The 60948-nt window shown below is 40.5% G+C and overlaps 1 protein-coding gene and 1 pseudogene across 1 annotated transcript; both read right to left on the bottom strand.

Moving 5' to 3' along the window:
• Window positions 203–29442, bottom strand: LOC18786429 (glutamate receptor 1.3). Its single transcript, XM_007220132.2, has 8 exons — window positions 29166–29442; window positions 28566–28591; window positions 23720–23723; window positions 15487–16787; window positions 14972–15275; window positions 14510–14867; window positions 936–954; window positions 203–577 (listed from the first exon to the last, which is right to left on the bottom strand). Exons 1-8 carry the CDS (start codon window positions 29440–29442, stop codon window positions 203–205), a joined length of 2664 nt encoding a protein of 887 aa, XP_007220194.2.
• Window positions 49380–52508, bottom strand: LOC18785994 (annotated as a pseudogene).

Here is a 60948-nt window from a genome sequence, read left to right as displayed (position 1 = left end):
AAAACTGCATGCATGTCACTCCTATACGTAACAAAAGAGAAGCAAGTATATTACTTAAAGTGACTTTATCTGTTTGTACAATATATAGGTTGTGCTTTGGGAAAACACAACCTTAGCATTGCAAAATCACGATTTCACACAGCTCCCGTACAAGTTACAACCTCAGCGACTACAATGGGGAGCAATATCTAGTTCTACATAGTTAATACTTAGCTTCATGCACTATCTGTCTACTGGTTTCTTTGGAAACTTTGCGAGAGAAGAACTTCCTTACACGCTGCAGCTTTTCTCGAACCTGATATCTAAACCTGAATTTCTTCACGGCATACCATTTTTCTTTGAGTGGGAATATTATAAATATGAAAAGAGCAAAAGCTGAAGAAACCCCAGTAACGAGAAATAAACCACGAAAGGTATGGAAGTTTAGAGTATTGGGATCACTCGTTGTGTTGTCAAACATAGGAATTGTTCTCTTATGAAACCAGACCTTCTCCATGTCTATAAGCTTTCCCTCTTCTCTCATTAGTTGAATTTGCATTGACATATCATGGACCAATTTCGAACCTTTAGGGAAAACCTGCATATACAAAAAAAGATGAACAACGAACTAATCAGCATGCTTACTTCCTGATTTTCTGCTTTTCTCCATATAGTTTTGATTTGCAATGCATATGTGTAATTAAATGGATGTAACATATTAGATTTGATTTAAGCATCTGATTCCACACATTTTTCTCTCGCAATTAAGTAAAGTACATGCACTTAATTGTCAGAATCAGAAATACAAGGATCAAATTGGAAAATCATAAAAAACTACAGAAACTATAAATGCTAAGATGTTATGTGGCCAAAATATCATGCTTAATCTTGCTAGTTTTATAGCGGAAATACAACATATGATTAATACCTAACTTAATTTAAGGGAGGTTACTCACAAAGCCAAAACCATTGGTGCTACACTACTACAAAAAGTGAAAAAGACGACCAGAAAACAACGACGGTCTAAGTGAAAACCGTCGTGGTTTATAAAAAGACGACGGTTCTAAAAACACCGTCGTGTAATACAACCTTAGACAACTAAAAAATGGAGTTTCAAATGGCTGTTCAAAAACAACGACGTACATAATTAAACAACCGACGTCTATTTGAAACAGATTTCCTCAGTGTAAAATCAATGCCAACAAAGAACGGCAGAAGTTATGAATCGACCGACGTAGAAAGTAAAGACGACGATTTCAATAAAAACTGCCGTTTTTACTCATAAAATAACACGACGAGGTTTTCGTATAAGACGCCGTATAATTACAAACAAATCCACGGCTTTAAAATACAAAATATCGCCGTATTAAATTAATTTACAACGACGGAAAATATAAATATATCGACGTCATTCTCGTATAGTTCTACTACGTTATCTTTAAATCGTACAATAAAATTTATCGTCGTATTTATTCATTTTATACGTCGTACCTTTAATTTTAACGGTCGTCTTAATAAGAATTTTTGTTAACAATTTTTTTCTTTGATTTTCTTATCCTACGTCGGTAGATCTACTTAATGACAAGAATTGAAATAACCACGACGGTTTATATAGAACACCGCCGACATAATCAGTTTTGTCTGAGATCCCAAGGGTTACGAAATCTTACCAGATGGAACTCTGTTCCACATCATAATCTTAACAGATGACACAGATTTGCAAATATTGCGTCGTGTTAGTTTACAAATTCTAGAACATTAATTTCCCTCATTTTAAATTTCCTTGGGAAAGAAAAATCTATTTATCACGCTTTGGAATTGAAAACTAAAACTGAAAGAATACGGGAAAAAAAACTCCATTTATAATTTAAAATTAAAATCCACGTCGGTTGTAGTACACTTAACGACGTTTAACAAAATAATCTACGTCGGTAATTATAAATCTACCGCCATCGTAACTTAATATAGACGACGAGAAAAGACGACGGTAGAACAGAAAACCGCCGTTGTTTCAGTTTCTTTAACATATCTTTCTGCAGGACTTGTGTAGTTCAAAGCATTGACAATGTCTTCATCATATCTCCCAGAAACTACTGATTCAATTGCTCATGCTTTAGAGGCCATCTGAAGCCATTTCTATTCTTTATCGCATTCTTGAAACCCATCTTCTTCTTCTGAAGCTCTACGGATAAAGGAAGAGGCTATCACAATAAATCCGACGGATCTTCTTAGGCAAGAAAATCAAGCAGAGGATCAGGCACATCTGATCTTCAGATTTCCCTGAGAAGCGAACTTTCCTTCGACAGCGAGTGGAGGCCAGGCTTGCATCTCTTTTGATGGAAAGCAAGGAGTATTCAGAAGCACTAAGTGTCCTATCAGGCTTGATCAAGGAAGTGAGAAGGCTAGTTGACAAGCTTCTTCTTGTGGACATATATTTGATGCGAGTAAGCTCAATTTCTCTTTGAGAAAACATCCAAATTATTATCTTTGAGACATGAGAGACTGAGAGAGGAAGAACTTGGAACCTTAAATGTAAACCGAAAATGAATGAAAGCGACAAATTTATAGAATAAATTTTTAAAACCAACGGCGGTCCTTACAAACAAACCGCCGTTTAAATTGTAAAATCAACGTCGGTATGATCGACGTATATTACAGAAATCCACGTCGGTAAATTAATAAAAACGACGTGTTAAATAATATACCATGACGCGAGTTATTACTTATGTACTTTAATTTTTGAGTTTACTACGACGGTACCTACAAACTACTGTCGTATTTATTTACCACGTCCGAAGTTAAATGTACCGTCGTATTTTGTAATTTATACGTCGTAGTTATATGTAACCGCCATATTATTTTTTTGAAATGGTTTTATATGTAAGCAACTTTTCGTCTACTTGACTTACACATTTGTTGTTTTTATATTCTTATTTTATTTAAATCTGTCATCCAAAAAAGAAACTTTACATATTGCAGAATATTAATTTCCTTCGTTTTAAATTTCCTCCGGAAAAAAAACTCTATTTATAACGCACTGTAATTGAAAAATAAACTGAAAGGTCACGGGAAAAAAAATTCTATTCATAATTTAAAAATTAAAATCCACGTCGGTTATATTAAACCTAACGACGTTAAATGAAATGATTCCACGTCGAACGAAAAATATTGCGTCGTGTTAGTTAAAAACGACGTAGTTAAATGTAACCGCCGTATTATTTTTTTGAAATGGTTTTATATGTAACCAACTTTTCGAATTACACATGCATTGTTTCCAAACCCGATTAAAAATTTCAATCTCCCAGAGAAACCTTTTCGTCTTTTTTCCTTGTCAGAGCATTGTCAGAGTTTCTCATCGTCTTCCTCTCGTCTTCTTCGTCGTCTCTGAACTTAAACATCGATCATCTTCCTCTTGCTTTCATTGCACGCAAAAGGTAAGCTTTCATTTTCACTATTTTGGTTACTGTTTTGCATGCTCATACGTTTTTTGTTTGAAAAATCTTTTTACCTTTTTTCTGGCCAAAATCATTTTACTTCTTTCCAAGTTTGATAAAATATACAGACAAAGAGGGAAAGTTTCCAACTTTGAAGACAACTACCTCAACTAAATAAGACGACGGTAGACCACGACGGTTCGTCAGTTGTTCTAGCGTCGTCTGAAAATTGACAAAGTTGTTTTTAAAATAATAGTCTTTTTTTATATGCTTGTTTAATTGCAGGTTTGATTTCTCTGAACAATGGTTTTTGTTTTTCCCTTATTTGATAAAATATAAAGAAAAAGAAACTAGGGTTGGTATCTAATATAGACGAAAAATATCTTATTGTTTTACGTCGTGTGAATGTTCATACCACGACGGTGTATTACTATTGACGTCGTATGTATCTAATATAGACGATAAAATATAAATAATAGTTTACCACGACGGTGTATTACTATTGACGTCGTGTGAACATATATACCACGACGTTATATAAATAATGGTTTTAAACATTTATTACGTCTGAGATTATTTCATTGCGTCGTCTAAAATCATATCATACGTCGTATTTTTTTAATACCGTCGTTTGTGTTCTTAATGTTTTCCTGAAATATTTTCACTTGCAGTTTTGTCTGTTAAAATGGTTTCTCAACAACAAACTAAGGATTCTGGCTCCAAGAAGCTTGGAATGGTAGCTCCTCAAGATAAGTCTTCGAAGGAGATGAAGTCTTCGAAGAAGATGAAGTTTGCTTCATCATCTGCTGAGACAGAACAAACCAGCCAGACAACAATCTCAGATGATTCAAAGACTGGTCGAGGTATGAGCACAATGCCTCGTGTTGTGAAGAGAAAGCTTCAGAAACTGAGGCCAATTGTTGAGTACAATAAAAGGGGGAAAGGTGTTGGCCAAGCACATATTGAGATGCAGTCGTATATTGGTGTGTTGGCACGCTCCAGGATCCCACTTGTGGACAAGAAATGGTCCCAAATCCCCAAGGATATAAAGGAGCAGATTTGGGAAGCAGTTGACATGGCTTTTGTCGTAGGCCAAGGGGGCAAGACCTCTGTTTTATCTTCTGCTGCCAAAAAATGGAAGGATTTCAAGTCTACACTAACGAGGCATTATATCCTTCCATACACCAATGACAGGGAGAAATTAAGCCAACCCCCTGAAACATATAAATTCATAGAGAAAGCACAATGGGATGCCTTTGTAGCTTCAAGGCTATCCAAAGATTTTGAGTCTGTGCATTCTCAACATGCACAGATTAGGGAGAAACTCGAGTACAATCATCGATTGTCTCGAAAAGGATATGCTGGATTGGAGGATCAATTGGAGGAAACCATGCCTGGGGTAGAAATTGATCGATCTACCTTATGGAAGAGAGCTAGACAGGACAAACATGGTAACATCCCTGATCCAAAGGTGGCAGAGAAAGCAAAATTAATTGTAAGCCTACTATCACTCTGTTTTAAATTTTTATTAAACTGTGAATTATTCTTATTACGTCGTATGTTATATTTTTCGTCGTGTGAATGATATTACCACGTCGAAAAGTTTTTAAAAACGTCGTTAAAGGTCTAAATAGGAATCACTACTATGTTTTCTGTAATTACAGCATAAGACGTCGGTGGTTCATTTTCGCGTCGTGTGAATGATATTACCACGTCGAAAATTTTTTAAAAACGTCGTTAACGGTCTAAATAGGAATCACTACTCTGTTATCTTTAATTATAGCATAAGACGTCGGTTGTTTATTCATTTCGTCGTTTTAAATAAATAACCACGTCGGTATAACTACCGTCGTGATAAGTTATAATAACGTCGGTTTATACGTTATTGCGTCGTGTGAAATTATATAATACGTCGTTTGTACATAAATAACCGTCGTGTGTTTTTTTGTTTATCTTTTTTTAGGATGAATTGCAGAAACAAGTCTCGGAAGGCAAAGTCAGAGTAGATGGCAGCAATGATGTGCTGACCATGGCTTTGGGCCCCGAGCATCCAGGCAGACTGAGGGGAGTTGGTGCTGGTGTTTCCCCAAGGCAATATTTCAATTTGCCCAAACCACAGAGGGTGAGCTTTGACGACCGTTTGAAGGACAGTTTAAGAGTTCTCCTTCAAGAAGAGACTAAAAAGATGGAGGCTAAGGCAAGGGAAGAGGCCTTAAGGATGGAGGCTAGGACAAAACAATTGGTAGAGGCTGAGAGGGAGCATTTCCTGAGTCAGCTTTCCCAATTAATTCCCAATTTTGATCCAAGCATGCTTAAACCAAGAATTAGCCAAAGCCCCAAAAATCCAATGTCTGACAAAGCTAGCTGCTCTGGAGGTGATGTGAGATCCCTACATTTGGAGGATGATACTGCCAAAATGGGGAAACATCAGCCAGATGAAGAGAAGGAAGAAGAAAAAAGAGATGAAGAGAAGGAAGAAGAAAAGGAGAAAGAAGATGAAGAAAAGCATGACGACAAGGTATGTTCACATAACTTTGCCTTTTTTATTTGTTTTTCAAAATTTCAGACGTCGATATTTTTATTTAATCCGTCGTTTGTTTAAAACTTAGACGGCGGAATTTTTTTAAGACGTAATAAAATATTTAAACGACGGTTTTTGCACCGTCGTTTAAATGGTTTCAGACGACGCTTTATTCATAAAACCGTCGTCTTTATTGAATTACCACGACAGTTTTTTCACCGTCGTTTAAATACTTTTAAGACGACGTTTTATTACTTAAACCGTCGTCTTTATTGAATTACCACGTCATTTTTTTTATTTCTTTAAACAGGTTATTGAAGTTGGTGCTTATTCAAATATGGAGGCGCCATCTTCTTTAAAAACCCTTTGTCGTTTTGTGGAAACGACACTCCTGCCTGAGGATAAGACACTCCAATTTACAATTGATAAGGAGGTGTTTGGTGGTGAGCGCGATACCTTCCTCCTGCCTGAAGATATTACACAATTTGCAGGCATGGAAGAAATTGGAGCTACTGTATTGGCTGTATATATGAGGTTTGTACTTCTAAAATAATACCTCGTTGGTTTATATATTGCGTCGTCTTAACTAACTAACCACGTCGTCTTAACTAACTACCGTCGTGATAAATATATTATAACGTCCTCATCTATTTCAGTACGTCGTGTGAAATATTATAATACGTCGTTTTTTTATACATAACCGTCGTGTTTGTTTGTGCTGACTTGTTTATATTATTTTATGTATTTAGGTACTTACACGATGTTTTGAAACAAGCCAATATGTGCAGCATGGTTGGCTTTATTGACCCTGCTACAGTTAGTGCCAACTCTGGCACAATAACTGAAAGATCACGACTGGTAGCAGCTCGACTTCAGAAGACAGACGGTGAACAGCTTTTCATGATGCCTTACAATCCAGGGTTAGTCTCCTTAGGATTTTGTTTTTATGATTTTCAATAAATGACAGCTTATAAACTAACCACGTCGGTGTTTTATTTTATTTAGTCGTTTGAAACTACTAACCACGTCGGTATTTATTTGTCGTCGTGATAAATATATAATGTCGTCGTTATCTACTTTATTTCGTCGTGTGAAATACTATAATACGTCGTTTTTGTAAATAACCGTCGTTTTTATATTAATTTTGTGCAGCCGTCATTGGATCCTGCTGATTGTAAGAGCAAAGAAGGAGACCGTCTATTTTCTGGATCCTCTGCCAGGTCATCGTGTGGTCGACGAAGAGGCGAAAAACATCGTGAACAGTGCTTTAAAAATATATAATACCCACATAGGCCGAGCAGGACGTAAAAATGTAATTTGGAAAACTCTCTCAGGCACACCAAAGCAACCCAGCAATGTCGAATGCGGGTATTATGTGATGCGCTTCATGAGGGACATCATCATGGATCCTTCCTTGGGGTTTGAGAATAAGGTAAGAAGAAATTACCTTCATACATTTCACGTCGTTTTTTGTATTATCAACGACGGTCATGTAAAATTAACGTCGTTGAATGGATATACTACGTCGGTTATGAAAAATATCGTCGTCTGTGATTGAATTTCTTTTTATTTATAAACCCTAATAGTCATTGTTTATGCAGTATGCCAAGGGAAACCAGGAAGCTTCATACCCCCAAGAAGCCATTGATGAAGTCCGGAATGAATGGGCAGAGTTTGTTTTCCAAATTATTAAACAGGGCAATTATTGAACACTTGATATTTATGTATAATGTACAAATTTTCTCTATAATATGTAATGTAAAAATTTGTTGAGGTTTTCTTAAATTAAAAAAAAAACAAACATACAAATTGCTTAACCGACGTGTAATACTTTTCCAACGACCTAATAAAGTCACAAACCGTCGTATTTTGTTGTTTCGTGTTTTAAACAATTACGACGTAAAAATATAGTTAGACGACGTTCTTTGAACAATTGAGTCGTTTATGGTTTACAACATCTTCAATTTCTTAAGGGTTCAGGGTATCATCGACGACGTTTATGTAACGACAGCGGTTAAGTCGTTGATATATATATTTTACGTCGTATAGTTAAATAGCCGCCATGGTTTCTCATTTTAACGACGTCATTTTAACGACTTAGTAGTCTATTACAATTTACAACGTCTACAATTTATTAACACCGACGTGGTTTGTTGTTGTGGTAAGAATATTTTATTATTTTTATATCAAAATATTCAAAATAAATATAAAATAAATCAGAAAATTGAAAAGTCAACTCCTATGAAGTCATTGATATATTTTCTTCCACATAAACCTTGAAAAAATTCATTTTGAATAACAAAAATTTAAAATGACCATCCAAAACAAAATTGTTTTGATGAGTCATAAAATCACTTCTATTTTTATGGTTTAGGGTTTAGAGTCTAGGGTTTAGAGATTAGTGTTGTTATTTATTGGGGTTTATTTTTAAAGTATAATTTTTGGGTAGTCTATGTTATATGTTAGGCTTTAAAACCATAAAACCTTTTATAAACTTAATTTTTTAAATTGTATAATTTAATTTTATGGGTTTAGTGTATTAATTTTTAACGACGGTGGTTGGGTCGTGGAATACATATTTTACGTCGTACAGTAAAACATACGACATGGTTTACGCTTTAAACGACGTTATTTTAATATGTAAGTCGGTTTATATAATTTACAACGTCTTTAATTTCTTAACACCGACGTGGTTTTTCAGTCGTCGTTATATAAAAAATTCAAAATAAATTTAAAATTAATCCGAAAAATGAACGGCCTTACGTTCTTAATCCGAAAAATGAAGTTTCCGTCGTGGAATATTAAATTTACGTCGGTACTTGTAGAACTTTCGCCTTGGTTTTTCTTTCGACGTTTTATAACGCGCGCGCTCTAAAAATTTTCGCGCGACCTAAATTTTTTTAGATTTGGCTCTTAGTCTTATACTTTGATCCCTGAAACCTAAAATTTCAGATTTCACGCGACATAACATTTCGCTCTCTCACTTCTGCTCTAATTAAAAGTTGCACTCTCCAGGCTCGTCGAATCTGTGAGCTCGTCCAACCTGTAAGTACAAACCCTATCTTCCCCTTGTAAATTCATTGAATGATATTAGGTTGTTTTGTTAAAGGGTTTTAGGTATATGCTTTGCGATCTGTTAATAATGTGCTTATAGGTATGGGTTCATGGATTTTCTGTTTAATGGGTTCATGACAAGATCAAATAAAGGTGTACTTTTGCTGGAAATCAACACAAAAAGACACATCACCAACTTCCAAATGATTTCCAGCAAAAGGACACCTTTATTTGATCTTGTCATTTTCCGCTCTGGAGAAGGTGCAAAGTGCACCAATGCTTATAGGTATGGGTTCATGGATTTTCTGTTTAATGGGTTCATGGATTACATTATCTGTTATGTTGAATTGGGAATGGATTTAATTTTGTCGTATCTTTTAATCACCCTATGTTATGTTGAATTGGGAATGGATTTATTGTTTTCATGCTTGGTTTCATGTATATGTTGGTTTCTTGCTTGGTTTCATATATATGTTGTGTTCTTAATGGGTTTTGTGTTCTTGAAAATAAACTGAGACACGACGAATTTTAAGGCGTACGACGACGATTACACGACGGTGTTTTTAAACTACCGTCGTTGTATTACTTATACACGACGGTTTTTTCATAAACCGTCGTTTGTATTACGTATAATAGACGACGTCTGTTGAAAATCCGTCGTCTATATATGCCAAATACGTCTGTTTTTGATTAAAACCCGTCGTCTCTGTTGTTTATTACTTGCGATTAGATCATTGTATAATCTGCTATAGTGATGGTCATTGCCTGTATTTTCACTTTATTATAGATAATAGGTTATAGTGTCGGAGATGGATAAGTCATGGATGCACTCGGATAGAAGATCGAAGGCATATGAGTTTGGGGTGGAAGCATTTTTGGACTTTGCTGTAGAAAATCTTCTAACTACAACACATATCCGTTGTCCATGTGTTAAATGTGTTAATTTGAAGTTGTTTGGGGTTGGAATTATAAGGGATCACTTATACTTTAATGGAATTGACCAAAGCTATAAGAATTGGACATTTCACGGAGAACCTTGGGAAGCAACTACTAATGCTAGCAGAAATGTTGAAGAAGATGATGGCCATAGTAGGTACAGTTTTGTGTCTGAAGAAATTGATATGGATGATAATGATTTTGGTGATTTTGGTTCGGATCCGTATGAGTTTGCCAATGTGATTGGGGATGGAGATCAACCAGTGTACCCTGGTTGTAGAAAGTACACGAAGTTATCGGCATTAGTGAAGTTGTATAATTTGAAGGCAAAACATGGGATGAGTGATGTCTGTTTTACAGAATTATTGATACTTCAAGGCGATTTGCTTCCAGAAGGAAATACAATACCAACCTCCATGTATGAGGCTAAAAAGACTTTGTGTGCATTGGGGCTGAGTTATGAGAAAATGCACGCATGCCCCAATGATTGCATCTTGTATAGGAAGGAGTATGAGGATTCAACTAATTGTCCTACTTGTGGTATCTCAAGGTGGAAGGAAGGCAAAGATGCAATCTTGAAAGAGGGTGTGCCAGCGAATGTGGTGTGGTATTTTCCCCCAATTCCAAGGTTTAAAAGGATGTTTCAATCACATGAGACAGCTAAGAGTTTGACTTGGTGGCATGTTGCTAGAAAATCAATTGACGGTCTGATGTCTCATCCGGCGGATTCCCCGTCTTGGAAACTTCTTGATGATAAATGGCCTGAGTTTGGTAATGAGCCGAGAAACTTGAGATTGGCTCTTTCATCTGATGGATTCAATCCCCACAGTTCTCTAAGTAGCAGATATAGTTGTTGGCCGGTTATCTTAGTTACATATAATCTCCCTCCATGGCTGTGCATGAAACGAAAGTTCATGATGTTAACCTTATTGATTTCCGGTCCTAAACAACCCGGAAATGATATAGACGTCTACTTGGAGCCTTTGATTGATGATTTAAAATCCTTGTGGGTTGGGATTAGAGGAGTGTATGATGCACATAATGGAGAATACTTTACACTCAGAGCTGCATTAATGTGGACAATTAATGATTTCCCCGCCTATGGAAACTTATCTGGTTGTGTTGTTAAAGGATATAAAGCTTGTCCAATATGCGGCGATGATACACCTAGTCACAGGTTGAAAAATGGCCACAAAATTTGTTACATTGGGCATAGAAAATGGTTACCAATCAATCATCCATATAGGAGGCAACGTGCAGCTTTTAATGGGAAACCTGAATATGGCATACCTCCAGAGCCATTAACCGGAGAAGAAGTGCTGCATATGGTTGAAAATGGTGACAGAGTTTGTTGGAAGAAGAAATCAATATTCTTTGATCTCGAGTATTGGAAATACCTTCCTGTGAGGCATGCCCTAGATGTTATGCACATTGAGAAGAATGTTTGCGATAGTATCATTGGTACATTGCTGGAGATCCCTGGAAAAAATAAAGATGGGATTGCTGCTCGATTAGATTTATTGAACATGGGGGTCAAAACTGATTTGCAACCCGAGTATGGAGAAAGACGTACTCGTTTGCCTCCTGGGCCTTGGAATTTGTCAAGAGCAGAGAAGAGAGAGGTTTGCAATTCTTTCTATGGTATGAAGGTCCCTGAAGGTTATTCTTCAAATATTAAAAATCTTGTATCTGTACAAGATTCAAGACTTCTTGGCCTTAAATCACATGATTGTCATACCTTAATGCAACAATTGCTCCCTGTGGCAATTCGTTCTGTTTTGGAGAAGCCTGCAAGGTATGCAATAACTCGTTTGTGCTTCTTCTTCAATGCTATATGTGCAAAGACTGTTGATGTTTCCAAGCTAGATAAGTTGGAAGAAGATGTAGTAGTTACTCTGTGTTTGCTTGAGAAGTACTTTCCCCCTTCATTCTTTGATATCATGGTTCATCTAGTAGTACATCTTGTCAGAGAAGTTCGTCTATGTGGGCCAGTATATTTTAGGTGGATGTATCCGTTTGAAAGATATATGAAAGTGCTGAAGGGGTATGTTCAGAATCGTACTCGTCCCGAAGGTTGCATTGCTGAGCGGTATATAGCTGAAGAAGCGGTAGAGTTTTGTACTCAGCATTTATCTGATGTTAGTACAGTTGGAGTGCCTTCAAGCCAAAAGATGGGAGTTTCAAAGCCATTATCAGGTTGCACAGTGAGCGTAGTTGATCAGGACCTGTTGAATCAAGCACATCTATATGTCTTGGAGAATACGGAGGAAGTCCTACCTTATATCGAGTACGTATGAGTTTTATTCTTTAAGTTTCCATTTAAAATTATTTCTTATGTTTATCTTATATATTTGGGACCGTAATGCTTGAATTTTTCGTGTCATGTAGGCAACATATGATCCACATCAAGACTGCTTATCCAAAATTTAGAAAGAGAACAAAGTGGCTGCAGGATAAGCACAATAGCACTTTCATTCAATGGCTACGCTTCAAGGTATATGTTGTTGAATAACGTATTTCTCTTTTAATTTTCTTCTTATTTATATGTTAGGATGAATTAAGATATGATTAATTTGCAGGTTCAAAGTGAAGTTGAGGAAGACAATCATGGCGTATCAGAAAATTTAAGGTGGCTAGCAGCTGGTCCAAACATGTCAGTGCCATTATATAGGAGCTATCTTATTAAAGGTATTAAATTCAATATCAAGGCACAAGATGATGTGCGGACAACTCAAAATAGTGGAGTTTATTTACTTGCACATACCATGCAAGTTGCTAGTGCCAAGGATAAAAACCCAATTCTCTCAAATATGGGTTTCTATGGTGTCATTCAAGAAATTTGGGACCTTGACTACCAAAAGTTTACAATCCCAGTCTTTAGGTGTGATTGGATAGATAGTTCTGGTCTTGTAGTCGACGAACTTGGATTTACCCTTGTAGATTTGAGTAAAATTGGACATAGGAATGACCAATTTGTTTTGGCTTCTCAAGTCAAACAAATATTTTTTGTTGACGACCCGATGCATCGTGGTTGGTCGGTAGTGTTATCAATGCCTAGTAGAGAATATAATGATGTTATTGGTGATGAAGTATTAGGTGATGTGATAATTGAGTGTGAGCCATTTACTAGAGGGATGCCAAATGTTGACACATTTGATGAACTGGTAGGTGAGTTAGGCGGTCAAAATATTCGAGATGGGTGTGAAGATATATGGATTGAATGATGCTTATGTAATTGGCAGTGTATGACATTAATTTTGTAATATATTGTAATGTGATTTCTTCACTTTCTACGTTCAAATAAAACACGACGTTATTGTGAATCAGTTATTCAGCATATTTACCGACGTCTTAAAGCAACGTAACAATGAAGAACCACGACGCTATTGTGAAGCAATTATTCAGGATATCACGTCGGTGAAGGATAAAGAACCGCCATGTAATTCAAAATAACACGACTCCAATCCCATAATACCGACGTCTAAAAAACGAGATATGTAATCTGAACGTTAAAAAATACGACGTCATCATACATTTTCCACGTCGCAAGTTCTTTTATAAACGAAGAGGAACGAAATTAATTCCGACGGAAATTCATTATAACCGCCGTCTAATAACAATTAAACGACGTTATTTGTAATACGGCTCCCATCATAATCTACGCCGTCTATATGTTCTGTAATACGGCTCTCATTTATTTGGAACCGACGTTGTTTAGACGTTCAACGTCGTCTATATTATTAAGTGCGTCGTGAGTAATGAATACATATAAATACAACGTCGACTATATAAATGTATACGTCGTAAATAATGACACTGACAACTATTTCCACGTCATCTTTTTTAGATAAAATCGAAGTGGAAAATTTATTTCACGACGGTTTTTTGTAAATAAGAGACGTTGTAGAACTTTAGCAGACTAAACACGTCTGTTTTTATTGTTTTCCGACGTTGTTGTATTTAACAACGTCTAATATTTATGGTCGTTGTTTGTTTCTGAAAATAGGACGTATAAATTTTTTAATACGACTCTCATATATTTGTAACTGACGTTGTTTAGTTTTTCAACGTCTACTATAGAAACACATACGTCGTAAATAATGACACTGACAACTATTTCCACGTCATCTTTTATCAAAAAATCGAAGTGGAAAATTAATTGTACGACGGTTGTGTTTATATGTGCGACGTAGTAGGTATCAATAACGTCGTCTTCTAATGTATTTAAAGACGTCATATTTTTTATTGTCGTGAAAATTATATTTAACGTCGGCGTATTTTTATTGTCGTCGTTGTATGTCTATCTTGCGGCCTTGTTCTCTTAATATGTGTCATATTTTCCCTTTTTAACGACGGTCTTTTTAGAGAATTGGTCGTCTATTATCATCATCGATTGCTTTTTTTAGATCTTTTTGCAGTACAAAGACGTCGTTTTGTATTTTTTGATGACGTTGTATTGTTTAACAACGACGGTTATTTAGCGTCGTGGTTTATGAGGGAAAAGATGACGGTGGATTCCACGACCATTGAAAAACCAAATACACGACGGTGATTTACCGTCGTCTTTTTGCTTTTTTGTAGTAGTGTAGATTCGGGTTTAATCATGGAATAGCCAGTAGGATAGTGTGCAAGGAAGACCTTCATGTATGGAAGCTCGTCAACGATAGCAGAGACACCACCATGCTTACTTCCTCTTGATAAAGCGAGAGCATATTCTTCAACCAAATTATAGGGTTTAAGACCTTTGAAATTCAAGTTCTTCACCAGTCCCTGGGTGAATGAACCTGATTGGTAACCTATATAGTCCCCTCTTGAGTTTAATCGTATTTGGTTAACTGTCATAATTGATGTCAGAGTTGCTGTGTAACTGGAAGTCAATATAAGCACAGCAAACACCCATATGATCACTACAAACTTTGCTAAATTGTTTAACAACTTCTCCCCTGCATCAAAAAGACAACATTTCATTTCCAGGTGATCTTAGCAAATCAACTCTAAACTAAATCAAGACTGATGGTCAACTACTGCATCTATATAGTGCACTTACTATGAGCATACACAAGGGTTGAGAAGGCAAACCACAATATGGTTCCGATTTGCTGCGAAGGTGTCCCTTGGAATTCTGGGTTGACAGGACGCTCAATTACCCACACAACGAAACCGGTCAAGATAAAGAAACCCGCAATTGTGATCCAAAGATCTGCCGAAAGAGGTTTCAAGAAAATCCACATGTCTCCATTTTCATTTGATACTAGCATCCCCACACCTAAGTCAGTATATGGTATTGTAAAACCAACATACTGAGATCTCTCCCATGTGATCGTGGTATCCCCAACAACAGCATCGAATGTCTAGTTAAAATACATTCCCCAATATGCAAAAGTGTGTGGCAGGAAAACGAAAACTAAAAAATTAGAAAGATTAAATCATTAAAATGTAATATAATGAGACGCAAATCTATTTTTGCATTACAAGTTATTAGCATACAATTACAGATGTATTTATCCAACATAATATTTATATTTTACCAGATATAAATTTTTAATTTCAAATTAAGCATACCTGGAGAAAAACTTGGTAAACAAGATCATTGTAACTTGCATTAATGCCAATCTCAAATGGAACGAAGTCATATTTTACTTCATACGGCAACGCTCTAATTGCAGCCTCGAATACATCTATGCAGAAGCCTGTGAAACGTGTTCGATTGGTTTGAATATCAAGGTTCATATGCACAAGTTCGTTGAACCCTTTTTTCACTGGAACGCCAACTCTTAGTTTTATTTCAGAACTATTACTCAATTGCATCTTTGAACCTCTTGGGATGGTTGATGATCCTCCAGGCCATATGATTGTTTCGAGATCGTTGGTGGAAAGTAAATTTCTTCTGTTATTAAGTGGGTAGGAATCTCTTGTACATGTGTGTTTTTCTTCACATGGCCAAAATCCAACCCTTCTTTCCCCTTTTCCTATGACATTCACAATCTCAAATGCACTTGAAACTAGCTTCCCATTTGGATATTGAATTTCTTCACCGCTTAAACCCTTAAACCTTGTTTGCAATATCTCTTGAAGAAGCAGAAGTCCATGTTTGGAGGATGTAATATTGTTTAAATTCACTAGGTTCAATCCTGTAGAACTCGAGGTCCTCTCAACTGCTTCAGCTAGAGCCCAAGTTGCATCATATGCCCAAATTCCATCTGGGATTACCGCACTTACTTCTATGTTAGGATCCTGCATGTAAAATATCCTCCTCAATCTTGAAGTAAGATTGTGGAGGCGGGTTGATGCTGGAGTATAAGACTTCAAACCGAGCACTCCTTGCGTTGACTCAATTACAGATGGGTCCATGGAAGAATGCAAGAAATTCATGCTAGTTGAGGTCATGATCCAAGCATACCCTTCACTCAGTAGGCCTAACTTTTTTGCATTCAAGAATAGGCGAGGAACAAGAAAATGTGATACATGCACCACAAATACCGTCGTCTTCAACTTCGTCAGGTTGCGGAGCTCTTCAATGATCTGTTCATCTGCTGAGGAGGCAGCAATGCAACTTTTATATACAATAGTCACATTTGCTTCTTCAAAGGAGTTGATAAAAAATGGAATGATGTCTCTCCCATAATCTGTGTTCTCATATAGAAGGATGACATCCCTCCATTTGAACATTTCAATAAGGCCACTGATTGCCGTAACTTGAGAAGTTTCATCTTGTGCGATCTCAACAAAGAAGGGATATTCGCCAGGAGCACCGAAAGGACTAGTACGAAGTTCAGAAAGTGACAATACAGGGACTTTAGCTTCTTCTCCTAACTCTGCCAATAGGTTTGCTTCCATTCTTGTTTGTGCACCAATTATTGCTTCTGTTTACACCATAATGAACTGAGCAGACCCAGCACCAAAGTGACTAGCACCAAGGCAGCCACGCCTTCTCCTGTGCCGAAGGAAGACACACTTCCGAGGTACCAGACACCTACCGAAGCTCCCAGCTGCCAAACCTAATCTCCAGGACACGTGTCGCCACCACAACGGCTTGCACAAAGTCCCACATTGGAACTTTGTGTAAAACTCCTACTTTCACCTCCCTATAAATAGGGAACAGTACCCAGGTACAAAAAACAACTATTCTCCCACTTTTACTGTTACTCTGCCAGAATTACTACTTGTAACTGACTTAGGCATCGGAGAGCCTTCGGCCGGCACCACACCGGTGTCCGAAGCTTAACGATTACTTCTCCCACTTTGTCTTCTGCAGGCTTCCCATCAACCTATATTTCACCAAGGGCCTCAGCCCTCTTCCCTGCTGAAGACCCAGCACATCTAATCACTAAGTTGGACTCAATATTGGCCGGGCCATTTTGAGTATCAACAGTTTGGCGCCGTCTGTGGGAAATCGACACTTGAATCCCCGCATTCTCTATCAGCCCAACTGGCTCCTTCACCCCTCAGGCCCCGTCGCCTCTTCTTCACCCCACATTCTGCTATGCCGACCGAGGATAGCCGCGATACCCAGCATCATACCCCCCGCGATGGTACTTCTAGAAGAAAATCTTCGGAAGATGCCACTCTCCCGGCAGAAGTGGAGCGCCTCCGCGACAGTGTCACTAAAATGTCGGAAAAATACGAGCACCTTCATTGCAGGAACGTTGAGCTAGAGCATGACTACCGTGTTTTAAAGCGGAACTGGGAAAGGACTCACACCCAGGATGCCCAGCACGACCTCACCCAAAACGTTGGGCTTACTCAGCCGAACCAGCCAGTACATTCCAGCCACAGTGCCTCGGCCCAAGCTAGGCTCCGCAAGGGTAAAGACCACCTTCATTCGGAGATAACCCAGTCACGACCCCTTTGCGTTCCCCCACCGAGGGCCCGGCCCCATGAACCAGTCAGGATCTACCAAGATTGCAGGGATCGCCTCTCGGACCGTCAGCCAAGGCCGATCCCTATCCCTGTCAACCTCGAAGACCCACGGGTGACACACCTGGGCCCTTCGCCAGCCCCCGTCCGCATACCCGACGAGGAAGGTGTCGGGGACTCGGATACTTGGGAATTTTATAATTTAGAGACCTGGCCAAATTACCACACCGGGGAGCTGGAAAATTGGGAACAATCCCCAGTCCCTGTCTGCCCCGCCCCCAGGCCTTTGGCACCTGAAACTCTTCCTCATGCCGACCCGGCCATGAGGCTTATCTTTGAAATGGTCCGGCGCCTGGAAAGCGAACAACAACGCAGCCATCAACCCCTCTGGGCAAAACCACGACCAGGGCCCTTTACCGAATGCATCCTTCACTACCACCAGGAGAAAGATATCCAGCCACTCTGCATCGCTTTCTACACTGGCACGTAGGACCCTCTCACCCATATCCACTCCTTCCAGTCTGCCCTTGGGTGCAAAGGCCTCACTGATGAAGGCATGTGCCTCCTTTTCCCTTCCACCCTCAGCGACGCGGCCCTGAATTGGTTCTACAGGCTCCACCCCCGCACCATCAACTCCTTCGATAGTCTCAAGCAGACGTTCCTGGACCATTTTATGATCCAGACTGATCGCCTATACTCCGCCGACGACTTGTATATGCTTCGGCAGGCTGAGGACGAACCCCTTCGGGAATATGCAGCTCGGTTCAGTCATGAATACTCCCGCTGCCCAGACACTGACGATCGCGCTGCCTTCAGCGCTTTTAAGAGCGGCCTCCGCGAGTCCAACTTCCGCTACCTAGTCCATAGCAACAGTTGGAACACATATGCAGAGCTGATGAAGCAGGCGGCGATCCATGCTAAGGCTGAATACTTCAATTCCAAGCGTGGCCCAGCCAACCTGGCGCGCAACACTTTCGCCGACCCTCCACCTGCTTCAGCACCCGCCCCAGCCCCACCTCAGCATTCTGCTCCTGCCCCGAGTGCCCAGGACAACCAACAACATAAGCGGAAGGATAGCTACCAACATCCCTTCGGTCATAACAAACGTGGCAGACATGGCAACCACCATCAATCTAGTGGAAGCAACCCCTCCAAGACAGCTGATCAGGCCCCACTTCCATTCACACCCAGGCCCAGGTTCGAGGTTTTTACGACCCTCAACACCACCTATGAGAACGTCCTGGTGCGTGAAGCCCCCATCATCCCCAAGCCACCCCCCCGGAGACCATCCAACAAGCCTATGCCAAACACGGGGGTCTTCTGCCGCTTTCATCAATTCAGCAGCCATGACACCGAGTCTTGTGTTGCGTTGCGCAACATAATTGAAGGGCTCATCCGGGAGGGTAAGCTGGACAACTATGTGCGCAACATACCAGCCCCGCCTAACCCTCACCAACGACAAATCAACATGATCTCCACCATCAGCGGAGGTCCTACCCTGGCTGGCACCTCCAACAACTCAATCAAACATTATGTCCGCTCCACCTATGCGCACCAGGTCTTCAGCACCGAGCAGGGACGCTTGCCAAAGACCCACAGGACTGGCTGGGCCCCTATTACCTTCTGCGAGGAGGAGGAGCGTGGTGTTATCCTCCCCCATGACGATCCACTCATTATCCGGGCTGACATTTCTAACTTCGACGTTGGGCGTATCCTGGTGGACACTGGCAGCTCAGTCAGTGTGATGTTTGCCGAGGCCTTCAATGAACTCCAAGTCCCGCCTCACCTACTCGACCGAAGCATCACACCCCTTGTGAGCTTCTCGGGTGATGTGGTCCAGCCCATTGGCAGCATTCATCTCCCTATATCAATTGGGGCCGCACCCCAGCGGACGACGATCACTACCCCCTTCCTTATCGTCGACTGTCCCACAGCCTACAACGTCATCCTCGGCCGCCCAGCCTTGGCCCAAATGAAGGCTTTTATTTCCACGCATATGCTGCTGTTGAAGTTTCCCACTCCTAATGGCCCAGGCACGGTGCGCGGCGACCAACTCGGGGCCCGAAGCTGCTATGCTTCAGCCGTCAAATCCACCAATCGCCAACATCGGAGTGAAGCCCTAGCAGTAACCAAGGCTCCCGCCCCTCCTCAAGCTGGCACAGAACCACCTGAAGACCCAAGGGAGGAGTCCATCACACCACAGGCCGAACCTATGGAGGACCTAGAACTGGTTACCCTTCATGACGACATCCCGGATAGACAGGTTCGGATCGGCACCTCCATCTCGCCAGAGCTTCGCTCCGACCTGGTCGCCTTCCTCCGCCTCAACTCCGAAGTCTTTGCATGGTCCTACAATGACATGCCTGGCATATCACCAGACATCATATCTCATAGGCTTAGCGTCAATCCTGCCGTCCGACCAGTCCGACAGAAGCGTCGAGCCTATGATCCCGAGCGCTATGAGGCCATGAAGGCGGAGGTGGATCGATTGAGTAGTATCCGATTCATCAGGGAGGTTGACTATCCCACATGGCTGGCCAATGTCGTAATGGTTCGTAAACCAAGAAAGGGCTGGCGCATGTGTGTCGATTACACCAACCTCAACCGGGCCTGCCCGAAGGACAGCTTCCCCCTACCCCGCATTGACCAGTTGGTCGACGCCACAGCAGGCCACGCCCTCCTTAGCTTCATGGATGCTTATTCAGGATACAACCAGATCTTCATGCACCCCGAAGATCGGGCCCACACCTCTTTCATTACGGACCGCGGCCTCTACTGCTATAAGGTGATGCCCTTTGGCCTCAAGAACGCCGGGGCAACGTACCAGCGACTGGTGAACCACCTTTTCGCCCCACTGATTGGCAATACCATGGAGGTTTATGTCGACGACATGCTAGTCAAGAGTCGCACAGCTGACCAGCACATCCCTAACCTCTCCGCCATGTTCACCATCCTGAAGCAGTACAAAATGAGGCTTAACCCCACCAAATGTGCATTCGGGGTGGCTTCCGGCAAATTCCTGGGCTTCATGATCAGCCAGAGGGGTATTGAGGCCAACCCAGAAAAGATCCAGGCCATCTTAGACATGACGGTACCTAAGACGGTCAAAGATATCCAAAGCCTTACAGGGCGTGTCGCAGCCCTGACCAGATTTATCTCCAAAGCCACTGACCGCTGCGCCCCATTCTTCAAGGCCCTTAAAGGCACCAAAAGAAACATCACCTGGACTGCTGAATGCGACACGGCTTTCAGCGAGCTCAAAGAGTATATGGGCCGGGCCCCTTTATTGTCAACCCCTGAGCACGGAGACATCCTCGTGATTTATCTCTCCATTTCAGCTTCGGCTGTTAGCTCTGTGCTCATCCGATCAAAGGATAACGCGGAACACCCAGTGCATTATGTTAGTAAAGCATTGCAAGATGCCGAAGTTCGGTACCTGGACATCGAAAAATTGGCGTTCGCCCTGGTCGTCTCGGCAAGACGCCTCCGACCATATTTCCAAGCTCACACCATCCATGTCTTAACCAACCAACCGCTCCGACAGGTGTTGCAGAACCCAGAAACTTCTGGGAGGCTGGTCAAATGGGCCATTGAACTGGGCGAGTTTGATCTTCATTACAAACCCCGCCCGGCTATGAGGGGACAGGCCGTTGCTGACTTCTTATCCGAATTCACGGAGCCTCAAGCTTCGGCAGCTATTCAGCCCATAACCGAACCCAATCCCCCTCCCAGCCAGAACCAAACCCCCACCGAAGGCAATCTCGACCTAACCCAGCCCCTGTGGACCTTATTCGTAGACGGCTCTTCTAATGCCCAGGGCTGTGGGGCCGACCTCGTTCTCATCTCCCCAGACAAGGTTGCCCTCGAGTACGCCCTTCGCTTCAAATTCCAAGCCTCCAACAATGACGCCGAATATGAAGCACTCTTAGCTGGTCTTCGATTAGCCAAAGAGATGGACGCCAGGCAAATTCAGATATTCAGCGATTCACAACTTGTGGTCCACCAGGTCAACCAGGACTTCACGGCTAAGGATGCCTCTATGACGGCCTACCTCCAGCACGCTCGGCACTTGCTGGCAACCTTCCACGCCCACTCTATCAAGCAAGTGCCGCGCTCCGAGAATAGCCATGCCGATGCACTAGCCAGGTTGGCATCAGCCTTGGAGCAAGGAATGGGTCGACACATCCACATCGAGTTTTTGGCCCAGCCCAGCACACAAGCCCCACTCATCTGCACTATTGATCACAGCCCTACATGGATGGACCCCATCCTCCAGTTCTTACAGAACCAAACACTACCGGCTAATCCGGCAGAAGCACGGCGCGTTCGCCATCGCTCTGCCCGTTACCTGATCATTAACGGCTCCTTATACAAGCGGGGTTTCAGCCTTCCTTACCTCCGATGCCTGACTCCAGAGGAGGGTCACTATGTCCTCCGAGAAATCCATGAAGGCATATGCGGTAACCACTCGGGCGCACGCTCGCTGGCCCATAAGGCAATCCGCCAAGGATACTTCTGGCCATCGCTCCACACTGACGCCCAGGAATTCACCCAGAAATGCGACAAGTGTCAGCGATTTGCCAACATTCCACAACTCCCGGCTGAACCGTTGACTGCCATCGTCAGCCCTTGGCCATTTGCCCAATGGGGACTGGATCTCATTGGACCTATGCCAGAGGGCAAGGGCCAAGTCAAGTATGCAGTTGTGGCCGTAGACTACTTCACCAAGTGGGCTGAGGCCGAGGCCTTGGCCACCATCACTGCGGCTCGCATTGAATCCTTTGTGTGGCAAAACATTGTATGTCGCTTCGGCATCCCCAACTCCATCGTCACCGACAACGGCCGGCAATTTGACAACGCCAAATTCAAACAATTTTGTTCCAACCTCAAGATTCGTCTGTGTTTCGCCTCCCCAGCCCATCCTCAGTCCAATGGCCAGGTCGAAGCCGTGAACAAAATTATCAAGAAGACCCTCAAGACAAAACTTGACAAAGCCAAGGGGTGCTGGCCAGAACTACTCTGGTCCTACCGCACCACTTTCCGCACATCCACGGGTGAAACGCCGTTCTCCCTATCATTTGGAACCGAGGCCGTGGCTCCGGTAGAGATTGGCCAGCCCACATACCGAACCTCCACTTACGATGCCACGGCCAATGACGAGCAGTTGGCCCTCAACCTCGACTTCATTGACGAGCTCCGGGACCAATCGAACATGCGTAATGTCGCGTACAAACAACGGATCGCCAAATATTACGACTCCCGAGTCAAGCCCCGTTCTTTCAAAATGGTGGACTGGGTCATGCGCAAAGTTTCCTTGGCTACCAAAAATCCCAGCGAAGGTACCCTCGGCCCTACATGGGAAGGTCCTTATGAGATTATCAAAATCTGCCGCCCCGGCACTTATCAGCTTCGTGATTCCACAGGCAAGACGCTGCCTCACCCGTGGAATGCTGACCACCTCAAGTATTATTACAAGTAAACATATCTAGACCCTAGGACAATACTTTGGTCTTGATTATTTACTGTAAGGTAGAAGTAAGGTATCTAGACCCTAGACCACTTGTACCTTTTGCCTTTCGGCATCTATTTCAATGAAATGTCTGACTCCGGCTCATTCTCATACACTCACATTGTTATCATTTTTACTAACACAATTGATATCAAACCAAGTCTCATATCATAAATAAAAACACCCTTGCTCCAGGCAAGGACAAGTGTTCATACATAAACAAAATAACCAGTGTTCCAACACAATCACTAGAGTACAAAATCACTGTAAAACATAACGAAGGCAACGCCTTCAAGACTCGGTCGACGGGGCATCCTCACTGGCCGGCTCAGCCTCTAGTGTCGGGGCGCTAGCATCAGCAGGAGGGGTATGTGCAGGAGGCTCGCCACTGGTGTCAAAGTTAATCTCCACCGAGGGGTTGAACCTAACCAACCTATCTTCCCAGCGAAGCTGCTCATCAACCAGTCGGTCCATGATGTAGCTCTTCAGCTCCTCTGAGGATCGGAAGGACTCAATCGCCTCGACTCGGGCAGCAGCCACCTCCTCGGCCCTCGATCTCTTCAGCTCCTCCACCTCCTTGGCCAGGGCCGCCTTTTGAACCAGCAAGGCATTCTTCTCTCGGATGGCCTCCTGCGTCTCCGCCATTTTGCTCTTGGCTAGCTCATCCCGCCTCTTCAGCCTCTGGATCTCCTTGTCAGCCTTGGCCATGCTGACGTACATCTCGCCAAAGGCCTGCAAAACAAACACCATGTTAGTCAATCCACACATAAATACTCCAACACAAATACATTCAAAAAGGACCTAAACACTTACATAGGCAGAGGTGAGGATCGTCTTTTGGGCCCGGTCAATGAAGGAAGAAGCTGGAGTCCTCGCCAGAGCCTCAGGGTCGCTCTTCACGCCTTCCAGGAAGACGTTCACTCAAGGCACCTCCTGCCGGTGCATCGCCAGGTTGACCTCCTTCTTCTGCTGGCGTAGCCTGCCGAAGTCTACCTTCTCTACCCCTTCAGCGAACACGTCCTCCATGCCGAAGGGTAGCTTCGGCGGTGCCTGCAGATCAAAGGGCGGAAGTCTCGGCCCTGACCCCATCACATGCTGATGAGCCTCCTCCAAGGCTTTCCTTTTCCCCAGCACGTCCGCGACCCGACCCTCGTCATCATCCCTAGGTCGTTTTCCAGCACTCTTCTCAGCTTTCTTGGCCCGAGACTCCCTCAGCCGCTTCTGCATCTCGGCCTCATCAATGTCTACGGCCACCTTCGTGCTCCCCCTTATGATGCCAGCCACTGTCCAAACAAACAAAACAACTACATTAGTCACAACCACAAAAGGCCCAGCACACAACTCATAAATGTGACCTAGGTACTTACTTCCTTGAAGGAGTCCGGACTCAAACAAATTCTTCTGCGTGACTAGGTTCCCGCACTCACGCTCAGTCTCCGACAGCTGCGCCCTCACCCACTCAACCTCGTCTTCCTGCTCCTTGGAGATAGGCCCCCACTTCACTGAACCTGCACCAAAGGTCAGATACTACTTAGCCATTTATACTGGCACAGACAAAATACAGAACCAAAAATAGGAGCCAAGACAACACAATCAAGCATTAGACAACTTAAGGGATGGGGCCAAGGACCTATAGACTGGAAGTGGGTAGGAATGTGCTGGACAACGCTCTTCCCTGGAGGACTCTCCCAGTCCCCGTAGGCCATGCACCACCTGTTCCTCCAGGACTTTTGCGTTGTGGGCTTGTGTCCAATAAAATAACCCCTCTCCTTCGCCTTTCGGCAATTGGCCTGTACCCAGCCAAAATTCCCCTGCTGCTTCGAAATGGAGTACAGGTACATGAATTGCTCAAACGTTGGCTCCCCTAACCCAGCCAACCACCAGGCAATATACACCCCATGAAGAAGAATCCAAAAGTTGGGATTATACTGCCCCGGTGCATACCCCAACTTGGCCAACATCATCTGAACCCACGGATGAAACGGTAGTCTGAAGCCGTGCCGATACATATCTGTAAAAATCATCACGGAGCCATCCGAAGGATATCTGACTATATCGGCCTCAGTGGGTAACCTCAAGCCCACATAGGCTGGCACACAAAAATCTGTTCGTAGCTGGGCCAATTTCGCTTCTGTAAGTGTATTCCGCCGCGGCAACGGGACACTAACCCGGATGTTTAATCCCTCTGATACCGAAGCCACGGCTATACCCACAGACCCTGATGGTGATGCCTGGTTGCTCGAACCCACTTCTTGCGTTTGAGGCAAGGCTAGAACCCGATTTGCTATAGCCTCTAACTCTATATAATTTCTCTGCATCTCCCTATATGCAGCCGACCCAGAGTCTCCCGATGGCTCAGCCCTCTCACCCCCAGGCTCTATCATCCTACTTTCTATGGTTCCTTCTACCATACCCTCTGTCTCTGAACTCTCCTCTTTAGAACAAATATATTGGCTGGGCTCTTCACTCTCAGTGTCATCCCCGCCAAAGGCAGGGGGCTCAGGACTTTCTCTATCAGAACTTTCAGACATCTACAATTTGCAAAAAAAACAAGAAAAAGGAACTAATGCACATGCAAGGAGGATCGAACCACAACAACAAAAATTTGGCAAATCTACATGTTCTTTGGTATCCAGGCAAGAATTCTACATGTTCATACATATGTTCAACGTGTTCATCATGTTCATGCTCATGTTCAATGTGTTCTTCCTAGCCTTCAACATGTTCATGCAAAACAATACATTTCAATTCAAAAAGTCAAGCGAAATGAGGTCTAACCTTGTTCGCACCACCACGAAGGACTCGCCGGAAATCACCTCAGCCACAAGCACCACCACAAACTAATCGCCGGAAATCGCCTCTCCTCTCCTTCAAATTCTCACAATTTTTCTCAACTCAACTCAAGTGTGGTGCCTTCACCACTCCAAGTTCCTATTTGTAGCCAACTAAGGGTACCCACGCCTCGTTTCACGAGCAAACCCTATCATATTCCCTCCCAAATCCCTTGTACCTACACACAATTTGAAATTCAATTTTCAAAATACACAAACCAAAAACAAAAATTGAGGGAAATTTAGGGGCCTTGCCGGCAAGGCCCGTGCAAAAACAAAATGGAGTCCCCATATTTTCACGTGTCCCAGCCTATTTCGTAAGCCCAATCCTACTACAAGGCTAAACCCAAATTTGATCAAGACACCCAAACCAATTTCACAATATATTTTAGCTGGACTTGCCGAACGGCAAGGTACGGGCAGCAACAAATGGGGCTCACCTGCCTTATGGGCGGCCCAGCTATTTTTCGGCCCAGCTAGTAAAGACAACTCGGCCCACCTAGTGTTCACCACAACTGCCGAACGACAAAAGGAGCTAGACACCCGGATGAGTTGGCCTCAAGTCTTCTCCAATCACCCTTGCCGAACGGCAAGGGTCTTCAAACACAATTCGAAAGACCTACTTTCTTGCCTTGCCGAAAGAAGACTCGCGGAAGAATGGACAAACAAATGCCTTCCCAGTGACTTCTGCCGAACGGTAAGGTCCCACGAATCAAAACTTACTCCAGCTGCCCATCTGCAGAAGAAAAACTGCCGAAGGACCAAGTCCGCCCGAAGCTTTACTCGCCAAGGCTGCCCAGCTCCAAAAATGCCCAGCCCCTTCGCCCGAAGCCAAGCTCACAACGGCCCAACGGCGCCAAGTCCCCTACCGAACGGCAAGAGTTGTTGCAACTCCAACTTGATCTCGGCAGCCCCTTTGCCGAAGCACCAAGGTCTTCTTGCCGAAGGAGTACCTAAAGACCACCACGGACTTGCCCCTGCCAAGGCAAAGCTGCACCGCCCAGCTCCTCCAGCTACCTTGCCGAAGCTCAGCCACCTGCAGACCTCTCGCCAATCCCCACGGCCTGCCGATCTGCACCTACTCAAAACCCAGCCCCCTGCCGAAGCCACAGCACGGATTTAGCAGCCACAATTTATATGCTCGCACTTCAACCTCCTCGGCACAGCACTTCAACCTCCGCGCCACTCCAGCTGCTACGCTGCCTTGCCGAAACCGGCTTCTTCTCCGTGCCAAGCGGTGCTCTTTGCCAACCCGTGAGCAACCCCCAAACCTTGCCTCCAAAGACTTGCCGAACGGCAAGTTCAAAACTCCACGATTTTGCTTCTCTCCAAGGAATTGCCGAACGGCATGGTTGCCAAACCTTATTTTTATACCCCCCTCCTGCAACAACCCTAGCCCTTCTTAATTGCCGAGGCCCAACTCGGGCCCAAGTCCAACCACTTGCCGAAGGCCCAATCCAAGCTAAGCCTTCAATCTCTATCAGCATGGCCCGGCCGTGACAAAATAAAAAAATAAAAAATTTTTGCTAGACCCTTGCCGAACGGCAAGGGCCATTGAGGCTTTGTGGGGAAGTCCAAAATTTCCAAATGGCCCGGCCATTCAAAAAAAAAAAAAAAAAAAAAAAAAAAAAAAAAAAGGGAGCTAGACCCTTGCCGAACGGCAAGGGCCATGGACACATTGTGGGAAGTCCAAATTTTCCACAAGACTCGGCCCCCTCGAAGGTCCGGCTCCCCTACGGACCCAGCTCCCATATTATCTGCAACATGCCCAGGTACCAAGATACCCAGCTACCATGTGTTGACGCAACTCCTAGCTTGCCAACTTGGGGGACTAGGGAGTGCCCTGCGGCTCCCAATGAAGCTGGAATGCTCGGTTACAATTACAAAAACTCACAAGTTCCCAACCCAGAAGTTACTTCTCGACCGCGAACTTGGGGGACTACTGTTTACACCATAATGAACCGAGCAGACCCAGCACCAAAGTGACTAGCACCAAGGCAGCCACGCCTTCTCCTATGTCGAAGGAAGACACACTTCCGAGGTACCAGACACCTACCGAAGCTCCCAGCTGCCAAACCTAATCTCCAGGACACGTGTCGCCACCACAACGGCTTGCACAAAGTCCCACATTGGAACTTTGTGCAAAACTCCTACTTTCACCTCCCTATAAATAGGTACAAAAAACAACTATTCTCCCACTTTTACTGTTACTCTGCCAGAATTACTACTTGTAACTGACTTAGGCATCGGAGAGTCTTCGGCCGGCACCACACCGGTGTCCGAAGCTTAACGATTGCTTCTCCCACTTTGTCTTCTGTAGGTTTCCCATCAACCTATATTTCACCAAGGGCCTCAGCCCTCTTCCCTGCTGAAGACCCAGCACATCTAATCACTAAGTTGGACTCAATATTGGCCGGGCCATTTTGAGTATCAACAGCTTCCACTTTGATCTCATCCAAAAGATTTAGAGCTGCATTTTGTTGAGGATCGCGAGTAGAGTTAAAGATAAAAGTATATAATGATAGTTTCTTGTAATTGTTTTTAGGGTGAAACCCGAAATTTACACTTTGCTATATAAAGTTTTTTTCGTATTAAATTCGTACATAAAGTTCAATTTCCTTCCATTTTCATTCTCTCCCGTCCACTGAAGGAAGTTGAGGTTCCACCCCAAAACCAATTGGCAATGGGGGGAGTAGCCCAACTCCTTATAAACTTAGGCTAGGTCCCTTAACATTTCAATGTGGGACAAACACTCTCAACACGCCCCCGCACGTGTGGCGAACTTTCAAGCCTAACACGTGGACAACACATATTGGGTGGCGTGGGAGCACGTGTGGCCGTTAGGCCAAACACGTGAAGTCTTGCTCTGATATCATGAAGGAAGTTGAGGTTCCACCCCAAAACCAATTGGCAATGGGGGGAGTAGCCCAACTCCTTTTAAACTTAGGCTAGGTCCCTTAACATTTCAATGTGGGACAAACACTCTCAACACAACCCATATTAATTTGATAGTACAAAGACTAAAATATTAATATGTGGCTTACCAGCTGATAGAGCATGTAGAGCTTTTCCTTTGGAATCTCTGGTGTGCAGAATTACTCTTGTGCTGTAGTTATTATGCAGATGGTAGAAATCAGACAGGGCTGTTGAAATGCAGCTGAGAATAATCTTTCCTTCCCTTGACCCCATATCAAGAATCACACCAACATGAACCTCTTCCACAACAATATTGGGAGCACACAAGAGACCTAGAAGGCTAAACAAGGTCACAAAGGACAGGCAGAGGATGGTTTGCTTCTTCCCTTGAAACTCCATATACATGACCTAGTTTCTGCTTCTCTTTAATTAGTGGGAAGGGCTGTGGACTGCAAGATATAAAAAAATCCAGGAAATTCAAGAAAGTAATGTGAACAGATTGACCAAGACTTTGTGAATTGGTGTTTCTCTCCAGTTCGGGAGGGAGGATGAGGTGGTGGAGGACTTTGCCTCAGTTTCTCTTCTCTTCTATCTATCTAAAGCTTCCCCATATGTTTCGCTTCACTATTCCTTCCCAGACTACACCTTCAGGTACACTACACGAAGCTCCCCTGCTGCTTTCATTCCACACAAGGCCCCTAAAAATGGTCCAATCTAAAGTCTTTTTATCAAGTCTCAAGTTGGGGCTGCTTTGAGAATGAATCTGCTATTTGGTTCACATTTGATTTGAGATCTGGACTACCATTTCTCGACCATAGGGGATGCATGGCGCTGGGGCCCTGGTGGGCCCAAGAAAGACAATTAGGAAAGTGGGTCTGAAGCATGTCAATATTTACTGCATGTAAATTTGCATTTTTTATTGGCTTAAATGTCGAAATGGTCCTTGTGTTTGTATTTGTTAACAAATTTGATTATTTCCGTCAATATTATGTTTAAACCTAACAAAAGAACATTTAAAATAAATTTAAAAATCTTTAATTAATTATAAAGATTTAAACTCAAATAATAATAATGCTAAAATAATTAAAACCCACACAACTTCAACCTCCAATGGTCTTGATTCATGTAAAAAAAATAAAGGGTTCTTAGTCGAATTGATGTCTACTATTTTCTTGCTGCAATTTTTGTTCTCTCTTATGTTTAAGATTTTCTCATACTCTACCCTTTATCTCTCTCTCCTCTCCGATCCATTGGCCTGAATGTCGTCGACTTTTGTTGCAGCGAGGATGATCAATTGGCGGTAGAACCATCAAGGTTACGTCGACCGGCTATGAAGATCTTCGTGATTTGTTAGAGAGGAAGCCGTGAGAGAGAGAGAGAGAGAGAGAGAGAGAGTTGTTGTGGTTTAGGTGGGGTTGGAATGGTGGTGAGGGTGGCTATGGGTTTGGGGTTGGAATGGTGGTGGTGAGGATGGCTGGGTTTGGGAGGTGGTAGAGATGTGTGCGCGAAATTGAGGAAGGTGAAATTTAAAAAAATATATATTCCATTTTCAGATTGAATTTAAAATTTTATAATCAATTACAATTTTTTATAATTAATTTTAAATATTTTATATTTTATATTTTAAAGGGAATGGACCACATTGACTAACATATACAAACATAAGGACCAAATTGGCCAAATTGATAACACAGGGACTAAATTGGCCTATGAGATAAAACACAGGGACCATTTTAACATTTAAGCCTTTTTTATTTAGCGAAATAAGTTATTTTAGTCCCCTATGGTCAAGATTTAGCCATGCATCCCCTATGGTCAAGAAATGGTGGACTAGAAACTAGAGGTGTCAAACGGGACGGGTCGGCCCAGCACGGCACGAGCTCAGCCCGTTTAAATGAGGCACGGCACGGCACGAGCACGAAAACTTGGGCTGGGCCGGGATCAAAAAATAGGTCTAATGGACTGGGCCGGGCTTGGCTCGAGTCCGCTTCAAGCACAGCACGAGCTCAAGCCCGCTTCAATCACGGCCCAAGCCCGGCCCACTTAACTTTTTTTTTCTTCTCAAAATTCAAAATACAATAATTTGACATCTAATGTCATTGTTTATATGTTTCTTTTAATCATAAACATATATTTGATGTCTTTCATTTAAAGAAAAATACTTGGGTCCTTAATTAATTAAACATATCAACTACAAATTAATTAAACAACATTGGACTTGATATCGAATCAATACATATGACATATACGCTTCTCTTATAATCAAAGCAAGACATTTCTTCACATATAAAATAATAAGATGTTTAAAGATGAAAAGTTGAAGTGGACTTTGTGGAGTTGGACACTTTTTACCCTCCGCCCCTTTATATTGTTTGGATATTTGATTGATTAATGTTTTCAAGTAGTTCATCATTTCTTGCTTCTAATTATATTTTTAATGTTTATAATTTGAATTATCTAGTGGGCAAAAAAAAAATCAAGTGAAAAAAATTCAAATTAAATAGGTTAGTTCTTGGGCCTAATTATGGCACGGGCACGGCACGAGTCCGGCCCAGCCTGTTTCAATATGGACATGGGCTTTGGGTCGGGCCAGGATCAATGATTTTACTAAATAGGTTAGCACGGCACGGCCCGATAAATTAAATAGGCCGGCACGACACGGCACAAAAATATTAAAAGCACAAGTTTAAATGGAACGGGTCAGCTCGTTTGACACCTCTACTTGAAACCATGCTCTCCCCTTTAACATGTTGATCTCAATCGTGATGTGAAAGGTTTTGTGCTCAACAGGGATTATGGACAACCTGTTTACACTGAGTTTTTTTTTATTTTTATTTTTATTTTTTTTTATGGGGCTTGGGCTATGAGCCAGAAGAAAATAATGGGCCTTGGACTTGGGCCACATGGGCACAAATTTCTTAAACCAAAAAGTTCATAATTTTCAAGTTATATAACTTCTTATAAAAGATAACACTTCTTTGACAATGGGAATACTTAATGTTTTGACCCATCACGCAGGAATTATTTTTAGTGTCTTTCATCCCTTATATATAATTTATTTATGCCAATAAATATATATGTGCAGGTGAGAGCATGTACTGTTGTTTATCGCTTGGACATCAAATACGCTATCTTAAAGCCTTTGTAGCCTCCCTACGTGTAAGCACTGACGATCTACAGGACTCCAAGATACAATCCTCAATACACAGACTCAAGGTCCGCTATGAGCACGTTCATAGTTGGATATAGGTCTCCAAGTTACAGAACCGTAGTCTAAAAATAATAATATAAGTAGAGAAAGTATGAAATGAGAAGATGAGAGAATCATATTGTAGTAATGGTTGTGATAGTATGGTATTGTATTGTGGTTGTACAAATATGGAGTGACCTTTTATAGGCATCCAATAACATATAACCTTCACCACATTAAATCAGAAAATTAAGGCAATCAATATATAAATAATACCTGAAAATTAATTTTATATAACCCCACAATAAATAAAATAAAACAACCAAAATAATTAAATAAATCAAAACGATTAAATTTTTAAAACCTTTTTAAAATTCCAACAGTCTCCAATCCTCTTATTCAAGGAAGGCTTCATTATTCAAACTCTCTGGAGCATTTTCAGCCTGAGTGCTTGCCTTGTGTGAGGATGCACCAGTATCTCAGTAAATTTCGTTTCTCATAGTCGACACAAACAAGCGAAGGCTGATTCTCGCCGAGTTGATTTGCAATGCCAAGCGGCTCATAAAACATAATCTGTTATTAGATTGCCTGAAAAACATAATCACTTACTTACACCATGGAAACCTATGTAGTTTGCTTCTGGGTTATGTTGTATTGTATCTGTTTAACTGTCATCATTGATGCTAAAGTGGCAGTGTATCTGGTTATATTGTATCACTACAAACTTTGCCAAATTGTTTAACAACTTCTCCCCTGCAACATGTACAACAACATTTCAGCATTTCGACATATGTCAATCTGTAAAAGAAATTTAAAATCAAGCAAAAGAAAAAGAAAAGTATCATTGCTCATTTCTCTTACATTAATTATGAATGAGAAACTGATGAGATTTATTATTTATCATAGAAAGATGCTCAACTTAAGAAATCTATTTGAAATTGACATTATATGAGCAATCAAGATTTGAGTTATCAACAACTTTATAATAAACAAGATCTGATTAAAAAAAAAAAATTGAGTTAAATATTGTCTTGGCAGGGAAACTAGCTAGTACAAATAAAAAAGGCTTGAGACAGAGCACTTACTGTTCGGATACCTTTAAAAGAATGTAATTCATTAGCGTAACAATCCTCTAGATGGTCGAAATTTGTCGAAAAATATTGGTAGCATGATAGCGAGACAATCCTCCAAATTGTCCTTTTTGTATGTGCACGAGACTTCATTAATTTTCTCTGCATATCTTCTTCTTTATAAATAAGTTTATCAACTCATGTGCTCTTGCTCTGTTCTTCTTTCTTTTAACAAGCTTATCTTCCTTTTTTTTTTTTTTTTTAATTGCTGCAGACAATGCATTTACATCGAAATCACAAATGTGCCGATGATATGGTCATGAGTGTAGGTCGAACGACGAGTGCATCGATTATCATCGTTATAGAAACAAGCTAAAACGATGGTGTGCTATTGAAGTCTTAAAGAAAGGTTTTTCGTCCAGTAGTCCAATAGTTCTTCTTAAAGATTTGATTTCCTTTTATCAACGTATTTAGTGTCAACTTATGTACAGTGAACAAGGGGTGGTGTATTAAACTTTTAAGGTCATCCTTTTAAGGTCATCCAACACTAGTACTGGTAACTAATTTATCTTAATTTTCAAATTAATAGCTATATATATGTATGCACTATAATGGAATATTAATTGTTTTATACTATTTAACAGTTCAACGGTCTCCTAAGGGAGACATATATGGGTCGGGTGTAGTGTTGCTCCAGTTAATGACCAGCCGGATGCTAACGAGACTTGAGATGGATATAGCTAATCTTGAAGGCAACGGTCCTATTGCTACCTTTGAGTATTTAGAGGCCAATCATGACAATCCTCGCAATCTGGTGGCTATAAAGTACTAGGTTAAGGGTTTCGTTAGTAGGGAATTGTATTTGAAAAATAGAAGAATTGATCTTGTTTGTGTTCCAAATTATTCAGAAGTCAGAAGCTCAAGAAATATATGGACCCATCTATCAAAGGACAGTACGCCTCTTGAGCAGCCTTAAGAGGAACCCGACAGCACGAACCTCTATGTGGGAGGCTATGTTGCATGAACACGGATACGGGGAGATGGAAATGCGATATGGCGACATGGGAAATATGAAAAAATTAGGACACGAACACGGTGATTAAAAATATATATATATATATAAATTTATTAAGTTTATATGAATTATTATTAAATTAGCACATTATATTGGCCCATAGGAGAAACTTTTTAAATAATTTACCCATTAACCATTATCATTAAACCAGGCCTTAGCCCATTAAGTTGCTTTTTTTTTTTTTTTTTAGAACCTTTCCTATTGAGAGGGGCGATAGCATACTAAACGATACCAAACGTGTTTGACCAAAAAACTTCAAAACCAAACGCGGGTTTCACCTAAACTTAGTGGGCTTTACCCACACAACAATGACATCATTCTTCCTTCTTTTTTATGGGTCAGAACACATTGGTGTTTTGAGAAGACAAAAAAAAAGTCAGAAATCCACATCTTCTTCCTCGTACTAACACAGCACCTCTGCAACGAGGTAGTCGCCGTCTGCAAATCAAGCAAGTAAGGCCTACATGTAACACCCCGACTCCAAATTAAATGTTTATTTTAATCGAATTAAATAAAATTATGAATTTACCCCTGGGGTAGGGGTAAATTAGTCACTTTCTTCTTCGGAAGGATTTTGGGACCACGAGTGGTATTTCTAGGTAGATGGTACTGAGACGAATTCGTAGACACGCGGTAGGCTTGAATCGGAGTTGTAACGAAAAAGTTACGGGCAAAATAGTGTCAGTGGCAAACTTGTAAATATTTCGAAAAGGGTTAGGGTAAAAATCAGATTTTTCCAGTTTTACCTCACTCTCTCTCTCTTGCTCCCGATTCTCTCTCTCTCCCGCGTCGACCTCTTCCTCCTCCTCCGATTTGCAGACGCAGAGCCGCCGCCACAGACCACGGCCAGCCCCGAGACCGGACCCAAAACAACCGGCCAGACCTCGCCGACGTTCCCTAGTCCACCTCCAGCCGCCAGCCGCCGCCTCGTCGCCGGAAAACACAAATTTCAGGCCGATTCTCGTCTGAACTTTCAGTCGCCCGTTCTCTCTCCTCTGATCACTATTTCAGACGGGTGAGGTATGGTTTCTCATCCATTTTTTGAGTCCTAGCTGATGATTGTGTAGGTTTTGATTGATTTTGAGTCTAGAAAACCGATTAGAAAATCTAGGTTTTGGCCGAATTTCAAAATGAAATTCCGGCCAGTTGTCGGCCGAATTGGAACTTCTTGTAGTTGAATGAAGTGATCCTGACCTCGAGTAGAAGCTAGGGTAGGAAGGGTGAGCTCGGGTGTGGAGTTTTTCCGTCGCCGGAATTACTCTACACACCCACGCGCTGCCGGCGCGTGCGGCGGCGCGTGGGCGTGGTTGGTGAGCATGTAAATTAACCCGATGAGATCCTTAGGTTGTCACGAGCGCATAGGAATTCGCGGATCTCAATTCGGATGTCGTTTGACTATCGAACAGATTTTCGCATATTGTGCGTTATCCGGGTTCGGTAGGTTCCGACCGTTAGATCTTTCCCGAATTAAAATATGTTCTTCTAGGTATTCCTAGGACCGTATGGGACTTCACGAATTCTGAATCGGAGCCCCGGATGTTCCGATTCAATAATGCAAAGTTTGCGGGTTAGCGATAACCGTGAAATTCGTGAACGCTTCCTAAACCTGTAATCGGACTTTAGGATGCCTTCTTCAACGTTCACGTATAGGGAAATTGGGGAGTTAAGCTTTTAATTTGTAATTTCCGCTTAGACGTGATTTTTATATTAATTAATGGTTCGTATCTCGAAATAGGTGTTTCGACTGCATGTACGCAGCAAGCAGGACCCTCACGTGGCCAGGCAGCAAGGGAATACTTGTGAGTGGACTTTGTTTTAATCATATGCATGGTTTTAATTGATGAAAGATTTTGCATAATGTTTTAATGGCTTATGGATTTTATATATTATATTCATGAGTTAATGTTGATGGTTGTATAGCAATTGGCAATATATTGTGAGCTAGGCATTTTGGGTTTTGAGAGTGCATTCTATATGGATTGTGGGGAAATATATTTTTATATGTATTCTCTATAGATGAGATATTTGGGTTGTTGGAGGGTGATATGGAAGAATGTGATTTTGGAGAGAAGTTGTGTGATTACACTACATAAGTACCTTCCCCAGTTACTAGTCTCACTCGCGGCGTTGGATGTTCCGGCGGGTGAGACACTTTCCATATGCGGCGTTGGATGTTCCGGCGTATGGAAAGACTTTGTATAATGTTTAGGGTCATCACCATGGCGTTGGATGTTCCGGTGTATGATGATCCAGTCTGCGCGCGTAGGACATAGTTTGAGAGCTACACATGGCATTGGATGTTCCGGTGTGGGAGCTTTGGAGTTTCGTCCCCTGGTTGGACCGATCATCCCTAGATGCAGGATAGCACTTGAAAATCCTGCGGACTAGTCAAACGATCCCCCAGTTGGATTGTTTTCCCCGGTACCTAGGTGGTGTGATGAGTATATCGTATAGATATTTATATTTATATATATATATGTATATTTATATGTATATGTATATTTATATGTATATGTATAGTTGAGTGTGTAAGGAATTAGTAGTTTGACAGGAGTTGTAAGATTGGGAGAATGGGATTTCTTTTTGAAAGAGATAACTGATGTTTTAGAAGAGTTTTATAGAAACATGCTTTGAGTAATTAATTATTGAATTGTGAACCTGCATGACTTGAGCATTATTTTTACATGGTGGGGTTACTATATTGTTTTAACTGCAAATCTGGTTTTTGTCCACTCACATGTTTTCTGTTTTGCGCCCCCCAGCCAGTAATTGCTCTTGGAAGTGCAAGTGGTGTACGAAGCGGAATCGGTGCATCTTTCTAGTTAGGAACTGTGTAAATTCTTCTACTCAACTGTTCTTGTAATCTAAATTCAGTAGATGCTCTGTATTGCCATGGTAGATTTTACTTGTGAGGCCGGAGGCCACTCTAGTATGACTTGTAGATGTATGAAAGCATGCTGCTGGTTGGGATTATTATTATTATGTGTATGTTGAAGGTTGAGTAAATTTTTGGTTGGGATTGCTTAAATTACAGGGGAGACTCTGCCAAATTTTTGGTAGAAAGTCTCGATTTCTTAGTAGGTGGGCCCGACATCGGGATGATGTCGGATCAAGACGGGGTCCGCTTCAGTCTTCGGGAAATTCTGGGGCGGGTCCTGTCAGCTTGGTATCAGAGCATTAGGTTCATTTTCCTTCGACTATTGCACTTTTGCTGCATTGTTGATCTAATGATTTCATGATTTCTTTGTGTAGAATCATGTCAGCTCGCAGAGCTAGGACAAGAGGCCGTGGGCAGAGATGGGGGCCGAATCCTCCACCTCCATCTCCATCACCCCCTCCTTCACCACCACTACCTTCACCTTCACCTTCACCATCTCCACCTGCTGGAGATAATGCTTTGGATATGAGGCATGTGCTCAGCCAGTTTTCTCGCACAATGGCTACAGCCTTACGGGGAAGGCGTGGTACGGAAAGTTCGGAAATTAAGAGAGTAAAGGAACTTGGAGCCAAAGAATTCTTGGGTAGTACAGACCCAGCAGAAGCAGAATCATGGATTACTGATGTGGAGAGAATTTTTGAGGTCCTGGAATGCCCAGCTGAGGATAGAGTCCGTTTGGCCACCTTTCTACTCAAGGGAAATGCGTATCATTGGTGAAAAGCAGTAAAAAGAGGTTATGAAAATCCGGCTGCCATAAGTTGGGAAGAATTTCAGTGAGTATTTTCAGATCAGTTTTACCCACCTTCTTATAAACAGGCAAAGAAGTCAGAGTTTCTCTACCTGAAACAGGGGTCTATGTCAGTAGTGGAGTATGAACACAAATTTAATGAGTTGTCCAGATTTGCTCCAGAGTTGGTGGCTACAGAGGAAGACAGATGTAGACGCTTTGAGGAAGGTTTATGGTGGGAAATTCAGGCAGTGGTTACCGCTAACACTTATCCAAATATGAGGGCTTTGGCTCAGGCAGCTGCAAGGGTGTCAAGAAAACTTGGTGGGAATGTTGGTAGGCGCCGTAGGGACACATCAGGAATTGGTGGTCCCAGTCACGGTCCATCAAAGAGGGGAGGATCTAGTTCCAGTTCTGCTAGTGGAGGATGGTCAGGAGGACGGGGATCTAGTTCTAGCAGTGGAAGATCTGGTTCTCGTTCGGCTTGGACTCAGTATTCGGGACCACAGTCCGCAGCTAGCACAGCCAGGGCTCCTTCTAGGCACACGGGGTTGACATGTTTTAATTGTGGACAAGTTGGGCATATTGCGAAGGACTGTCCCAGTTACACTCAGGGAGGTGGACCGAGCCAGAGTAGTAGCCTGACATGCTACTTTTGTGGGCAAGTGGGGCATACAAAGAGAAGTTGCCCAATTATACTCCAGAATGATGCAGTGAATCAGGGAACTGGGGCCCAGCTGGGGCAAGGTATCATGGGTCAGAATCAGAATCAAGGTGGTGTTTCTTCCTCCGCAGCAGGGTCATCCAGTAGTAGGGCATCGTCATCTTCTAGAGGCAGAGGTGGTAGACAATCAAGGGGTCAACCTGGGCGCTCCACTACTCAGGCCCGTGTGTTCTCTATGTCTCAGCAGGAAGCATATACTACCCCGGACGTGATTACTGGTATGATTCCGATTTTTGGTTACCTTGCACGTGTTTTAATTGACCCGGGGGCCACACACTCCTTTGTAGCACACAATTTCATACCGTATGTCAGTATTAGACCTACACCTATGACAGAGAGCTTTAGTATTTCCCTACCTACGGGAGAAGTCTGGTATGCAGATCGGGTATTCAGAAATTATTTTGTCCAAGTAGATGATGCATGGTTGGAAGCAAATTTAATCCCTTTAGATTTGGTGGATTTGGATATTATTTTGGGGATGGATTGGCTGGAGAAACATCATGCATCAGTGGATTGTTACAAGAAAGAAGTAACGCTTCGGAGTCCAGGGCAACCCAAAGTTACCTTCCGTGGGGAGCGTAGAGTTCTCCCTACTTGTCTTATTTCTGCTATCGCAGCCAAGAAGTTACTCAAGAAGGGATGTGAAGGGTATTTGGTGCATATTATTGATACTCGAGAGATCACCTTAAATCTGGAAGATATTCCTGTTGTTTGTGATTTCCCAGATATCTTTCCAGATGATCTCCTTGGGTTACCCCCTGAAAGGGAAATTGAGTTCACTATTGAACTTCTTCCGGGCACCAACCCTATTTATCAAACCCCCTATAGGATGGCGCCAGTTGAACTTCGGGAGTTGAAGATTCAATTACAGGAGTTAGTGGATCTTGGGTTCATCAGACCCAGCGTTTCGTCGTGGGGTGCACCTGTGTTGTTTGTGAGGAAGAAAGATGGAACCATGAGGTTATGTATTGATTACCGGCAGCTGAATAAGGTGACGGTATGTAACCGGTATCCGTTGCCTCGGATTGATGATTTGTTTGATCAGTTGAAGGGTGCTAAGTATTTTTCTAAGATCGATCTGAGATCGGGATACCACCAGTTGAGGATCAGGGAAGAGGATATTCCTAAGACCGCATTCAGAACACGGTATGGACATTATGAATTTCTGGTGATGCCGTTTGGACTGACGAATGCTCCAGCAGCGTTTATGGATCTCATGAACAGAGTGTTCCGACCATACTTGGATCACTTTGTGATTGTGTTCATAGACGATATCTTGGTTTACTCTCAGACTTTGGAAGGGCATAAGAAGCATCTGAGGTTGGTATTGAGAACATTGAGAAGGAAGCAACTTTATGCTAAATTTAGTAAGTGTCAGTTCTGGCTGGACAGAGTGATATTTCTAGGACATGTGATTTCAGCTGAAGGGATTTATGTGGATCCACTGAAAGTTGAAGCTATTGTGAATTGGGTATAACCCACCAGTGTGACAGAAATACGGAGTTTTCTGGGATTGGCAGGTTACTATCGTCGATTTGTGGAAGGGTTTTCTTCGATTGCAGCACCTCTCACACGGTTGACAAGGAAAGATGTTGCATTTGAGTGGACGGAAGAATGTGAACAAAGTTTTCAGGAATTAAAGAAGCGATTAACCACCGCACCTGTTTTGGCTCTTCCGGATAATGCAGGAAATTTTGTGATCTACAATGATGCATCTTTGCAAGGCTTGGGATGTGTTCTAATGCAACATGATCGGGTGATTGCTTATGCCTCAAGGCAACTCAAAAAGCATGAGCAGAATTATCTGGTACATGATCTAGAACTTGCCGCTGTAGTGTTCGCCCTCAAGATTTGGCGGCATTATTTGTATGGTGAGACGTGTCAGATTTTCACTGATCATAAAAGCCTCAAGTACTTTTTCACTCAAAAGGAGCTTAATATGAGACAACGGCGTTGGTTGTAATTGATAAAGGATTATGGCTGCACGATTGAGTATCATCTAGGCCGAGCTAATGTGGTAGCGGATGCATTAAGTAGGAAGACTACGGGAAGTTTGGCTCATCTCAGAACGGCATATCTTCCGTTGTTAGTGGAACTGCGGAAAGATGGTGTGGAGCTAGAACTGACGCAACAGGGTGGAATACTTGCTAGTTTGCATGTGAGACCCATTTTGGTGGAGCGGATAATTGAAGCCCAGTTAGAAGATCCGACACTTTGTAGAATAAGGGGAGAAGTGGAAAGTGGTTCACGTAAAGATTATGCAATAAGAGGAGATGGGGCGTTAGTAACAGGAACTCGCCTCTGTGTACCTAAGAATGATTACCTGAAAAGAGAAATCCTGGAGGAAGCTCACTGTTCCACTTACACTATGCATCCAGGAAGTACCAAGATGTATCGAACCCTACGGGAATATTACTCATGGCCGCATATGAAGGGAGACATTTCCAAGTATGTAAGTAGATGCTTGATTTGTCAACAAGTGAAAGAGAAGAGACAGAAACCCTCCGGGCTTATGCAACCGCTTCCAATTCCTGAATGGAAGTGGGAACACATTACGATGGATTTTGTTTTCAAGCTTCCACGTACTCCCAAGGGACATGACGGTATTTGGGTGATAGTGGATAGACTCACCAAGTCCGCCTATTTTCTACCTATTAAGGAAACTTATTCTCTGACAAAGTTGGCAAAACTCTTTGTGGACGAGATTGTAAGGTTACATGGAGCACCTGTGTCCATTGTATCGGACAGAGATGCCCGATTCACTTCTCGATTCTGGAAGTGTTTGCAGGAAGCTATGGGTACTAAGTTGCGGTTCAGCACAGCTTTTCACCCACAGACCGATGGACAATCAGAAAGAACTATTCAGACTTTGGAGGATATGTTGAGGTCGTGTGTACTGCAGATGAAAGATTCATGGGATACTCACCTTGCCTTGGTGGAATTTGCATACAATAACAGTTATCATGCTAGTATAAAGATGGCTCCTTATGAGGCGTTATACGGGAGACAGTGTAGGACTCCTATTTGTTGGAACAAGGTGGGAGATAAGAAATTAGAAAAAGTGGAAAGTATCCGAGCGACAACCGAAAAAGTGAAGATGATTAAAGAAGAGCTGAAGACTGCACAAGACCGACAGAAGAGTTATGCAGATAATAGGTCCAAAGATCTTGAATTTGCAGTTGGGGATTGGGTGTTTCTGAAGTTATCTCCTTGGAAGGGTGTGATGAGATTCGGGAAACGTGGGAAGTTAAGCCCTCGTTATATTGGACCCTATGAGATTACTGAACGCATCGGACCGGTTGCTTATAGACTTGCATTACCAGCAGAATTGTCTCGAGTGCATGATGTATTTCATGTATCTATGCTTCGGAAATATATGCCAGACCCTTCTCATATTTTAGAATATCAACCTGTGGAGTTAGAAGAAGATTTGTCGTATGAGGAGCAACCTGTGCAAATTCTAGATAGGAAAGAACAAAAGTTGCGCTCTAAATCCATTCCAGTAGTGAAGGTTCTGTGGAGAAGCCAAACTGTGGAAGAAGCTACATGGGAGCCTGAGGCACAAATGAGGGTCAAGTACCCTTATCTTTTCCATTGACAGGTACGTGAATTTCGGGGACGAAATTTTCTTTAAGGAGGGTAGATTGTAACACCCCGACTCCAAATTAAATGTTTATTTTAATCGAGTTAAATAAAATTACGAATTTACTCCTGGGGCAGGGGTAAATTAGTCACTTTCTTCTTTGGAAGGATTTTAGGACCACGAGTGGTATTTCTAGGTAGATGGTACTGAGACGAATTCGTAGACACGCGGTAGGCTTGAATCGGAGTTGTAACGAAAAAGTTACGGGCAAAATAGTGTCAGTGGAAAACTTGTAAATATTTCGAAAAGGGTTAGGGTAAAAATCAGATTTTTCCAGTTTTACCTCACTCTCTCTCTCTTGCTCCCGATTCTCTCTCTCTCCCGCGTCGACCTCTTCCTCCTCCTCCGATTTGCAGACGCAGAGCCGCCGCCACAGACCACGGCCAGCCCCGAGACCGGACCCAAAACAACCGGCCAGACCTTGCCGACGTTCCCCAGTCCACCTCCAGCCGCCAGCCGCCGCCTCGTCGCCGGAAAACACGAATTTCAGGCCGATTCTCGTCTGAACTTTCAGTCGCCAGTTCTCTCTCCTCTGATCACTATTTCAGACGGGTGAGGTATGGTTTCTCATCCATTTTTCGAGTCCTAGCTGATGATTGTGTAGGTTTTGATCGATTTTGAGTCTAGAAAACTGATTAGAAAATCTAGGTTTTGGCCGAATTTCAAAATGAAATTCCGGCCAGTTGCCGGCCGAATTGGAACTTCTCGTAGTTGAATGAAGTGATCCTGACCTCGAGTAGAAGCTAGGGTAGGAAGGGTGAGCTCGGGTGTGGAGTTTTTCCGTCGCCGGAATTACTCTACACACCCACGCGCTGCCGGCACGTGCGGCGGCGCGTGGGCGAGGTTGGTGAGGATGTAAATTAACCCGATTAGATCCTTAGGTTGTCACGAGCCCATAGGAATTCGCGGATCTCAATTCGGATGTCGTTTGACTATCGAACGGATTTTCGCATATTGTGCGTTATCCGGGTTCGATAGGTTCCGACCGTTAGATCTTTCCCGAATTAAAATATGTTGTTCTAGGTATTCCTAGGACCGTATGGGACTTCACGAATTCTGAATCGGAGCCCCGGATGTTCCGATTCAATAATGCAAAGTTTGCGGGTTAGCGATAACCGTGAAATTCGTGAACGCTTCCTAAACCTGTAATCGGACTTTGGGATGCCTTCTTCAACGTGCACGTATGGGGAAATTGGGGAGTTAAGCTTTTAATTTGTAATTTCCGCTTAGACGTGATTTTTATATTAATTAATGGTTCGTATCTCGAAATAGGTGTTTCGACTGCACGTACGCAGCAAGCAGGACCCTCACGTGGTCAGGCAGCAAGGGAATACTTGTGAGTGGACTTTGTTTTAATCATATGCATGGTTTTAATTGATGAAAGATTTTGCATAATATTTTAATGGCTTATGGATTTTATATATTATATTCATGAGTTAATATTGATGGTTGTATAGCAATTGGCAATATATTGTGAGCTAGGCATTTTGGGTTTTGAGAGTGCATTCTATATGGATTGTGGGGAAATATATTTTTATATGTATTCTCTATAGATGAGATATTTGGGTTGTTGGTGGGTGATATGGAAGAATGTGATTTTGGAGAGAAGTTGTGTGATTACACTACGTAAGTACCTTCCCCAGTTACTAGTCTCACTCGCGGCGTTGGATGTTCCGGCGGGTGAGACACTTTCCATATGCGGCGTTGGATGTTCCGGCGTATGGAAAGACTTTGTATAATGTTTAGGGTCATCACCATGGCGTTGGATGTTCCGGTGTATGATGATCCAGTCTGCGCGCGTAGGACATAGTTTGAGAGCTACACATGGCGTTGGATGTTCCGGTGTGGGAGCTTTGGAGTTTCGTCCCCCGGTTGGACCGCTCATCCCTAGACGCAGGATAGCACTTGGAAATCCTGCGGACTAGTCAAACGATCCCCCAGTTGGATTGTTTTCCCCGGTACCTAGGTGGTGTGATGAGTATATCGTATAGATATTTATATTTATATATATATGTATATTTATATGTATATGTATAGTTGAGTGTGTAAGGAATTAGTAGTTTGACAGGAGTTTTAAGATTGGGAGAATGAGATTTCTTTTTGAAAGAGATAACTGATGTTTTAGAAGAGTTTTATTGAAACATGCTTTGAGTAATTAATTATTGAATTGTGAACCTGCATGACTTGAGCATTATTTTTACATGGTGGGGTTACTATATTGTTTTAACTGCAAATCTGATTTTTGTCCGCTCACATGTTTTCTGTTTTGCGCCCCCCAGCCAGTAGTTGCTCTTGGAAGTGCAAGTGGTGTACGAAGCGGAATCGGTGCATCTTTCTAGTTAGGAACTGTGTAAATTCTTCTACTCAACTGTTCTTGTAATCTAAATTCAGTAGATGCTCTGTATTGCCATGGTAGATTTTACTTGTGAGGCCGGAGGCCACTCTAGTATGACTTGTAGATGTATGAAAGCATGCTGCTGGTTGGGATTATTATTATTGTGTGTATGTTGTAGGTTGAGTAAATTTTTGGTTGGGATTGCTTAAATTACAGGGGAGACTCTGCCAAATTTTTGGTAGAAAGTCTCGATTTCTTAGTAGGTGGGCCCGACATCGGGATGATGTCGGATCAAGACTGGGTCCGCTTCGGTCTTCAGGAAATTCCAGCGCGGGTCCTGTCACTACAAAGCTGCACACACGTTGATTTCTACACACAAAGCCGCCTCTGCAACTCAGAATTTTTTTCAAGAATTTCCGAGCCGTGGCTTGACCATAGTTTGACACGTGTACGGAGAGTGTCTTGTAAGTGTTCAAGGCGTTGATCGTGTCCAACACGTGTCCATGCGGTGTTTGAGTGTCGGAGTGTCCGACACGCCGACACTCCACCTTATTGCCGTGTCCGTGCAACATAAGCAGGAGGTTTTGAAGGAGTTGGACATGATTAAGATGGTAGTAAAAACTTGTGATTTGAGTTAATACCAAATACTATTTGGCTTCAAATGCTTCATGTGTGAACTGAGTGTGGTTACAACTTGCTCATTCATATGAATATTTTCTTCTTCTTTGAATTTTTGTTTTCCTACCCAAGAGCCCAATTTGTTATTGACAAATCACAAGTTTCGGGGTTACTTCCCCTACTTATTTTTTTAAAGTACGTATCTTCTCAGAAAAGTTTCAAAGAAAGAAAGTCTGCTTCCAACGTTATTCATATGTTTCATTCTAGGTGTATTGTTTTCACACTACTTTAGTAACATGAGCACCTATTGTTCAGATCCCTTTAAAAGTAGCGTACTTTCTATAACAGGCCTCTAAATTGTCATTTTGTACGTTCATGAACCTTCGTTAATTTACTCTCCTCTTTTTCTTCTTTATAACAAGTTTATCAACTCATGTGCTCTTGTTTTGTTCTTCTTCGTTTTAATAACCTTATTTTCATTTTTAATAAATATATATATATATTGTATTTCAAATTAGCTTCTATTGAAAGATCTCTCAAATTAGTTTATTTGAGAGAAACCCTTATAAGGCCCACTCTGTATTGTATTTCACTAATCCAAACCGTCTATTTTGTAGATACTCATTCAAAGATCATCTCTACAAAAAATCACTTGAATCCGATATCATTTGACCACTTAATTAAATTATTGAAATTTTAGTACTTTCTTGAAGCACCGTATTAATTGATTTTGTAGGCGGTTTGCGATTTGTCTAATTTTTTCAAGGATGATCTAGGAATGTAGATTTAAAAAATAGATGGTTTGGATCGTTGACCATGGTACTTAAAAAAATAAGACAAATTGAAAACCATTAATTCTATATCCAATTATGTTTTACAAAATTAATAAATATGGTACTTAAAGAAAGCATTAAAATTTGGGCTGCGATTTCCCACTCCCTTTTTCTCCACTTACACTCCCTTTTACTTTTTAATCAATTTTGTTCTTTCTTTTTCCTATTCTACCATTACCCTACATTAATTTCTTTTTACTTAACTTTTATATTAGGTTCTTTTTCTTTAAACTTAATTTTCCAACTTGCACTCCATTTTTAGTATATATATTTTTCCTTTAATAGAGTAAGAAATTAAGTATTTTTTTTCCCTTTAATACCGAAAATGGATTGTAAGTTGAAAAATTAAGTGTAAAGAAAAATGAATAATATAAAGTGAAGTAAAAAAGAAATTAATGTAGGGTAAGGATAGAATAGGAAAGAGAAAGAACAAAATTGATAAAAAAATATTAAAAAGCAAAAGGGAGTGTAAGTGGAGAAAAAAGAAGTGAGAAAATCATATCTCTAAAATTTTAATGGTTTAAAACTTGGTTGGCATTTTAATGGGTAGACCATGTATTGGTGGAAGCACCCCTGATTGATTAGGATAGCTGTGCCTTTGGAATTACTATAGTGCCCTTCATAGGGAGATTGATAGAGGAATATTTTTTTGGTCTTTTACGAGAAGCATGACAGATCCTGGGTTATTATTCATACTGGGATAGGACAATAAGCAAATAATGCATGGGGTGTTCCAACCCTTTTTTTTTTTTTTTTGGTAATAGGTGCTCCAACTTTTAATCACACGTGATCTTCACCAATCTACATTAATGTCTAGTATAAGTTTGGGATTTAAAGATGATTACCTTTTTAATTTCGCACCAGTCTTTTGAAATCTTATAGACGATCCAGTACTTGCTTGGATTATGTATAAATTTTTTCCTTATTGCTTTTGATTATTATGTCAATAATATAGGTTTTGCTTTTGGAAAACAAGAGATTAAAGAATAAACTGCATGTCACTCTTATACGTAACAAAAGAGAAGCGAGTATGTTGCTTAAAGTGAGTTTTGCTAAGTATTCAAGAAAATAGAAGAAAGAGGAAATATGTAATTAAGAAAGAGAGAGAGCTTTGAGTAGGGGTGGGCACTCAAACCGGCGAACCGGAAATCCGAGCCGAACCGTACCGAACCAAACTGGAAAAAAACCGAGTAGACCAAAAAGTCAAAAACCGGTCAAAAACCGAACCGGACCGGTTTGGACCGGTTCCGGATTCGGTTCCATGTCTTCAAAAACCAAACCGGGCCGAATCGAACCGGTGAAACTAAAAAAAAATATAATTTCAATATATATTTATATTTAATGCTATATTTTTAATTTCACTAAAAAAACCTGATATTTATCCAAGTTCAATGTCAAAATATCTCTCTTTTCTCACTTTAATATTTATTTTTTATATGAAATTGAGTAATTTGTTAATTTTCAAGTAAAAAAATAATATTTCAGTTGAGAATTGTATTAAAAAATAATTTTAAAAAATAATTTTTATAATCCGGTTCAAAACCGAACCGGAATCGGAACCGGACCGAAACCGGTTCAAACCGAACCGGACAGTTTTTGAAATTTTTTTAATTAAAACCGAACCGAACCAAACCGGATGAATAGTACCAGATCGGTTCTAATTTTAGACAAAAACCGGTCCAAACCGAACCGTGCCCACCCCTAGCTTTGAGCAGTAGCGGAGCCACTCCTAGACCTGGAGTGGTCTGGCCCCCTATATTTTTATCACTCCTCTATTATAATATATCGAATTTGTAATAAACAAGTTAAGTTAAATTTCCTCTAAAACAAATTAGATCCAATTAGAAATATTTAGCTCTAAATTTGTAAGTATTGAATACTTAAATATTTTATATACTTGTATTTTCTACTTCGGCCCCCAACTTTACAATTCTAGCTCCGCCCTGGCTTTGAGAATTCTAGAATGTTAGGAATCAAATCTGTTTTTCTCATTACCACTATACACGTACTGTAGAGCCTTTATACTTAGGCTTTGCTTAAGCGTCTGAGCTAACAACCTCTAACAATCTTCACGTGTCTTCACGTGTTTAGCATAACTAATTACAGACATGTGGCACGCTAAACATCCCCCATCAATCTCAGAGTAGGGACCTAATCTGAGATTGGTACAATGCTTAGAGAAAACGGGATAATAAAGATCCTTAGTCAAGACATCAGCAACTTTCTCTCCAGTTGGTATATACTGAACCAAGAAATCTCTGCGCTGCACACGTTCCCTGATGAAATGGAAGTCAATGTCTATGTGTTCGATACGGGAGTGATATATACGATTGGAGCTCAGAGCCAATGCCGATAGATTATCGCAATACAGAATAGGAGGCTAAGACAAATATACATGTAATTCAACAAGAAGCTATCAAATCCAAGCGACATCTGCTGAAGCATTAGTAAGAGCCCTGTACTCGGCTCCAGTGGAACTGCGTGAAATAGAACCTTGCTTCTTGAATTGCCATGACACCTGGTTAGTCCCCAAGTACACCACAAAGCCTATAGTTGATCTGCGAGTGTTAATATCACCCGCCTAGTCAAAATTGCTATAAGCAGACAAAAGTAAGGGACCTGAAGCAGAATAATAAAACCATGACTGAGTGTGCCCTGTAGATAACACAGAATGCGTTTCACCAAGAAGAAATGATGCTTTGTAGGATTATTCATGAATTGACAGACAGTATTAACAGAATGGGCAATGTCGAGCCTTGTAAAGGTAAGGTACTGTAGAGCACCAACAATGCTACGATACTGTTTTGGATCCTTCAAAGGGATACCATCGGTGAGTAAAATCTATGTGTGAGGATTCAAAGGTGTACGATGAAAGAATGGGAACGCACGGGGTAAAGCATATTGTATTGATTACACAGTATTACAGATAGAGTCCTATACAAAGTATGATAAGAATATAATGTAATCAGATAACCAAGAGGAATCCCACATGAGATAAACGTAACTAATTACAGACACGTGGCACACTAATTCTAATCATTAGCTAAACAACTTTATCTGGTTGTACAATATATACCTAATAAAACACAACCTTAGCATTGCAAAATCATGATTTCACACAGCTCCCGTACAACCTCAGCGACTACAATGGGGAGCAATATCTAGCTCTGCATACCTTAATACTTAGCTTCATGCACTATCTGTATACGGGTTTTCTTTGTTTTCATTGGAAACTTTGTGATAGAAGAACTTCTTTACACGCTGCAGCTTTTCTCGAACCCGATATCTAAATCTGAATTTCTTCACGGCATACCATTTTTCTTTGAGTGGGAATATTATGAATATGAAAAGAGAAAAAGCTAAAGAAACCCCAGTAACGAGAAATAAACCACGAAAGGTATGGAAGTTTAGAGTATTGGGATCACTCGTTGTGTTGTCAAACATGAGAATTGTTCTCTTATGAAACCAGACCTTCTCCATCTCTATAAGCTTTCCCTCTTCTCTAATTTGTTGAATTTGCATTGACATATCATGGACCAATTTCGAACCTTTAGGGAAAACCTGCATATACAAAAAAAAGAAAGATGAAGAAGTAATCAGCATGCTTACTTTCTGATTTTCTGCTTTTCTCCATATGGTTTTGATTTGAAATGCATATGTGTAATTAAATGTATGGACATAATCATAAAGATAATGTGCTTAGCATGTGCACGCTATTTTCACCTTAATTGTCAGAATCAGAAATACAAGGATCAAATTGGAAAATCATAAAAGACAACAGAAAACTATAAATGTTAAGATGTTTTGTGGCCAAAATATCATGCTTAATCTTGCTAGTTTTAGCGGAAATACAACATATGATTAATGCATAACTTAATTTAAGGGAGGTTACTCACAAAGCCAAAGCCATTAGTGCCAGATTCGGGTTTAATCATGGAGTAGCCGGTAGGGTGGTATGCAAGGAAGATCTTAATGTATGGAACTTCGTCAACGATAGCAGAGACACCACCATGCTTACTTCCTCTTGATAAAGCGTCAGCATATTCTTCAACCGAACTATATAGTTTGAGACCTTTGAAATTCAAGTTCTTTACCACTCCCCGGGTGACTGAACCTGATTGGTAACCTATATAGTTTCCTCTTGAGTTTAATCGTATTTGGTTAACGGTCATAGTTGATGTCAGAGTTGCTGTGTAACTGGAAGTCAATATAAGCACAGCAAACAGCCATATGATCACTACAAACTTTGCTAAATTGTTTAACAACTTCTCCCCTGCAACAAAATCAAGACTGATCGTCAACTACAGCATCTATATTCGTAATTTGAGTTCGTTCTTTCATCTGAATGGAATTTGAGTGACTAAAAGTGAACAAGGAATCATTTTGAATTAAGAGAATTCAGTCAGAAAAACATAATTCATAATGCTACTCTTTCTCATATCTTGAATAATCAGAAAACACAAGGGTTGTTTCATAGAGACTGAAAACTAATTAGCAGTAAACTTGAATAATTGAAAGAAGTAGTGAGATATCGTGCACTTACTATGAGCAAACACAAGGGTTGAGAAGGCAAACCATAATATGGTTCCGATTTGCTGCGAAGGTGTGCCTTGTAATTCTGGGTTGACAGGACGCTCAATTACCCACACAACGAAACCGGTCAAGATAAAGAAACCCGCACTTGTGATCCAGAGATCTGCCGAAAGAGGTTTCAAGAAAAACCACGTCTTCATTTTCATTTGATGCTAGCATCCCCACACCTAAGTCAATATATGGTATTGTAAAATCAACATACTGAGATCTCTCCGATGTGATCGTGGTATCCCCAACAACAGCATCGAATTTCTAGGTAATATGCAAAAGTGTGTGGCAGGAAAACGAAAAATTAAAAATTAGAGACGCCAATCTATTTTTGCATTACAAGTTATTAGCATACAATTACAGATGTATTTATCCAACATAATATTTATATTTTACCTGATATAAATTTTTAATTTCAAATTAAGCATACCTGGAGAAAAACTTGGTAAACAAGATCATTGTAACTTGCATTAATGCTAATCTCAAATGGAACGAAGTCATATTTTACTTCATACGGCAACGCTCTAATTGCAGCCTCGAATACATCTATGCAGAAGCCTGTGAAACGTGTTCGATTGGTTTGAATATCAAGGTTCATATGCACAAGTTCGTTGAAACCTTTTTTCACTGGAACGCCAACTCTTAGTTTTATTTCAGAACTAGTACTCACTTGCATCTTTGAACCTCTTGGGATGGTTGATGATCCTCCAGGCCATATGATTGTTTCGAGATCGTTGGTGGAAAGTAAATTTCTTCTGTTATTAAGTGGGTAGGAATCTCGTGTGTTTTTCTTCACATGGCCAAAATCCAACCCTTCTTTCCCCTTTTCCTATAACATTCACAATCTCAATTGCAGTTGAAACTAGCTTCCCATTTGGATATTGAATTTCTTCACCGCTTAAACCCTTAAACCTTGTTTGCAATATCTCTTGAAGAAGCAGAAGTCCATGTTTGGAGGATGTAATATTGTTTAAATTCACTAGGTTCAATCCTGTAGAACTCGAGGTCCTCTCAACTGCTTCAGCTAGAGCCCAAGTTGCATCATATGCCCAAATTCCATCTGGGGTTACCGCACTTACTTCTATGTTAGGATCCTGCATGTAAAATATCCTCCTCAATCTTGAAGTAAGATTGTGGAGGCGGGTTGATGCTGGAGTATAAGACTTCAAACCGAGCACTCCTTGCGTTGACTCAATTACAGATGGGTCCATGGAAGAATGCTGCTAGTTGAGGTCATGATCCAAACATACCCTTCACTCAGTAGGCCTAACTTTTGTGCATTCAAGAATAGGCGAGGAACAAGAAAATGTGATACATGCACCACAAATACCGTCGTCTTCAACTTCGTCAGGTTGCGGAGCTCTTCAATGATCTGTTCATCTGCTGAGGAGGCAGCAATGCAACTTTTATATACAATAGTCACATTTGCTTCTTCAAAGGAGTTGATAAAAAATGGAATGATGTCTCTCCCATAATCTGTGTTCTCATATAGAAGGATGACATCCCTCCATTTGAACATTTCAATAAGGCCACTGATTGCCGTAACTTGAGAAGTTTCATCTTGTGCGATCTCAACAAAGAAAGGATATTCGCCAGGAGCACCGAAAGGACTAGTACGAAGTTCAGAAAGTGACAATACATGAATATCACAGAACTGGTATAAAACAACTGAAAGTCGTAACTGTATAAAAGAGCTTAAAATCCTTTGAAACTACCACCTAATTGTACCCCTGTCATATCCGTCAATTCCCCTGGCAGGTCTCGGGCGTCACGCAGGCTACCCGAGCCGCAAATTGGCAAAATCAGGGGACTATGATCAGCCTGATTCGTCGGCAGGTCTCGATGACACCAAGTCGACTCGAGCCGCTCTGGCAGGATGCAGGAGACCGTAGTCAGCCTGATCCGCAATCCTGGCAGGTCTCGGGGACACAGAGTCAGCCGAGCCGCAATCCTGGCAGGTCTCGGGACACCAAGTCTGCCTAGCCGCAAATCCTGGCACTCACGGTCCGAGCGTCCCCGAAACTCGTGAGGCAAAGTCAAGTGCACTGACGTAACTGAAATCATACTGGATGTCCGTAGACATCGGTCCGACTGTGGGTAATCACCAAAGATAATGGGTACACGGAGGTTCTAAAATAACTATCTCTGATAAATTCTGATAATCCACTGTATTCTGGTAAATCTGAGCTAAATTACTATTTCTGTATCAAGAACCTCAAATCTGTTTGCTCGGCTAAATTTTATAAAAATAAAGATATTTCACATTAAAATTCATGCTATAACACTTATTCAAAATCAAATAGAAAATATAATCATAAAACCGTTTAAGAAACAAAAGTCCACTCACTGTTGGTCCGAGCTAGCTGGACCCTTCGAAGGTCCCTCCTGTGGGTCAACTGGAACTCTGGTGCCTTACTCGATCGATTTGGTGGAGAATTGAAGGAGAACGAAGAGCTCAAAGTTCAAACTGGAAATCCGGTAAAAATGGCAGATTCCGGCGAACTCCGGCCACGGAAACGGCGGCGATGGGTCAGGAAATGACGGAGGTCGAGTGGTGGTTCGTTTGGTACCAACGGCGGAGATCGGCTCCAAGTTGGCGGCCGTGGCGATGATGAAAGCGAGCGGAGGTCGGGGCTGGGTCGAAACGGGAGGGGAGAGAGAGAGGAGAGAGAAGAAGGAGAGGGATAAAAATCTGACTTTTTGACCAAATTACCATTTTGCCCTTCGCGGTATTTTGATCGTATTTTCTTTGTTACAACTCCGATTTGGGTCTACTCCATGTCTACGGACTCGTTTCGCCGTGCTCTACGCAACGGCGCAAGCGGAATTGCCAAATTCTTTCTTGATTAAAAAGTCAAATTTTCCCCCATTAAAATATGCGAGGGCAAAATCGTCTTTTGGGTGGAATAAAGAAATCCTAATTTTTAGATATTTTGGTTTGGGTTATTACACCTTATATATAATTTATTTATGCCAATAAATATATATGTGCAGGTGAGAGCATGTACTGTTGTTTATCGCTTGGACTAGACCGGATGGAAAAAATTAGTTAATTAAAAAAGTTAACAAATCAGCATTGAATTGGACCGGACCAATTTAAACCAGTTTTGATTTCGATTTCATACCTTACCAAATTGGAACATTTGTGTGTATATATATATTTACAAAACTATTTAAATGCAATGCTACATTTTTAATCTCATAACTAATATTTTCCCAAGTCCATCTTCAAAACATCTCTATTTTCTGAGCCTAATATCTCTCTTTGGATGAAATTGGATCATTTGTAAATTTTCAAGCCCAAAAATTAAAATTTTAGGTAGAATTTGTATAAAAAATAATAATTTGAAAAAAAAAATAATCTGATTCAAAATCGAAAATTAGACCGGAATCAGTTTAAACTAAACCAACCAATTTTATAATTTTTTTTTATACTAAAACTAGATCGAATCAGGCTGGTTAAATAGTTTCGATTCCGAGTTCAATTTAAGATAAAAACCGGACCGAACTGATATTATTATAAACCATATGGCTAGTACGCCTTGAAGGGTAGCAGCAAAATATGAAAGGAGAAGATGAGAGAATCATATTGTAGTAGTGGTTATGGCAGTATGGTATTATATTGTGGTTGTGCAAATATAGAGGAGTGACTTTTTATAGGCATCCAATAACATATAACATTCACCACATTAAATCAAAAAAATTAAGGCAATCAATATATAAATAATACCTAAAAATTAATTTTGTATAACCCCACAATAAATAAAATAAAACAACCAAAATAATTAAATAAATCAAAACATTTAAATTTTTAAAACTTTTTAAAATTCCAACAGTCTCCAATCCTCTGATTCAAGGAAGGCTTCATTATTCAAAATCTCTGGAGCATTTTCAGCCTGAGTGCTTGCCTTGTGTGAGCATGCACCAGTATCTCAGTAAATTTCGTTTCTCATAGTTGACACAAACAAGTGAAGGTTGATTCTCGCCGAGTTGATTTGCAATGCCACGCCGCTCTAAAACATAATCTGTTATTAGATTGCCTGAAAAAGAAAGAGTATGTAAGGTAAGGGGCTTTGACTGAACCAATAAGATCCAAGATTGATAAATTTCTGAAGTAGAAGAATTGGCTCTTGTTTTTTATTAATCAAATTTAGCATTCGTAAATACATACACAAGTATACATTGAGCATATGTGACTCAGAATGTAAATTACACAAGAATTATATACAATGTTTTAAATCGCTATTGTGTAACGTGTCGCATATGTATATCTATTTACTTATTTATATATGAATGTATATGCAAAGTTTAGAAAGGGTACTCACAAAGCCAAAACCATTGGTAATAGGCTTGGGTTTAATGATAGAGTAACTAGCAGAATACTTTGCCAATACACCATGGAAACCTATGTAGTTTGCTTATGGGTTATATTGTATCTGTTTAAAAGGCTTGAGACAGAGCACTTACTGTTCGGAATCGGATACTTTTGAAAGAACGTAATTTATTTTATTAGCGTAACAATCCTCTACATGGTCGACATTTGTCGAAAAATATTGGTAGCATGATAGCGGGACAATCCTCCAAATTGTCCTTTTTGTACGTACACGAGACTTCTTTAATTTAATCTGCATTTCTTCTTCTTTATAAACAAGTTTATCAACTCAGGTGCTCTTGTTCTGTTGTTCTTTCTTTTAACAAGCTTATCTTCCTTTTTTTTTCTTTTATTACTGCAGCAGACAATGCGTTTACATCGAAATCACAAATGTGCCGATGATGGTTATGAGTGTTAGTCGAACGACGAATGCATGGATTATCATCGTTATAGAAAAACAAGCTAAAACGAGGGGTGGTAACTAATTTATCTTAATTTTCAAATTAATAGCTATATGTATGCACTTGTGTTTTTCAAATACTGGAACTTCACCTGTGTTGATCCTTTGGCCTCCACGTACCAATCTTCATATTGCAAAAGCCAAATCGAGACGACCCGGTTTTCATTTTCTTGGTCCTGTCATTTCTTCCTCCCAACACAACCCTCCTCTTCCAAATCTTCCTAATGCCCAAAAATTCACTCAGGCCACCCACGTGGAAGAAGAAGAAGACTCTTTGCCCTCCCTTGTATAAATACCGCTTCTCATATCTGATCTGATGATGAAATGGTGGTGCTCAAGGACATAGGCGGAACTACAGTACTGTAGTCCAATGAGGTTTTTGGGATAAAAAATATAGTAAATTGAGCTTTGACCCATAAAATTTATTTAAAATTATCTACAACCCTTTCTTTTAGTTTTCTATTTAAAATATTCAGTTTTTTCAATTAATACCCGATAACTAGGATCCAACTAAGAAAGTTACCTAATATAACTTAAAATCTGATTTATTATATTTTTCAGATTCCAAAACTACCCATATTTATAAGTTAATGTGTTATGGGGGGTGTAACTAATGTTATCGGTTGAATTTGGAAATACCTCCAAATAGTTGTAATGGATGTAGGAACTAATTTAGAAACTTATTTGAAATTAAATATTAAATTTCACATTAAAGTATTAGTAATCTATTTTACAACTAGTAATCTATTTTTGAATTAATGGTATTTTCCTTCTATGAATTACGACTAGTAATCTATTTAAAGCATTAATAATTTAAAATTAATATTAAATTTAGGAATTAATGTTGTTTTCTTTGTATGAATTATACGACCAATATTATTTTTTATTATATTTTTATGAATAATAGTGTACATACTAATTATGTTGAAAAATAATTTGATAATCTATTTATTGTTTTGTTTTTAAAATATTTTTTTTAATGAACCTATTTTTTCTCCAAATATTGTACCTATTTTTTTCTTTATTTCTTGTTTTATGAAAAATAATTTGATCATCTTTTTATTGTTTGTTTTATGAAAACAAATTTTTTTTTTTAAATGAGCCTATTTTTTCTCTCAAAATAATGTACCTATTTTTTTTTCTCTAATAATGTACCTAGTAAAACAATTTACCTAGTGTAATGAACCTATTTTTTCTCTCAAAATAATGTACCTAGTAAAACAATTTACCTAGTATAATGAACCTATTTTTTTCTCTAAATAATGTACCTTTTTTTTCTCTAATAATGTATACCTAGTAAAACAATTTACCTAGTATAATGAACTTTTTTTTTTCTTCTAAATAATGTACCTATTTTTAATTTATGAAAAATGTATGGAAATTTCAATTACAAAGTAATTGACCTATTTTTGTTAATTTATTTTGGTAAATAATATCCCTATATTTTTATACGTATATATTTATATTTATATTTTTCATATGTACATTATTGGATATGTAATTTACATATTTTTTTTATGTATAATTTTAAGGGGCCATATGTTAGGGAGAATGGCAATCAAAAGAAATGGGGTGATTGATATATTATTAATAGGGAGTTTTAATTACAATTATGGCAGTTAATAAAATGCTTGGAATAATATATATATATATATATAAAATATGAAGTCTGATGGCAAGGATGTAAAAATACTACGACCTCTTATATCATATTGGTCATTTAAGTTTGAAATCGGGTTTTACACATAGATTTATAGAATGCTGGGTATATGTCTAGGAAATACAAATTGTAGGGACCTATATTGGACAAGCCCTAAAAAATATTAAACATAAATATTTGTTTTCTTTCAAATTCAATTATTTATAAATTTAGTTGCAGGGCAACAATAAAAATGCACATTAAAATAAGCACACTTTCAATTATGTTGTTGAACATATTTTCATTTTGATAATATATGGTTTTTGGTTGCATTTAATATATGTATTTGTCTTCGGTTAAAGCTGATTGGAAATTCCAAAGAGCTTGTAGCTCAAATTAGTCAAGAACATTTACCCTTGTCTAAGTTTCAATTTTTCATCCCCCAATATCGCATGTATCGAAAGAATTTTTAATTAATATTGAAAATTAGTCAATTGAGCTATAAACTAGCGTGGTCTATATATGATTTAAAGTTTTATTTCTACAAAGACTAGAAATTGGATGTAAAAAAATAATCATTAGATTTTTATCTCTGATGATGGATGATGAGAGAGATTGGTGATGAACCACCTTGATCCTGCTAGAGATGGCAATTCCATTAGATGTCGTTCAATCAGATGACTAAATGTCTCTAATTCATAGGGCCTGCCACAAATCCCATATGCCCAATTTTGCCTCTTCTTTCTGATGATCTCACTACTACAAAAAAGCAAAAAGACGACGGTAAATCACCGTCGTGTATTCGGTTTTTCAATGGTCGTGGAATCCACCGTCATCTTTTCCCTCATAAACCACGACGCTAAATCACCGTCGTTGTTAAAATATACAACGTCATCAACAAATACAAAACGACGTCTTTGTACTGCAAAAAGATCAAAAAAAAGCAATTGAGGATGATAATAGACGACCAACTCTCTAAAAAAACCGTCGTTAAAAATGAAAAATATGACACATATTAAGAGAACAAGGCCGCAAGATAGACATACAACGACGAAAATAAAAATACGACGACGTTAAATATAATTTTCACGACAATAAAAAATATGACGTCTTTAAATACATTAGAAGACGACGTTATTGATACCTACTACGTCGCATATATAAAAACAACCGTCGTAAAATTAATTTTCCACTTCGATTTTTCGATAAAAGATGACGTGGAAATAGTTGTCAGTGTCATTATTTACGACGTATGTGTTTATAGATTAGACGTTGAAAAACTAAACAACGTCGGTTCCAAATATATGAGAGTCGTATTACAAAATTTATACATCCTATTTTCAGAAACAAACAACGACGACAAATATTAGACGTTGTTAAATAAAACAACGTCGGAAAAAAATAAAAACAGACGTGTTTAGTCTGCTAAAGTTCTAGAAAATAGTCGAGGATGAGAATAGACGACCAACTCAAAAAAATCACCGTCGTTAAAAAGGAAAAATATGACACATATTAAAAGAACAAGGCCGCAAGATATACATACAACGACGACAACTAAAATACTACGCCGTTAAATATAATTTACACGACAAGAAAAAATATGACGTCTTTAAATACATGAGAAGACGACGTTATTGAAATATACTACGTCTCTTATTTACAAAAAACCGTCGTGAAATAAATTTTCCACTTCGATTTTTCTAAAAAAGATGACGTGGAAATAGTTGTCAGAGTCATTATTTACGACGTACACATTTATATAGTCGACGTTGTATTTATATCTATCATCATCACTCACGACGCACTTAATAATATAGACGACGTTGAACTTCTAAACAACGTCGGTTCCAAATAAATGAGAGCCGTATTACAGGACATATAGACGGCGTTGATTATGATGAGAGCCGTATTACAAATAACGTCGTTTAATTGTTATTAGACGGCGGTTATAATGAATTTTCGTCGGAATTAATTTCGTTCCTCTTCGTTTATAAAAGAACTTGCGACGTGGAAAATGTATGATGACGTCGTATTTTTTAACGTTCAGATTACATATCTCGTTTTTTAGACGTCGGTATTATGGGATTGGAGTCGTGTTATTTTGAATTACATGGCGGTTCTTTATCCTTCACCGACGTGATATCCTGAATAATTGCTTCACAATAGCGTCGTGGTTCTTCATTGTTACGTTGCTTTAAGACGTCGGTAAATATGCTGAATAACTGGTTCACAATAACGTCGTGTTTTATTTGAACGTAGAAAGTGAAGAAATCACATTACAATATATTACAAAATTAATGTCATACACTGCCAATTACATAAGCATCATTCAATCCATATATCTTCACACCCATCTCGAATATTTTGACCGCCTAACTCACCCACCAGTTCATCAAATGTGTCAACATTTGGCATCCCTCTAGTAAATGGCTCACACTCAATTATCACATCACCTAAGACTTCATCACCAATAACATCATTATATTCTCTATTAGGCATTGATAACACTACCGACCAACCACGATGCATCGGGTCGTCAACAAAAAATATTTGTTTGACTTGAGAAGCCAAAACAAATTGGTCATTCCTATGTCCAATTTTACTCAAATCTACAAGGGTAAATCCAAGTTCGTCGACTACAAGACCAGAACTATCTATCCAATCACACCTAAAGACTGGGATTGTAAACTTTTGGTAGTCAAGGTCCCAAATTTCTTGAATGACACCATAGAAACCCATATTTGAGAGAATTGGGTTTTTATCCTTGGCACTAGCAACTTGCATGGTATGTGCAAGTAAATAAACTCCACTATTTTGAGTTGTCCGCACATCATCTTGTGCCTTGATATTGAATTTAATACCTTTAATAAGATAGCTCCTATATAATGGCACTGACATGTTTGGACCAGCTGCTAGCCACCTTAAATTTTCTGATACGCCATGATTGTCTTCCTCAAGTTCACTTTGAACCTGCAAATTAATCATATCTTAATTCAATCTAACATATAAATAAGAAGAAAATTAAAAGAGAAATATGTTATTCAACAACATATACATTGAAGCGTAGCCATTGAATGAAAGTGCTATTGTGCTTATCCTGCAGCCACTTTGTTCTCTTTCTAAATTTTGGATAAGCAGTCTTGATGTGAATCATATGTTGCCTACATGACATGAAAAATTCAAGCATTACGGTCCTAAATATAGAAGATAAACATAAGAAATAATTTAAAATGGAAACTTAAAGAATAAAGCTCATACGTACTCGATATAAGGTAGGACTTCCTCCGTATTCTCCAAGACATATAGATGTGCTTGATTCAACAGGTCCTGATCAACTACGCTCACTGTGCAACCTGATAATGGCTTTGAAAGTCCCATCTTTTGGCTTGAAGGCACTCCAACTGTACTAACATCAGATAAATGCTGAGTACAAAACTCTACCGCTTCTTCAGCTATATACCGCTCAGCAATGCAACCTTCGGGACGAGTACGATTCTGAACATACCCCTTCAGCACTTTCATATATCTTTCAAACGGATACATCCACCTAAAATATACTGGCCCACATAGACGAACTTCTCTGACAAGATGTACTACTAGATGAACCATGATATCAAAGAATGAAGGGGGAAAGTACTTCTCAAGCAAACACAGAGTAACTACTACATCTTCTTCCAACTTATCTAGCTTGGAAACATCAACAGTC

Source organism: Prunus persica, chromosome G2, assembly GCF_000346465.2.
Source record: "Prunus persica cultivar Lovell chromosome G2, Prunus_persica_NCBIv2, whole genome shotgun sequence".
NCBI lineage: Eukaryota > Viridiplantae > Streptophyta > Magnoliopsida > Rosales > Rosaceae > Prunus > Prunus persica.
The sequence above is the reverse complement of the archived record's forward strand: the minus strand, read 5'-3'. Positions and strand labels throughout refer to the sequence as shown.

Excerpts from the sequence above, each read along its gene's own strand:
- LOC18786429 (XM_007220132.2), bottom strand. The coding sequence starts at position 29,442 with ATGTATATGGAGTTTCAAGGGAAGAAGCAAACCATCCTCTGCCTGTCC. Across the intron at positions 28,592-29,165 it reads TCTACATGCTCTATCAGCTG|CTCTAAATCTTTTGGATGAG; the intron begins GTAAGCCACATA and ends AACAAAATGCAG. Across the intron at positions 15,276-15,486 it reads TTTACCAAGTTTTTCTCCAG|ACATTCGATGCTGTTGTTGG; the intron begins GTATGCTTAATT and ends TATTTTAACTAG.